Source organism: Quercus suber, unplaced genomic scaffold (genome assembly GCF_002906115.3).
Source record: "Quercus suber isolate HL8 unplaced genomic scaffold, Cork oak 2.0 scaffold_460, whole genome shotgun sequence".
Classification (NCBI taxonomy): Eukaryota; Viridiplantae; Streptophyta; class Magnoliopsida; order Fagales; family Fagaceae; genus Quercus; species Quercus suber.
Window position 1 is genome coordinate 10,311 of NW_027069911.1, and position 72,089 is coordinate 82,399.

General features: G+C 34.8%; 3 protein-coding genes across 3 annotated transcripts; all 3 read right to left on the reverse strand.

Annotated features, from left to right (window-relative positions):
* Positions 1 to 16,632: 16,632 nt before the first annotated feature.
* LOC111997137 (uncharacterized) lies at positions 16,633 to 18,108 on the reverse strand. The gene has a single exon (XM_065762495.1). It carries the CDS (start codon positions 18,106 to 18,108, stop codon positions 16,633 to 16,635), a length of 1,476 nt encoding a protein of 491 aa, XP_065618567.1.
* Positions 18,109 to 34,295: 16,187 nt separating this feature from the next.
* On the reverse strand, positions 34,296 to 36,325 carry LOC136062857 (uncharacterized). Its single transcript, XM_065762496.1, has 2 exons — positions 35,789 to 36,325; positions 34,296 to 35,189 (listed from the first exon to the last, which is right to left on the reverse strand). The coding sequence occupies exons 1-2, from the start codon at positions 36,323 to 36,325 to the stop codon at positions 34,296 to 34,298; spliced, it is 1,431 nt and encodes a 476-aa protein (XP_065618568.1).
* Positions 36,326 to 38,627: 2,302 nt separating this feature from the next.
* Positions 38,628 to 41,746, reverse strand: LOC111997136 (MDIS1-interacting receptor like kinase 2). The gene is made up of 2 exons (XM_024029199.2): positions 39,184 to 41,746; positions 38,628 to 38,969 (listed from the first exon to the last, which is right to left on the reverse strand). The coding sequence occupies exons 1-2, from the start codon at positions 41,744 to 41,746 to the stop codon at positions 38,680 to 38,682; spliced, it is 2,853 nt and encodes a 950-aa protein (XP_023884967.2). The 3' UTR covers positions 38,628 to 38,679.
* Positions 41,747 to 72,089: the final 30,343 nt, after the last annotated feature.

Here is a 72,089-nt window from a genome sequence, read left to right on the forward strand (position 1 = left end):
CTGAAGCAGGAAGCCCAGAAGTAAAGGGGGAGTATCGTCCGAAGAGGTCATCACTGGTCCGAAGACGTCTTACTCTTCGGCCACAAATAGCCTTGATCAAACAAACATGTGGAAGGTCCGAATAATCTTCCTAACAATCCCAATGATCATGATGAGTTCTGGGTGGATCCGGAGATGATCAGAACTAAAAAATATCTAAAGGAAAAGCTGCTATCACCGTATTTAATGTACTGCAACAGCTTTTCTGGCCGCATTTATGTGGAGAAGACCTCTGAACAGTGTAACCTCGGCTACCGCCACTCACAAAGGACTAAAGTAGACACATGACGTGACATGCACTTAAGTAGATACGCAGATGAAGAACAGGTGGACGATGGAGATGATAGAAGAGGATGCTATATAAAGAAGAAGGGTCCCTGATAATAGGGGACAGAGGAGAGAGAGAGAAAAAGAGAGAGAAAAGCTCTACTGTAGTTCTGAATGTTGTAATCACCGTTCACTTAATAAAACATCTCTTCGGACATTCATTCATAAAGTTGTTCAGACATCATTTCACGTTATCATCACTGCAAGCAACCTAGCCAACCATTGTTTACTTCATAACCAGCCTAGCTCTTTCGCCCACTCTCTACAAATTTATTGTCCTGGGTTCGCTGGGCCTTCAACCCATATCTTTTGGGCTTGGACTACAAAAACCGACCCTACAATATTAATTAAAATAAGTTAATTGAAGATTTTTTTTTGCTTAGTGTATATAATATATATGATCTTTGACTATTTTCTCTGTTTAGCCTGCAATTGTTAATGACAGAAAAAAGACTATTAAATTGATGAAATAATAAAAATAATGTCACAGGAGGTGCATATTGATATGCAAGGCACGGGCGTACAAACTAGTTTTATATATTTGTAATATTTTTTCAAAATTTTAAAAATTATATAACAAATAAAAAACAAATTAAAATTCATTAGGTTATTCATAAAAGAAAATAAGAAAATAAAAAAAAAAAAAAAAAAAAAAAAAAAAAAACTTAAGTCTGCACGCAATGTGTTATGTTGATATTTTTAGACCTAAGTTTTAGAGTCGGCTCTAAACTAATATATAAAAAAATGTAAGATTATTTTATATTTATTTAAATAGAGTTATAATCAGATTATCATAGATTCATAATTTGTTTTTGAGAAATTTTTCATATTTGCGTGTTTGCTCTTACTGATAGTTTTTTATTATCAGACCAATATATCAATCGGTTTTTGATATTAAACCCTAAATCTTTTATTTAACCATTAGAGATTTTATCAATTAAGTAATTTAGTAATGCTAGTGTCCAAAAAGAAAAAAGAAAAAAAAAACACAATTTCTTAAATTGGGTAATATAGTAATGTAAATTTTATTGTGGAGCCAAATATTTATCTTATATTTTCTATGAAGTTTTTAAATACACGCCTTAGATATTGTTCTTTAAATACTATTTCTAAGACTCCTCAGTTCACACCAGATGGCTATTATTGTGAGACTTTATAATCTAAATCAAGTAGAAGAAGAACCGAATGCCTCCAAAAAAATCAGTTTTTACCTCTCAAAAAAATCTATGGAAATTTCTGATGAGGTGATGACCACGAGCACATCACATGCTCTCAAATAAAATGGTGGAAAGAAAAAAATCTAGTTACTGTTGTTGATTGTGTGAAAATTTTTTGAATGAAGCTCTCAGATTTTCTCTCGGGCTAGGGAAAAACAAAAAGAAGAATTGAAGAAAGCCAATGACTACCCAGGAGAGAGCATAGCAGTAATATGGAAGCATAAACAATGATAAAATAGACGATAAAGAAGAAAATAGCAAAATAGATATATTCAAAATAAGGTTAAAACATAGTATGGAATATGAAAAAGGAAACTAATAAAATCTTACTTGAATAAAAACTTCTGTCTTTGTTAAACTTGAAAACAAACTACTACTTTGATACAAGCTTGAAAATAAAACACTGTCTGAAGAGTTACAAGATTACAAACTAAAATTGTTTGAAGAGAAAAGTTAGAAGATTACAAGAGGGGAATAGAGTACAAAAGTCTTTCTAAGAGAGGGAGAGGGAAGGCTATTACAAAGGCTTGGAATCTTAGAAACTTAGAAACTTAAAAAACTTCTATTCCGAAAAGCTTATCTTTTGTCTTCGTAGTCCGTCTCTTTTATAGGTGAAATGAACCATGGTAAATTAACCTGAGTAGGTAAAGCTAATTCAAGTTAAGCTGTCAGTGGAAACTTATAAAACCATATATTCTAAGAATCAGAATCTGTCAGGATACTTTCTGTCGCATGAAAGTGAATAGTGTTCTGTCAGGAATATCTGTCTAATTTTTCTAGATCTAGTCTAGATAATCTTCACCATGCTAGTAAACAGTAGTGATTTATCTGTCTGTAACTGTCTGGACTATCTCTGTCTGTAACTGTCTGGACTACCATGGATCTTTCTGAAAGCTATTCACGCATGTTGGTGAATAGTGATCTATGCTGGTGAATAGTGATATGTCGTGGATGAATAGTGATCTGTTGTCGTTGTCTGTCTAGTTATTTGTCCCGAGCATTCTGTCCAAGCATTCTGTCTTGCTTAGCATATCTCTCTATCTATCAATTTGTATCCGCGTAATTATCATAATCTAGCAAATCAGAGTTGTCCTTATACTGCTCATGCTTATGGACTACTCCATAATTACTACATAGAACACAATATGAAATAGGAAGATAAATAGGGACATGATCCTTTGCTGTCATTAATCTAGGATCCTTAACAATCTTTCTTTTCCAAATAGCCTCCTTGCTGAAGGTCTTGGAACATATATAGCTATCCTGTTAGTGTAGCTATATAAGTGGAAGCCTCTGTCTAATTCTCTCTGTATCTCATAAATCTTATTACTCATGAAATTGGACCATTCTTGAGCCAAAGCATCTGAATCATCAAGTGGTAAATAAGTATCTCTTGTATACCAGTTGTATTCAGGGATACAACCCCAATCATGAATAAGAACTAAAATGTGTGCTGGTCGAGCTTCTATATAATAGGCAGTGTCCTAAGCTAGAAGAGTGCTCCAAATAGTGATCCTCATATAATTAAGTCCTCCAATTTGTGTGGCTACTTCTCGGATGACTCTGGGAAATAAACTAATCTGAATTCCAGAAGTTATGATTAATTTGCTGATAAACACTGCTTTTAGCATTTCAAATAACCATAAAGGATCACGAATTACATGATCTTCTGTCTCTGTATTGAGAAGTACTATTCCTTCGTAAACTCTGTTTGCTTCTCCAAAGCTTTCATACCATGTAGCTTTATGAGATAGCCATGTGTCATCTGTCATGTCTTCCATTCTGATAAATGCTGTGGAGACTAAAACTTTAAAACGATGCATCCATTTGTCATAAGAACTTGTTATGGCTTTATGAGTTAGTATATTCTGTTGGATTTCAGGAGGTAAAGTTCTAATGGCAAGTCTCATTTTTTGCTGAATCTTAGGGTGGAGCTTTGAAAAGCTTGTTCCCATAAGATAGCTTTTTGGAGACTGTGATTCCGTCTTTGTGGAGCTTCAATCTCCATCCTCCTTGCCAAGGAGTTGACAACTAGATGCTTCAATGAATGCACTGGTGTTAACAAGATATAATTCCAAAGCCTTAAGGGTCTTTTGGAATAAGGGTTTCTGTTTGAGGGTAGAGGCTGCTTGTAAATTATCGAGAACTAATTTAATATGAAGAGGAAGGTCTGTAAATACTCCGTCTCGAAAAATGAGGTCAATGCGAAGCACTTCTTGTAGAATCTCACTTTTTTCACCACATGAATACATTGCCTCTGCTAGCAACATATTCTGAAGGGATATTGTCTCTATTGAGACGCCTTCATGCTTATCTGAAATCCTTACTGAAGGCTTTCGGAATTGTTTAGGTTGCACCGCTGGTGCTTTGCCCTTTCTTTTCATGTTTGCCTGGGAGGTTCTTTTACTCATGGTAGTCTGCAAATGGGTTTTGGGAAAAAGATTATGTTTTGAAATATTATTTTAAGGATAAGTATTTTCATGCAAAGCTTCTTTCAAATTCAAAATCCTTTTGTTAATGGCTTTTTGTGAAACTTCTTTAAAATGCTTTATAAGAAAGTCCTTTAAAGCATATATAATAAAACAAACTTTTTCTTGTACACCTTTGTGCTCTTGCTGAGTAGTAGTGGTATTAGAGTAATCATGATAGAATCTGTCAAAATGAGTGGAATTCAAAATATTTTCAAAATCTATCATGATTCTATCCATGTATGTATATATCTCATTCTGTGAGAATATGTAAAATAAAGCCTCTCCATAAAGTCTTTCATCAATGTCGATAATAGGAAAATCTGTCAAGGATCTATGTACAAGAAATTACCACAATTAATGTTTTCTTTAATAATTAGTAAAGGAGAATCTGTCAAGACTTCAGTTATTAACACATTCATCATATTAGCATTTGAGGATACTATAAAGGGTGTAAGTACGTTATCTATTATAATTTTGTTTGGTACATCTGTCCAACTGTCAGTCAATCCATTTATATTGGCTAAGAGAGAGTATAGTTCCATCTTTCATGTCTTTGTCTTTTCCACTAAATTCATTTTCACTAGGTGTTTGGACTATATGTCGGTGCTTATACAAAAAAGCAATGGGGGGAATAAGAGCAAATCTCTATCTCTTTGTCTTGTTTAAATTTCTTTTTGTCATTTTCTGTCAATTGGTCATCAAGTGATATTTCTGTCTTTAAAGATGACAAACTTGTTTCAGTTCTATAGATTCTTCTTTCATTGATTTCTTTTAGAATAGTGACCTTTTGGGAAGAATGATTTTCTTTCAAGACAAGTGGTAAGATGAATCTAAAGAATATATCTTTCCCCAACACATTAGTTTTAATTCCTTCATTTGTCACTAAAAAGGAGTAAAGCAAAGTCATAAAAGGAGTTCCTAAAATAATTTTAAAAGGAAGGTCTTTAATTAAAACAAAGACTATTTCAAAACATACTCCATCATTACATATATAAACATTAGGTATTTTATAATTAATCATTAGTTTTTCCCCCTTAATCTGTTTTAATCTTTCAGATGATTTTTCATAATACTTTTTATAATACCTAAAAAGTATTAGTCATTCTTGAATACAATTCATGTTAGCACCTGAGTCTATTAAAGCAATTTCTGTCAAAGAGAACTCTTTATCAATTACCAAAGTGATTTTCAGTATGCCATTTTTGAAAAATTACTCTATCAATTAAACTCAAGAAATTCTATCTATTGCTATCAATTATATTATTATTTGAAACATTAATATATGTAACTTCTTTAGCTGTAGGAGGATCAAGGGAGTCTGTCATCGTTATGCCTATTACTGGAGAATTTGTCAATAGTTTAGGAAAATCATTCAAGTTTACTATTTCTGCAATATTTTGGTCATCTATGTTTGAGGAATTATCTTCTTTAATTTCTTGTTTTACTATTTTTGCTTCTGTCATTGAGTCTTGTAGAGTTACTGGTTTTATTTTTGTTCCATCTTGTTTCATTTTTATCTTTTCTTTCTTGTCTTTTTCTTTCTTGGCTTTTTCTTCTTTTCTACAATCCGTAACATGGTGTCCATATTTCCTACACCTAATACAAGCAATAGGTATATATATAGAATCTTTCAAATTTAATAAATATTCTTTTTTGTCTTTATGGTGATTCGGTAGATTTTCTATCAATTTAATTATTATATCTTTTTTTTTTCCTTTTTCTTTTATTAATTTTAAGTGGGTTGGTTGATTTTAGTTCTTCCTTTTTCTTTATTTGGTCCATTTCTTTTTGCTAAACATTAAATATTTCCATTAATTCATTTGTTATGTCTTTCTCAAATTATAATTTACTGATTTGTTTAACAATTTTATTATGTCTGTCACATTGTTTTTTAGTATGTCCATATTTTTTACATTTATGACAAATAATATTTTTAATATGTCTATCATATTTCTCATTATCGGATAGCTCAGTAATCTCTAAAACTGTTATGTCCTTTTTCATTTCTTTTATCTCTATCAAGGTGGTGAATTCCGTACCGTACCAGCCGATACAACCGGTATATACCGCACCGGCCAGTAAACCGGTACAAATACCTCCCTTGTTTCGTACCAGAAAAAATACCGGCCGTACCAGCAAAATCCAGCTGTTTTGGCCGGTAAATGGATACCGAGCTGAAAGTTCCAACAGAGCCTACCACTGCAAAAACCCGTAGATCCATGACATTGAGACAATGATGAAGTTTCAGCGGAGACTACCGCTGCATCATGGCCTCATTCTGTTAATTTGCATCTCTCGTTCTTACTTTTTTTCTATCTTCTCCTCTTCTTCGCTTAACACCAGCCTTCTTGTCTCTGAGCGTTTGGCTTCTCAATGCGTTTGGCTTCTCAATGCCTTTTCAAAACATGTGGATGTGTTTATTCTCTTTGAAAATAACGTGTGGTTGTGGTAAAAGTTAAAGTAAGGTTGTAAGGCATTGAATTCTATCAGAATTTGCGTGAGTTTGGTGGGGTCTTTGACTGTTTGAACCTTTTACAATTTTTTTTTTTGATATAATGATTAAATAATTTAGATTTATATGTGATGGATTGGGCCATTGTAGAAGGATAAAGATAATAATGAATTGGGTCTAAATATACTTAAAGAGATAGGATTTAAATTCAGCATATATATATATATATAGGATTTTATATGTATAGCGGTAAACTCGAAACAGTACACTGGTATTAACTGGTATCCGAAATATATCGTACTGTTGGCCAAACCGGTACAGCCTCCGGTACGGTATTGACTCCCTTGATCTCTATTTGTGAATTTAAAATTTCTATCTTTTTAGCCAATTATGCTAAACCATTATCTTGGGTATATGGCATGGAGCTTTCAATAAATTTTAGTCTTTCATCAATTTCTTCTTTGAAACTATTACTCTTTTTGGAACTATCTTTTCCTTCTTTGTTGACTACTTTTACTTTTACTACACTATCTTGTTCTATCTCTTTATCAAATAAGTCTAGCTTGTCATTTTCTTCCATATTCCTACGTATGGGTTGTAATGTAGTAGTTTCCTTATATTATGTCTTTCTATACTTCTTTCTTTGTTGACTAAGTTTAGATCATCATTCTCTTTGTCTCTTTCTTTTCCTATGTCTAACTCTTTACATAGAGTTCCATCTTTTGAATTAGTTAGAGTACTATTGCCTTGTTGTCTTTCTATTCTTTCTAGCATTTCTTTTACTATGCCTTTTTGTATTATTCCTTTTTCTTTGTCTCCATCTAGCTTCTTCCTTTGTATTGTTTCTATTATATCATCTTTCCTATTATTATCTTCTTGTCTTTCTATAGAACTTCTTACTACGTGACTATTAGAACTTCTTATGTAACTATAGTCTTTCTTTTCTATCAGAGTGGTTTCTATTGTTTTTAAATTATTTCTCCCTTCATCTTTTCTACATGTAATATTTATGAATCTGTCGATGCTTACTAAGCTACTATTTTTTCTATCATGCCAATTATCTGTCATTAAAGATGATCTTTGATGGGGTTCAAAGTTTCTCTCTTGTTCTGAATTTAAAGCTTTAATTTTTCCATAAAGGTCCAAAAAACTATCCATTCTACCATTTTCTCTTTCTACCATATTGGATCTTTCAATAGCTTCTAACGATTCCAATTTTTTTATTAATCCTATCTAAGAAACTATTATTGTGTCTATCATTTTGTTGATTGATTTTATCTCCTATTGATGTACTCTAATTATTTATATTATTATAGTTATAATTATAATCATCATTATCACTATCAGAATCAGAATCTATTTCATAATCCATATTATCATTTAACAAATTATTGTCTATATATCTTGTAGGGTCTGATTTTGCAGTCCAGGCCCAAGAGGGATGGGTTACGAGCCCAATGAACCCAAGACAATGAATTTGTAGAGAGTGGGCGAAAGAGCTGGGCTGGGCGCGAATCAAACAGAGGTTAATTATAGTGTTTAAGGATTCACTGACATAAGATCATGCTCATTTTCTTTGACAAATGTCTATCCGAAGAGGTATGTTATTGAATGTAAGGTGATTACAATTCTTGGAACTACAGTAAAATTGTCTAATTCTCCTCCCCCCTTTTTCTTCGATCCCTATTATCAGAGACCTCTCTTGCTTATATAGCACCCTTTTCTATAATCTTCATCGTTCACTTGTTCTTCATCTAAGCATCCACTTGAGTGCATGTCCCATCAGGTACTTTCTTTACCCTTCCGTGAGTGGTAGTAGCTGAGATTACACTGTTCAGGGTTCTTTTCCACATTAATGCGGCCAGAAAAGCAGCTGCAGTGCATTTAATGCGGTGATAGCAGCTTTTCCTTAAGATATTTTCTCGTTCTAATCATCCCCAGATATGCCCAGAGCTTATTTTTGTCGTTGGGATTGCCTGAAAGTCCATTCGGACCTTCTATTCGTTAGCTGGGTCAAGACTATTTATGTCCGAGGAGTGTAAACTCTTCGGACAAAAGGTGATCTCTTTGGACGTTACTCTTCCTTTACTTCTAGGTTGGCTGCGTTCAGATGAATTTTGCCCCGACCCGCTATTACTCTTCGGACGTACAGTACTCCTCAAGACAGGGCCCACAGCCCAATAAGTATGTCTGGGCTTTTACCCCCCACAACAGCCCCTCAAAATCCTAATTTTTCCCTCGCATCCGAAGAGAAAAGGTGGGATTTTGACTTGTCACGAGGTGAGAAATTTGAGGAGAGGCAAATATTTGAACTGGCACGCGTGTGGGCCTAGATAGAAGCGCTTTATTATTGCCAATGTTTGTTTTCATATTTCCAAGGCGCTGCATTAATTACTCCAGGCGGCGCCTTGTCTTTCATATCCAACGGTGGGCTGTCGATCCAACGGGGGTGGTTCTTCCCCGGGATTTGAGCGAAATAACTCCTTCCCCTTCATTTAACCCCGTATAAAATCCCAGGAGAAGGCGCTTCTTCTTCACTTTGCAAACTATTTGACTTCCCGACGAGAACAAGCACACGACTTCACCACACTCTCAGTCATCGATCCCAGTCTTTCACAGAGCCCTTAAGGATCCTTGTACGAGTTCGAAGATCATTCTCCAGTTTAGTTCCTGTAAGTTTTCATCCTTTAGATCCTTCGATTTTCTCTTCGGCCAGTTGCCTTGACTTTTGAACATTCATTTCCCGGTCGCCGCGCTCAGTGCTTCCATCTTTCCGTTTGGTCGTGATGGGCAAACTCCAATACCTGGTGGATAGTCCTGCCCAGTTGGAAAAATTCAGGGCCACCTATCGCATACCCCTAAATGTGGGTGTGAGATATTGTCCACCGGAGAAAATACTAACGGATCGGAGAATGGGCGAAGTCGTAATCCCCGTTATTGCTTTCTTAGAAGGGGGAATGACCATCCTCATGGGCCCCATCACCACTAATTACCTTCGAAACCATAGGCTTAGTCCCAACCAGTGTGCGCCCAACATGTTTAGGATCTTAGGGGCAGTTGATGATCTTGATCGTCACCTAGGATTGAGGCTCATCTGGCTGGACGTGGTGTACATGTACAAGTGTCACAGCTAACAAGGGGCGGGATATTACTTAAAATCCCGGTCCGATATTGTTAGGCTTGTCTCCTGTCTTCCTAAATCCAATAAGGGGATGAAGGACGACTATATGATCGTTTCGGGCGCATGGCACGACGGTCATCACTGTCCGACCACGCCAGGAGAGCCAGGTGGGACACGCTAAACTTAGGTTCACTAACAGTAGGCTTAGGATCTTCGACTCGTAGCAATTTTTAATTTTCTTTGTACTACTATTTCTGAATCTCTGACTAAATTCTGCTCTAATTTTTAACAGATAGGGACCAGGTTACTCCTCGGCTGACCCTTACGAACACTGCTGCCCTCAACTACCTACTAAGGTCAGAGATTTTCGTAAGCGAGGACGGGCAGCTCAGATCGGTTCCGCTTATCCTCGGGTATACAGCGAAACCGAAGGACTATCAGCCGATCGGCAACGCGATAACGCAGGGGGATTATCGTCTGAACCGTATAGACGTTGCCTGAAAAGGTTTCTTGGCACCATACGACCTCACCCCTGTTCCCCATCCAAACCCCCAAGGTGTACTCCTGCTCGCCCAGCCAATCCAGCAGATTCCCCTTGAACCGGTGGCAGTAGGCGAGAGGGTTGGTTCCTCTATCTCGTCGCCAGAGGAGCAAATCGATAAATTTGCGTTTGGGGGAGAAGCTTCAAGAGGGGAGCGAGTGATAGAGCTCTCGGACGCCAAGGAAGAAGGCGATAGGCAGTCTAGTGTCTACCCCATCTTGATAACTGCCCTTCCCGAAGACTCTTCGGACGACGATATGGTGGACCTAAAAAGCCTGATGAAGAAAAGGGGCACAAAGGTAGAGACGAAAGGGACTGGAACGTCCCAACCAGCTACGAACCTTCCACTGCCACCCCCTCAGATTCCTCTAGATTTTGGCACCAAGCAGGTACCAGATCCGAAAAAGAAGAGACCAATTGTTGATATTGAAGAGAGGGAGGTGGCCCCTCCAAGAGGAGCCAAGCAGCAAAAGGTGACGAAAGGTCACCGTGACAAGAGGGCCTCCTCCACTGAGAGCCAAGAAGACGTATATGTGGCCGAGGTGCGCCGAGGGCCCTGCACCTGTTCCTCTAGGTTGGAGTTAGACAGAGCCCCTATCCCCTAGGATACCTCCCTCAAAAACTACGACGGGGGGAGGGTAGGCCTTGTTGCCAAGGCTCTGGAGCAGCCTCTTCTTCTCCCGAAGGACATGGACTCGTATTGGCGCTTCAACCAGTACGAGCTCTTCCAGTCCCTCAAGAGGGATACTGCCATGGTGAGTGAACTGATCCTCTTAGTTCAGGTACCCTCCTTTTTTTTTGTACTTTACCTCTTGTCTTTACTCTACGTTGAAAACTCTTGTCATGCAGGTTACCCAACAGATATATGTGGTCGAGGAGTGGAACAAGAAAGCCCACCTTGAGGCCCAGGTTGCAGCCCAATCCTAATCGGAGGCAGAAAGATCTCTGGGGAGCCTCAAGGAGAATTACTCTCTGCTCTCTGAGCAGTTAAAGGACATGACCAACCAGAGGAACAGCCTTGACGCTGGACTTAAGAACGCTGAGGCTTAGGCCGAAGACCAGCGTAAAAGGTTGCACCTGGCAGAGATCAACCTGTCAACTGAGAGGGAGCTGGTGAAGGGTCTTAGGGCCGAACTTCAAAAGGCCAAGGAGAGTGCCCAAGTAGCCGAGCAGAATGCTCGGCTAGCAAAGGAGGCAGTTGAGGCAGAGAGGAAGGCAGTTTACCAGCTGGGGGTGGAAGAGACCGGGAACCAGCTTACAGAGCAGTTTGCCTCAGTTGGTTGAGACTACTGTGACATAACTTGGCAAAAGGCGCTGGATGCTGTTGGAGTCCCCCTCAATTCTGACCTAAGATTACCTGGGAGTGTATATTATGACCCTGAAATCTGAGTGCTCCCAGGGTCTGATCTCCCTCCTTCCACACAGCTTCCTGAGGCTTCGGAGCAGTCCTTAATCGGCCAACTCCCACTAGCCAGCCTCGAGGTTGCCAAGGAATCTGGTCGATTCGACGATCCGAACGAGCATGTTGAGGCTCCGCAGGACAAGGGCAAAGCTTTGACGAAGAAGAAGAAGACCCTTCTAGAGTCCAAGGACCAAGCTGCTAATCCTTCAGTCTCTCAGAAGAAGGCCTAGGGACTTAGGGGTTTCTGTTTTGTATTTTTGATATTTTTTTCTGTTAGGCGAAGATTTTGTAAACTTTTCTTCTTTTTAATTAATGAAACTTTTTTGCTTTTATTTCTTGTGTCTCCGTTACATTTCTTATGACTTATTATTGTTACAAATAACTGTCCCTTTTAATTGAGGTAACAATATAGCTAAACTCATCCATCATATCATGTAGATGACGTAAGTAGTTAAAATTGGTACTAAGAAGAACAGTTAGTATAAAGCTTACCAACAAGCCACGAATGAGTTTAAGTTTAAACACTTAGGAAAATTGTAACGGAGTGCTAACTAACCCAAATCATATGGTCCGAGGACTACAGGCATGAATGGGTTTAAGTTTAAACACTTAGGAAAATTGTAATGGAGTGTTAACTAACCCAAATCATCTGGTCCGAGGACTACAGGCATGAATGGGTTTAAGTTTAAACACTTAGGAAAATTGTAATGGAGTGTTAACTAACCCAAATCATCTAGTCCGAGGACTACAGGCATGAATAAGTTTAAGTTTAAACACTTAGGAAAATTGTAATGGAATGTTAACTAACCCAAATCATCTGGTCTGAGGACTACAGGCATGAATGGGTTTAAGTTTAAACATTTAGGAAAATTGGTAACGGAGTATTAACTAACCCAAATCATCTAGTCCGAGGACTACAGGCATGAATGGGTTTAAGTTTAAACACTTAGGAAAATTGTAATGGAGTGTTAACTAACCCAAATCATCTGGTCCGAGGACTACAGGCATGAATGGGTTTAAGTTTAAATATTTAGGAAAATTGTAATGGAGTGTTAACTAACCCAAATCATCTAGTCCGAGGACTACAGGCATGAATAAGTTTAAGTTTAAACACTTAGGAAAATTGTAATGGAATGTTAACTAACCCAAATCATCTGGTCCGAGGACTACAGGCATGAATGGATTTAAGTTTAAACACTTAGGAAAAATGATAAAGGAGTGTTAACTAACCCAAATCATCTGGTCCGAGGACTACAGGCATGAATGGGTTTAAGTTTAAACACTTAGAAAAATTGTAATGGAGTGTTAACTAACCCAAATCATCTGGTCTGAGAACTACAGGCATGAATGGGTTTAAGTTTAAACACTTAGAAAAATTGTAATGGAGTGTTAACTAACACAAATCATCTAGTCCGAAGACTACAGGCATGAATGAGTTTAAGTTTAAACACTTAGGAAAATTGTAATGGAGTGTTAACTAACCCAAATCATCTGGTCTGAGGACTACAGGCATGAATGGGTTTAAGTTTAAACACTTAGAAAAAATGGTAACAGAGTGTTAACTAACCCAAATCATCTGGTCCGAGGACTACAGGCATGAATGAGTTTAAGTTTAAACACTTAGGAAAATTGTAACGGAGTGTTAACTAACCCAAATCATCTAGTCCAAGAACTACATGCATGAATGGGTTTAAGTTTAAACACTTGAGAGAAAAATGCGGTTTCAATGACGAGTTGGCATGCTGATTAAGGGAGAAGCCCGATTAATAATAATATCTTTTGAGGTTGTTTACATTCCAAGGGCGGGGTATCACATGGCTATCTAGATCTTCATGGAAATATGCCCCTATGCCAGCCCCTGAAGTAATACGATATGGCCCCTCCCAATTAGGCCCTAATTTTCCCCAAGCTGGGTTCTTTGCAGTGCCAACAACTTTCCTCAGTACTAGATCACTAGGTTCCAAAGGCCTTGGCCTTACGTTGGCATCGTAGCCCTGCCTGAACTTCTGTTGATAATGTGCTAGACGAACCATCGCATTCTCCCTTTTTTCCTCGACTAGGTCCAAACTCTTCTCTAGCTGTTCATTATTGTCGATCAGATTGAACGAAGTGGTTCTCAAAGTCGGGAACCCATTCTCCAAAGGTATTACAGCTTCAGCCCCATAGGTCATTGAAAAAGGGGTTTCCCCGGTAGATCTACGAGGTGTAGTTCTGTAGGCCCAAAGTACATGCGGCAATTCCTCTACCCATTTGCCCTTTGCGTCGTCCAATCTCTTTTTTAGGCCGTTTACAATGACCTTGTTGATGGCTTCTGCTTGGCCGTTGCTCTGGGGATAAGCTGGGGTGGAATATCTGTTCGCTACAATAACTCCTGAACGCTTTGCTGTCGAACTGTAGACCATTGTCCGAAATGAGAGTATGAGGAATCCCGAAACGAGTGATAATGTTCTTCTACACGAACTTTTGCACGTCTACATCTCGGATGTTTGCAAGAGCTTCTGCTTCGACCCATTTGGTGAAGTAGTCAGTGCCGACCAGCAGGTATTTCTTGTTTCCCGCGGTCTTGGGGAATGGCCCCACGATATCCAAGCCCCATTGAGTGAATGGCCACGGACTGGACAGTGGGTTGAGGGTCCCATCTGGCTGGTGTATATTCGGCGCAAATCGTTGACACTAATCGCATTTCTTCACATATTCCTGGGCTTCGCTTTGCATGTTCGGCCACCAAAAACCTTGCGTAATGGCTCGATGAGCCAAAGATCTACCCCCAGTGTGACTCCCACAAATCCCTTCATGCAGCTCTTCCAGTAGCAATTCAGCGGCTTCAGGATGGACGCATAGTAGGTATGGTCCTATATAGGATTGTTTGTACAGTTTCTGGTCCTCAGATAGCCAGAACCTGGTTGATTTTCTTCGGACTTTAACAGCCTCCCCTTTTTCTTTGGGCAAAACATCAGATTGCAAGAAGTTAATGATAGGATCCATCCAACTAGGCTCGGCCCTGATCTGGTGAACCTGCACTGCCTCTGTCCCCGCTTTCGTAGGCTCCTGCAGGTCCTCGACGAGGATGATTCTTGGCAGACTTTGCACCGAGGAGGTGGTAAGTGTGGCCAGGGAATCGACATGTGCATTACCGTTTCTGGGGATGTGTAGCAAATTGAAGAAGTCAAACCCCGATCGCAAGCACTTAACTCAGCTCAGGTATCGCTGCATTCTCTCATCTTTCGCTTCGAATTCTCCTTGCACTTGACCTACAACCAGTCTCGAGTCCGAGAACGCTTCCAATGATTTTCCTCCCATTCTCTGAACCATGGCCATTCCTGTCAGCAGGGCTTCGTATTCGGCTTCGTTGTTCATGGCGGTGAAGTTCAGTCTTAGCGATTTTTCAATAACTATCTTCTCTGGGGATACTAACACTAGTCCTATGCCAGAACCCTTTTGATTCACTGCACCATCCACGTACATTTCCTAATGAGAGGGACTTTGTTGAGAGATCATGCCAATTGATTTTCCATCCATGTTCAACATTGGTATCTCTTCCTCTAAACGAAGCTCCGTGAACTCGACTACTAAATCCGCAAGGATTTGGCCTTTGACTGATGTGCGAGGCATGTACTTAATGTCGAAAGCCCCTAAGATTGTACCCCACTTAACAATCCGCCCGGTGTAGTCAGCGCTTCGGAGTATAGCCTTGAGTGGGAGCTGAGTGAGGACGATGACTGTATGGGCCTGGAAATAGTGAGGTAGTTTTCGTGTACCCAGCACTACTGCTAGGATGGCCTTTTCCAGTGGCAGGTAATGGGTCTCAGCTTCATGCAGTGATTTACTTACGTAATAGATTGGTCTTTGTATGCCGCAGTTTGCTCGGATTAGTACCAAGCTCACAGCACAGGGAGCCACCGCAATGTAAGCAAACAAGACTTCGTCCCGCTCAGGGCTGGACATAATTGGTGGCCGAGCTAGATAGTCTTTGAGTTGCTGAAAGGCCACAGCACATTCTTCAGTCCACTCGAATCCCTTCCACTTGTTGAGCAAAGAGAAGAAGGGCCGACACCTGTCTGCTGACCGAGAGATAAATCGGTTCAAGGCAGCAGTCATTCCAGTCAGTTTTTGGACTTCTTTGGGATTCTGAGGAGCTCGCAAATTGTTGATTGCCTTTATCTGGTCGGGGTTAACCTCAATACCCCTATGGGTCACCATGTATCCCAAAAACTTGCCAGACCCCACGCCAAATGAGCACTTGGAAGCATTTAGGCGCAGCTTGTATTCCCTGAGGACTTCAAAGGTACTTTCAAGGTCCTTTACATGTTCAGCAATAATCTTGCTTTTCACCACCATGTCGTCAATGTAAATCTCGATGTTTTTACCGAGCTGCAGCTCAAACATCCTCGTCATCATCCTTTGGTAGGAAGATCCCGCGTTTTTAGGCCAAATGGCATTACCTTATAGTGGTAGTTACCAATAGGGGTGACGAAAGCGGTCTTTTCCTGGTCGTCCAAGACTAAGGGTATTTGGTGGTAGCCTTGGAAGGCATCTAGGAAGCTCATCCGAGGATGGCTGACCGTGGCATCCACTAGCTGATCGATCTTTGGCATTGGGAATGGATCTTTAGGGCAAACCTTGTTTAAATCGGTGAAGTCCACGCACACTCGTCACTTCCCATTCTTTTTCTTCACTACCACTGTATTCGCTAGCCACTCAGGGTAGAAAACTTCCTTAATAGCTCCAACTTGTTTGAGCTTCGCTACTTCTTCCCTTACTGCCTCAGCGTGTTCCTTGAATGGGCGCCGAAGAGGCTACTTCTTAGGGGTTACTAGTGGGTTTACTCTCAGATGATGACAAATGAATTCCGGGTCAACCCCGGGGCTTCATAGGTGTCCCAGGCAAATACGTCAAGGTTTTTCCTGAGGAATTCTACTAACTCTTCCCTTTCTGGAAGAGGCAGCTCGGATCCGACTTGAAAGAATTTTTTTGGGTTGTCTCCGATGGTGAATTTTGTCAGATCCTTGCACCTAGCTCCTTCTTCTAGATTCTCGGCAGGCAGTTCCCGAGGCTTTAATTGCTATAAACCCTTCTCTTCCCTAGACGGGTGCTCGGCTTCGGGTTCATGCTGAATGGCGGCCACTAAGCATCGGCGGGCTATGGACTGATCCCCTCGGATCTCATAAACTTGTCCTTCGGACGGGTATTTGACTTTCTGATGCAGAGTAGAGAAAACAGCCTCTAGTGCATGAAGCCAAGGTCTGGCTACGATTGCCGTATAAGGTGAATACACATCCACAACTACGAAATCCACCTCCACCACTTCAGAACCGGTTTGCACAGGGAGGCGTATCTGGCCTTTTGGGGTGACAGCTCTTCCCTCGAAACTCACGAGGGGAGAGTTGTATGACGTTAAGTCCTGAGATTTTAAACCCAGCCCCTTGTAAAGATCGGGGTACATTATCTCCACGGCACTGCCCTGGTCCACCATCACCCTCTTCACGTCATATCCCCCAATTCTGAGGGTAATTACTAAGGCGTCGACATAGGGTTGGATGGTCCCCATCTTATCTTCATCCGAGAACCCTATGACCAGTTGCACTGCTACCTTAGCTCTCTTCAGGTTTTGGCAGGCATCAGTTATGGATGAACGGGCAATTGACATCACCTTTGAGGGCAAGGATCCTGTTCTTCCTGGTGCGGCGAAGACGACATTGATAGTTCCTAATGAAGGCTTGGATGGATCGTTTCTTCGGGATTCTGTGCTTGTCTGACTTTCTCGGCCACTAGAGTGGTGCAGAAGGTGTTTTAATCTACCATCCCGAACCAGTTGGTCTAGGTGGTCCCACAGGCTCCTGCAATCCTCCGTGGTATGCCCATGGTCCTGATGATACTGGCAGAAGAGATTATGATTGTGCCTTTCGGGGTTTCCCACCATCTTATTCGGCCATTGGAAGAATGGTTCGCCCTTAATCTTTTCCAAAACTTGGTGTACTGGCTCTTTGAATATAGTGTTGACTGTTTGAGGGTTTGTTGATCCCGTCGCAGAAAAATCCCTCTGGGGTTTACTGCCGCTGAGTCGATCCGACCTGAAATCCCTTCTTTCTTGGGGGATAACCTTTTCCTTGCCCTTCCCCTGTTGCTGGTCTTCTTCGACTCTTTTATACTTTTCGATGCGGTCCATCAGCTGACGCATGCTGGTGACTAGCTTGCCAGACAAAGATGTCCTCAAGCCATGGTCAGTGGGGAGGCTAAGCTTGAACGTGTCGAGGGCCATCACATCAAAGTTGCCCTCCATATCGTTAAACATCTCCCAGTACCTGTCCGAATACGCCTTCAGAGTCTCACCCTCTTGCATGCTCAAGGATAGCAGGGAGGACAAGGGCCTGGACACTCTTCGATAGGTGACAACACGCGAACCAAAGGCTTGAGTGAGTTCTTTGAAGGAGCTGATGGAGTCTTCCTTTATGTTGTCAAACCACCTCATCGCAACCGGTCCGAGGCTGGAGGGGAAGACCTTGCACATCAAAGCTTCGTTCCTAGAGTAGACTGCCATTCGCTGATTAAAATGACTGACATGTTCTACTGGGTCCGTTTTACCATTGTAGATGGTGAACGCAGGTTGGTTAAAACGCCGGGGGAGTCTCGCTTCCTCAATCCTGCATGTGAAAGGCGATCTAGAGTTTGGTTCAAGGCCTTACTCATGGCATCGTTCCCTATATCTCCACGTGGTGGGCTCGGAGGTTGCTTCTCATGACGACGCTCCTCCTGGTAGGAAAAGGACTCACTGACTGGCGTTCGCGATCTTTGTTGGTAAGTGGGATCCTGTTGGTCGTCGGACTCCTTATCGTAATATGAAGGAACCCGTTTCCGTTTTGCATGACACAGCTCTCTTTTTAACTTTTCAACCTCCAGCTGCAAATCCCGGTTCTTTTGTGCATAGGATATGTAACTCCCATCACGTGACTGGCTTTGCCCAGTATGCACGGTGTGTGCACTGCCCTCACGATCCTGTCTCTGCTCCAAATTAAGGAAAGGGTCCGCATGCTGGGATGCCCTTAACTCTGCCTGTTGTTGGCCTCGTTCAGTCATCCTCCACTATTGTTTTCACCCCTGCACAAACTCTTCCCACAGACGGCGCCAATTGTAGGGTCTAATTTGGCAGCCCAGGCCCAAGAGGGATGGGTTACGAGCCCAATGAACCCAAGACAATGAATTTGTAGAGAGTGGGCGAAAGAGCTGGGTTGAGCACGAATCAAACAGAGGTTAATTATAGTGTTTAAGGATTCACTGACACAAGATCATGCTCATTTTTTTTTTACAAATGTCTGTCCGAAGAGGTATGTTATTGAATGTAAGGTGATTACAATTCTTGGAACTACAGTAAAATTGTCTAATTCTCCTCCCCCCTTTTTCTCCAATCCCTATTATCAGAGACCTCTCTTGCTTATATAGCACCCTTTTTTATCATCTTCATCGTCCACTTGTTCTTCATCTAAGCATCCACTTGAGTGCATGTCCCATCAGGTACTCTCTTTACCCCTCCGTGAGTGGTAGTAGCTGAGATTACACTGTTCAGGGGTCTTCTCCACATTAATGCGGCCAAAAAAGCAGCTGCAGTGCATTTAATATGGTGATGGCAGCTTTTGCTTAAGATATTTTCTCGTTCTAATCATCCCCAGATATGCCCAGAGCTTATCTTTGTCGTTGGGATTGCCTGAGAGTCCATTCGGACCTTCTATTCGTTAGCTGGGTCAAGACTATTTATGTTCGAGGAGTGTAAACTCTTCGGACAAAAGGTGATCTCTTTGGACATTACTCTTCCTTTACTTCTGGGTTGGCTGCATTCAGATGAATTCTGCCCCGACCCGCTATTACTCTTAGGACGTACAGTACTCCTCAAGACAGGGCCCACAGCCCAATAAGTATGTTTGGGCTTTTACCCCCCACATATCTCATGCTATAACCCTCATCATAATCTATATCATCATAGTCCATGTTTCTAATTAGTGTGTGCCTAACCTAAGTGTGAACAAGCAAATAGATGATGAAATGATAAACGTATTTATCCTATTTCTAAGCAATTAATAATTACTAGCGGAACTATTACTAACCACTGGTAGCCTTGTTATCAGGACCACCTTCTCGGGAAACTCTATTGCGGGACCACCCAAACACACATCTGTCCATCGGCTAACAAAAAACAGGCTGACTAATGCGAAACTATGTTTTGCCAATGAGTCTTAAGACTGACCAACGCTAACAAGGAGCAAGTAGTGGCTATGTATTAATAAAATTCCTAGTAACTTCTTAATTGCAATGAAATAAAACTCATACATCTACCATCCATGGCTCTGATAGCAATGACTCCTCAGTTCACACCAGATGGCTATTATTGTGAGACTTTATAATCTAAATCAAGCAGAAGAAGAACCGAATGCCTACAAAAAAAAAAAAAAAAAAAATCAGTTTTTACCTCTCAAAAAAATCTATGGAAATTTTCTGATGAGGTGATGACCATGAGCACATCACATGCACTCAAATAAAATGGAGGAAAAAAAAAATCTGGTTACTGTTGTTGATTGTGTGAAAATTTTTTGAATGAAGCTCTCAGATTTTCTCTCGGGCTAGGAAAAACAGAAAGAAGATTGAAGAAAGAAACAGGAGAGACGGCCTAAGCCTATTTTAGTCAACCCGCTTATTCCTCTCTCATCTGAGCTATTCTCTCTCAAAGCCTTTCAACACTTTTGCTGCATCGACCACGTCCCCACTTTGCTATTTTTCTTCAATGGGTTTCTCTCAATTTTCATTATTATAAAATCTAATATCTACCATTTACTTTTCAGCTGTCCTTTGATTCTCATTTTTTTTTTTATTTTTTAGTTCTTGATTGTTTATTTATCTTTATGTTGTTTACAGAGAGCCCACTTTAATTGTTACTTTTTAGTCTTTTATGTATTACTATTTTCTTTTAATTGTGGAAGAGAAGGTGTGAATTTGTGTTCCTTTTTTTTTTTTTTTTTTTTTTGGGTCTATTTTTGAACAAAAAATTGAAACTTTTAAACATGGTTGTTTGGATTGTATGTGATATGAATGGAGCAAGGGAAAAGTTTTCATTTTGATCCTTTTCGCCCTCTGTTGCTATATGGGATCTCTTTTCATGGTTATTTTCTTTTAATTTAGTAATTTGGCAGAGTTTCATGAACAAATTTATTGGCTTGTTTCTTTCTTTCTTTTTTTCTTTTTTCATTGGTAAATTGTACATGCACCCAATGGGTGTTAAATGCACGACCAAATTTATAGTTTATATGTATAATAGTCTTCAACTCTTCATATAATACCGGAATGTCCAACAATAGATTGTTAATGTTGTATGAATTATGATACACTTGCACTTGATGAATCAATACCTCTTTGGGCCCGTGTTCAGTATGAGTATGTGGATCATGCATTCGGTGTGTGGGAATTCCAATTCTATTTTTCATGTTGAGAAAGTTAATTTTGGGTCGTTAACATATGCTTTTGTTTGCATAATATGTTGCTACACGCATTCTAAATGTTGATTCCATATTTATCTAGGGGTTCGGTGAATAAGGAGCTGAAATTTTTTTTTCAGTATAGGACAGTGGCGAGGAGGATAATAGGAAAAAATGTCTTAAGTCTTGCAAGGAAGTTGGTGAAGTGCCTCAATGACATCTTTTAAGACCTATAATGACGTTTTAAGAAGCCTATAGTGACATTTTTTAACTTGACCTTAATGAAATCGAGTTATAGGTAAAAAAATTGTCTATAACTCGATTTTATTAAAGTCAAGTTAAAAAACGTCACTATAAGTCTTAAAAATGTCACTATAGACTCATTAAAACGCCACTATAAGGCTTCAGAATTTTTTTTTCTAACTCGATTTATCATAAATTGAGTTTTAAAAGAGGGGCAAATCCTTACTTAGTTTGAGAAAGGAGGGTATAAAGCTAATTAATTTGCCCGAAAAGGACAAAAGCCCATTTTGTCCGAGTATTATATATTCATCACTTTATGTCTCTTTACAAATAAATAGTAAAAAAATAATATGTACCATGAATAAGTCAAATTTTATAAAACAATAGTCTAACATAATAACATTAACATATACAAGATCAAAATAATTTTGTCAATTTTCTAATATTTAAAAAATTAATAAAATTATTTTGATCTTATAGGTTTTAATGTTATTATGTTAGACTTTTTTTTTTTTTTTAATCTTATATGTGTTATAAGATCAAAATAATTTTGTCATATTTTTATGATTTATCAAAACTTTTGAACCAAACACTAGTGAAAGTAAATATGATTTCATATCATTTATAATAAGTTATCATATTTTCTATGAGATTGTAAATAATATTTCATCATATATAAATTTGACATTCAATATAAAATAGACTATCTTCTTTCAAAGTAAATAGTGAGAATTCTAGTTTAAGAATATAGGATATCAAAGATAAATTGAAATGGGAAATTATGCTATCTCTATTTTTTGGGCTAGATAAAGAGAAATTAGATTAAAAATGGGCCCATAGAGACAAGGCCTTAGGTAGAACTAGAGACAGTAAGCGGCCCAAGATCAGAAGAACTTAAATTGCATCCCGAATCCTTTTTGTTCAATCTGAGGTTGAGCTCTCTCTCTCTCTCTCTCTCTCTAATAAACCATCTTTGCTTCATCGACTAGGTACCACTTTGCTGCTAACCAAAAGGTGTGAAGAGAAGCCCNTGTCAGATTTTTATGATTTATCAAAACATGCCTTATTAATCAATATTACATTTTTTATAGAATAAAAAAATTTCAAATAAAGGATAAAAATAAAAGTAATTAAAAAGCATATAAGGTGAATACAACCATAATAATAAATAAAAATTGAACAATAGTATAGTACATTAGAAGAAATTATATTTTTAAGTTTTGTAACTCAATTGACACTTTTTGATGTTTTCAAAGGAAATATCTAGACTTCAAATTCCCCCTCCCTTGTCTAATTACCCAAAAAAAAAAAATTGTTAGTTAAAGGGTATTAATTCAGGGTATAATTATCATTTCAAAGAAAATAGAACATTCCCAAGCCATATCTATCATTTTAAAAGGGAATTCAAATTTTCCCAAAATTTAAATATTTCTTTGAGATTTTTGCAACTATACCTAGGGATGCTTGAAATCTTCGAGAATCCTAAAATACCACTTTGAACCAAACACTAGTGAAAGTAAATATGATTTCATATCATTTATAATAAGTTATCATATTTTCTATGAGATTGTAAATAATATTTCATCATATATAAATTTGACATTCAATATAAAATAGACTATCTTCTTTCAAAGTAAATAGTGAGAATTCTAGTTTAAGAATATAGGATATCAAAGATAAATTGAAATGGGAAATTATGCTATCTCTATTTTTTGGGCTAGATAAAGAGAAATTAGATTAAAAATGGGCCCATAGAGACAAGGCCTTAGGTAGAACTAGAGACAGTAAGCGGCCCAAGATCAGAAGAACTTAAATTGCATCCCGAATCCTTTTTGTTCAATCTGAGGTTGACCCCCAATCTTTTTTTTTTTTTTTGCCAAAAGAAGAGAGCCCGATCTTGCTGCAAATCTTAAGAATCTCATCTAACCAAAAACAACATACACACCACTATTAGTGTGCTTAAATGTTTTTTATTTTCTAATATGTAATTTATTTTTTTGTATAAATAGCCTAATAAATTTCAACTTAATGGTTGTTTCTATACATAGTTTACAAATATAGAAGGATTATGAGTATATAATATGAATTATTATTTTCTAATGTAATGCAAAAAGAAAATATATATATATATATACACACATAAACATAACCATGTATATATGTTTTTATTTTCAGCCCACAAATAGATTTGTCATGATTTAAAATAAGAATAAGAAAACATAAAAATTCAAATGTCAACATTTAAACTTATTAGGCCGATTATACTTTTTCCTCATTTGTTTTGAACATAAAAATAACATTTTAATTGTAACATTTTGCATAATGGTTACTCCATAAGTACAAGTTCTTGGGAGGTGGAGGGGCAAGGGCCAAGATTTAAGTCTTTAAGAAAGAGTTCAACACACATATACACTTAAATTAGACTAGAACAGTATAATTCTATCTTAGATTAAAAAAAACATATATATTTGTCTATGCCTAAACTCCCTCGAAACTAACATTTATTGCCCTATGACTACTATTGTAGGATGACACCAAAGTATTGATCTATATTTTCCAAAAATATTGTAAGCTTTGCCTAAGAAGAAAACAAACTGTAAACTACTATGCAACTGTGTTTGTTCAAAGTATTAGTCTCAAAGCATGAAAGCCGATGAACTTCTGGATAACTATAAACTATTGACAAACTATAAACCGTTACCCATCTATGTTATTTGCCTAGATAATAATATCTTAAGATAATTCCAACGCATTAATAAATTTTCACTAATAAGATACATTACTAAAAATAAAGCATTTATGGCTTAACTTTTTGAAGATGACCCCAAAAGCCTTGGTATTTTTCATTACTTTTTATTGGTCCACTGTTAATATCCACTATTGCAAACTTTTTTTTTTTTTGACAAAACACTATTGTGAACTAAATGGCAGTATTACTCTTTATTATTATTATTATTTGGTGTCATGCTGAATAACATATTTGACAAATTTTTTTAGAATCCAATGATTTTCATTTCATTTGACAAATTTTGTTAATTTTGACGAAAAGTGCTATAATAACACATGATATGGTTGCCAACTTACATCTATCATCATATCTAAAATTATAAGTGGTTTTATGCTAACTATATGCTCTTCTTAATATTATTATTCTTAGTATAAAAATATGAATTAACAATGTCTCGTATATAGTTTTAAATCAATTTATATATTAAAATAAAGGAGCAAAGGTGTAAACAGTCTAATAAATTGACTAATTTGCATGAAAAAAATTTCATATATATATATATATATATTGTTTTTGTTTGAATAAAAATAGCATATTATATATTAATGTTTATGTTTATGGTTTAATTCATTAGGCTATTTGTAAAAGAAAAATAAATATGGTCATCAGATGCATTTTATAATTCATACTTAAACAAAATATGGTTATCATTATTATTTTTAACTCTTTAAAAGCCTTGTAAGAATATTCTTTTGAAGAAAATGCAAAATTTTCATGCTTGAGAATTTTATTATAGGAAAAAAAATATTTTACTTCTTAACTTAATTTTTGTTATTGTAATGCAATAAATTAAGGTTTAATATTTTTAATTATAGTTTTTGAATAATTCTATTCTTGAATTATCTTACTCAAATGATAATATTCTTTAAAATAAATAAAAAATTTTAAAACTAAAATTTCAGTATGTTATAGAATTATTATATTTAACAAAGAAATAATTCTTATTGAAAGTTTTTTTTTTTTTAGATTCTTATTGAAAGTGATGTCACATTTAATATAAAAATAACAAAACTCTCAATTATTGCAATGAGTGATAAAATACTTGCATCAAAATTAAGAAATTGATTTGGCACATGACATANATGCTTATGTTTATGAAGTTTTTAGTTGAATATTATATTCTAAAATTTATTATTATTTTTGTGATGCCCTAAGCTGATGTATGTTATTTGGGTGTGTCTTGAGTTTCACATTGGTATCTACTTTAGTGATATGAAATTTATTAACAGCTACAAACAGTCTTAATTGTGACTATATTTATCTTTTTGGGGTATAAGAGTAGATGTGGCTAATGTTTAGCCTTAGGTGATTACAAATGGTATTAAAGTCAGCCTAGTAACCTGCGTGGGCTCGAAGACACCACCCCAAAAAGTGAGCCCTAATGAGATCGTCCTTTTGGATTATAAGCGCAAATATGGTTAACATTTTTTCTTGAGTCATTACAATTTTATATGTTTGTAAATTTTTTCAAAAAATTTAAATTATATGAAAAATAAACGGTAAATTAGAATTCATTAGGCTATTTGTAAAAGAAAAATAAATATGGTCATCAGATGCATTTTATAATTCATACTTAAACAAAATATGGTTATCATTATTATTTTTAACTCTTTAAAAGCCTTGTAAGAATATTCTTTTGAAGAAAATGCAAAATTTTCATGCTTGAGAATTTTATTATAGGAAAAAAAATATTTTACTTCTTAACTTAATTTTTGTTATTGTAATGCAATATGTGGGGCCAGAAAATGGGTAGCCTTGGCCCACTCCAAACCAGGCCAAATGGCCCACGCCGAGGATGCTAGATGGATCTGAGGATGAAAGCGCGAAGACCAACCTCTGATGAGAATATCCGAGATGACCGTGTCCTCGGGTGTCCGAGACCTCGGAAAAACACGAGGCCACCCCACCAAAGGAATCCTTAATATCGAGGAGGAGAGGACCAGTGCACGGCGGCGACAGGAGCACGGCGAAGGAGCAAGCCTTAGGTGAGCAGTCACCTTCGTATTGAATGCGCTCACCTAACCCCCTGGCCGTATTAATAGGATGTAACTGCTTGGCAGGGCAACATCGATCATGGTGAGCCACTTGAATACGGATAAGACCTCTGATGGGACAGAGGGTCAGAGCGGAAGCCAATGGATGATAACAGAAGAAGAAGAAGCAAGATTAAGGAAGGAGGTAGTGTTGGTTTTGGGGGGGAAGGGCCTCCTCGGACGGGGGCCGAGGAGCTAACGTTAGTTGTAAACTGGGCTTACTCCCCTTCAGGGAGAAGGAAGTGATTTGTATTCCGTTGTTAAGGAGTGATTTGTATTCCGTTGTTAGTCTGTTAGGGCCTAACACTTCGATCCATTCTCTAAAAATGTATTGTTGGGGAACTTTTTTAAAATGGAGTCCCTACAATTGGCCGTCTGTGGGAAGGATTGTGCACTAGCAGGCGCAACGGGCGATCGTTCCTAAGTAGTCATTCTACAAAAGGTTGGCAGTGACACATCAAAAAAAGAAAAAAAAAAAGGCAAACATTGCATAAAAGTAAAAGATTCAAAGTAGAAGATTCAACAAAAAAGAAAGAAACTTGATATTATTTTATAAACAGAAAAGTACAAAATACAAACAGAGGCTCAGGCAGGCGTGTTTTACAACTATCTTACAAGCTAATTCTACAAACAGAGGCCCAAGTGGACCTGTTCTAAAACTAGCTAGAGGAAGGGGGTAAGAAATTGATTTGGCACATGACATAAAATTAGATATATATATATATATATATCTATATTATATATAATAGGATTCTCCTCTTTCAACTTGACTTTTATGTGGTTCAAAACTACCCTCATTAATAAGGATAGTTTCATTTAGAAATAGGGTCATAAATATCAAATAACAAATTTCATTTTGTATTCGAAAAAGAAAATTCCTAAAATTTAGGATTTTTTTTTCCTTCAAAAAGAAATTACAATTATTGCTTATCTTTAAAGTTTATCCTTTTAATTTTTTGAAAAAAAAAAATCTAAATTATAATAGATGCAAATTATTAATCTTTACATAAAAAAAAAAAAAAAAAATTAGAAAAGTCTTTGAGCACACACGTAAACGCGTGTTCAGAGGCTAGTATATATATATATATATGTGTGTGTGTGTGTGTGATGATATTTTTCTAGGAGAGAAAAAAAGATTTAAGTACACACAATGAATATGTTATGTTGATATTTTTAGACCTAAGTTTTACCGTAGGTATATAAAAAAGTGTAAAATATTTATTTTTTGATAACTGTGTAAGATTATTTTAGTTTTATTTAAATAGAGTTATAATCACATGAGTCATAATTATTGAAGTTATCAATTTTTTTTTTTTTTTTTTGAGAAAGAAGTTATCAATTAATTGTATATGTCCTGAGACAATTCTAGAGATGAGGTTTGTCAAGAAATTCAAAGAGAGAGAAGCTTGAAGGTTCTCTTTTAAGTAAGAACCCTAGAAAACTTCTTCTCTCAATTATCTTCTTTAAATCTAATGCCTATGTAGAAAAATTTATCAAGCAAAATTAAAGTCAATTCTCTATAAAATTTGACATTCACTCTAAAATTGACTATCTCAATTTCAAAGTAAATAGAGAGTACCTAAGTATGAAAATATATGATGTACCAAAGATAATATGAAAAAAAAAAAAAAAAAAAAGAAGTTAATTGAGGAGTGGTGCCTTAAAGAAGGTACGGTAAAAATAATAAAGAAGAATTTTGAGGAATTAAATTGGCATTTACAAATTGCAAAAACGACGTTGTTTTAGTCAACCCACTTATTCCTCCATCAAAGCTATTCTCTCTCTAATTTAGGAGTGGCAAAATAAGTCTAAACTCACTTGCTCACTCAAACTTGTCCACTTTAATTAAACTCAAACTCGCCTAATTATTAATTGAGTTAAATGAACAATAACATCAACTCATTTAAACCTAATAATAATATCAACTCATTTAAACCTAATAATAATTGGGTTTTAATTTAAAAATCATTCAACCCTTTTTTTTTAGATGGACCCATTCAACCCATTTAACCCAAATATAATATACCCAAACTCAAATTACTCAATCCAGCCCATCCCAAAAAAAAAAAAACCAGCCCTCACCTCAGGCGTTTCTGGGTTAGTTTTCATTTTCACCCATTTTCTCGGCCTCCAATCACGGCTTCAGCAGCTTCAAAGCTTCGGACACATCAAAACTCTTCAAAGCTTCAGCAGATTTCTGAGTTGTTCGCCGGAATATTCACGTTATCTCTTTCCGGTCACTCCAGCGCTCATCGGTAAGCTTCGAATCTCGAATTTGGTTCCTCTCTTTAGTTACTCAAAAATCTTCTTTTGCTTTCCTTCGTTTTCTCCGTTACCAAACAGTTTACATCTTCACATTTCACATACATGGTAATCAATGCATTCACCACATCCACATCTAACTCAAACCCAACTCTGCTTTTGCTTACCACCCACCAACACATTCAAGAAAACACATCCCTCTCCTCCATCTTCCCAAACACATACCAAGCATTACCCAGATCACCAAACCTCACAAACATACTCAACAAAGCATTACCGATGCTTACCGAAAAGATAAAATTAGAAGATGTAAACTGTTTGGTAACGGAGAAAACGAAGGAAAGCAAAAGAAGATTTTTGAGTAACTAAAGAGAGGAACCAAATTCGAGATTCGAAGCTTACCGATGAGCGCTGGAGTGACCGGAAAGAGATAACGTGAATATTCCGGCGAACAACTCAGAAATCTGCTGAAGCTTTGAAGAGTTTTGATGTGTCCGAAGCTTTGAAGCTGCTGAAGCCGTGATTGGAGGCCGAGAAAATGGGTGAAAATGAAAACTAACCCAGAAACGCCTGAGGTGAGGGCTGGTTTTTTTTTTTNACTGGAAGCAAAGGAGTAGGGCCCATCAGAGGAGGAGGGGATGAGTGCAGATGACTTGAAGGAGATAGAAAAACTCACTCTAATGGAGGAAACGAGCTGGAGACAAAAATCAGGGGTTTTATGGTTAACAGAGGGGGACAGAAACACAATTTTTTCATAGGATGGCAAACTCCCATAGGAGTTCAAATTTGTTGACAGAGGAGGATGATGTTAAAGACTCAAAAATGGGAATTATCGGTTTTTATAGGAACCTCTATTAGTACTCTATCAATTGGAAACCAAAAGTGGATGGAATTGAATCTGCAATTCTTTAGGAGGGGCATGGAGCATTGTTGGAAAGACAATTTAAGGAGGGAGAAGTACGCAAGGCTCTGAGCCCAGATAGTTTCACTATAGAACACTAGCAACGATGTTGGGATGTGATAAAGGTGGATGTGGTGAGATTTCTACAAGAATTCCATATGTTAGGTACATTTAGAGGAGTCTTAAACTAACAAAGTAAAACCCAATAAGATAAAATAAAGTCTTAATACCATTGGAAATTCTAGAATAGTCTAATACCAGATACAATTTTAGAAATAACTTTTCATAAATTTTCAGATCTGCCCCTGCACATAGAAGGAAACAAGTACAACTCTTATACTTATGATCCATTTGATTGGCCTAATTCATGCAAGATTCTTTAAGCCATCATTCAAATTTTGATATGCCATCCTAAGTTCTTGCATCCAGGACTAGAAAAATTAACTTATCAAGCTAGTAGATTTTCAATAACCAAGATACAGGAAAGAGAATGCAGGCATGTGAAAAGAGATACAAGAAAAAAAAAATAAAGTATTAAGAATGAAGAGAAGATAACATGCCTGGCCTCTCTTGCAAAATAAATACGTTTCCCTAAGTCCCACACACTCCGTTGAAATTGCCGGGCTCTTCTCTCCAGCACATTCCTTAAATGATCGATTCTGAACCTGTAGTCAATACTCTTGTATCTCTTTTCACATGCCTGCATTCTCTTTCCTGTATCTTGGTTATTGAAAATCTACTAGCTTGATAAGTTAATTTTTCTAGTCCTGGATGCAAGAACTTAGGATGGCATATCAAAATTTGAATGATGGCTTAAAGAATCTTGCATGAATTAGGCCAATCAAATGGATCATAAGTATAAGAGTTGTACTTGTTTCCTTCTATGTGCAGGGGCAGATCTGAAAATTTATGAAAAGTTATTTCTAAAATTGTATCTGGTATTAGACTATTCTAGAATTTCCAATGGTATTAAGACTTTATTTTATCTTTTTGGGTTTTACTTTGTTAGTTTAAGACTCCTCTAAATGTACCTAACATATGGAATTCTTGTAGAAATCTCACCACATCCACCTTTATCACATCCCAACATCGTTGCTAGTGTTCTATAGTGAAACTATCTGGGCTCAGAGCCTTGCGTACTTCTCCCTCCTTAAATTGTCTTTCCAACAATGCTCCATGCCCCTCCTAAAGAATTGCAGATTCAATTCCATCCATTTTTGGTTTCCAATTGATAGAGTACTAATAGAGGTTCCTATAAAAACTGATAATTCCCATTTTTGAGTCTTTAACATCATCCTCCTCTGTCAACAAATTTGAACTCCTGTGGGAGTTTGCCATCCTATGAAAAAATTGTGTTTCTGTCCCCCTCTGTTAACCATAAAACCCCTGATTTTTGTCTCCAGCTCGTTTCCTCCATTAGAGTGAGTTTTTCTATCTCCTTCAAGTCATCTGCACTCATCCCCTCCTCCTCTGATGGGCCCTACTCCTTTGCTTCCCGTTTTGACAGCTCAGTCAATGCCCTTCATTTATTAAAACCTAATGTCCCTAAATCTCTTTTTGTTCCATTTCTTGAAGTTTTCCTTCAAATGCAATAACTTTTTTGATGGAATTCAGCTAGCTGTTCCCATTACTCCCTCACTTGATTAGTAAAACCTGGGGCTTGGATCCACATAATCTCAATTCAAAATAGGGTTCTTCCTTTCCTGAAACCCCAACAATCCTGGAGGATTGAATGATGATTTAAGATCGGCCTAGGTAGTAGTCTTTAAGCTACATTAATATAGTGCTCTATCCATTCCATTGATGCCAAGAAATGATCTATATCTCTTGATTGGTGGTGCTATTTGAACTAGCATTATCAACAGTAAAGGTGAAATTGAAATCAATATTCCACTCTAACAAACTTAACTCAATATTTCTACCAATGGCATCTTCCATGTGGTCATCCCAAGACAAAAGTTCACAATTCTTTTATGTAACTTCTAATCATCATCTATGAAAATACCATTGAAGCTTCTTCTACCTATTAGCCATGTTATTGGGCATAATGAAGAGGGATGTAAAACATATAGGAAAGTTAGACAATGTAATTTTGATAAGTGTGGGTTGGTCCCCTTTTTTTGATAGGTAATCAGTGAACTATTATTAATGAAAAAAATAATGAAGAGTACAAGTTGTTCATGATGATGAACAAGAAGAAAAAGATAAAACAAACAGCAAAAAAGAGGGAAATCAGGAAACTAATCTAAGAGAAAACATAAACTCAGATAGAGAAGAATAATCATTAAAACCCCAACAATGAGACCACTCAGAAAGATTGTGTTGGCATAAAACCTTTAGCTCATCCAACATCTTATCAGTGTCCTCAAAGGAACGACGATTTTTTCCAACCAAACAATCCACATTAAGCAACCTGGAATCAAATTCCAAATTTTCGAATTATACTTCCCAAGCCATTGATGCCAACAAAATAACAATCCCGCCACTGATTGTGGCATAACCCAATGTATACCAAAAGCATGATGCATAAAAGTCCATAAGGTATATGTAATAGGACAATGAAGAAGAAGGTGGTCCACCGACTCCCCATCACAACAACACATGCAACACCGATTTTCTAGAGAGTGACCCCTAAGCATGAGATTATCCAAAGTGACAATCCGATCATGAGCAACTGTCCACAAAAAGATAGCCACTCGCATAGGAACCTTTGGTTTCCAAACACCCTTCCAACAAAACAAAGAATTCGGAGTATCCGATATAATCCTTTCCACCAAGCCATCCCTCACTCCATTTTTTTAACGATACCATTCCTTTCCATATTAAACTTGGTGTAAAATGAGGTCCCCAAGGTAGTCCCAAGTCATGGGTAATGAACCAACCCTACATCCTAATGTCATCCTTAATCTCTCATCATCAATCACAGATCCTACTTGCACAAGCTCACTCGTGCTTAGGTTTTCTTTTAATCTCATCACCAGCTTAAAGAACATCAAAATTGCTCTCAACATTATTATTTGCTCCATCTCTACCACCCAAAAGATTATTTGTCATCTGCAAAGAGAGAATGAGATATAGACAAGGCATCAGCATTACTCCCCTGGACTTTGAACCCCATCATATGGCCTTCCTCATTGCCCTCCCAACCATATTGCTAAGTGCCTTCATAATTAGAATGAAGAGGAGAGAATTAAGGATTCCCTTGACATATTCCTCTTGAAAACTCAAAAAAAACCTTGAGGGCTGCCATTATTGAGAATAGAAATTCTGAAAATTGAAAATTATTTCCATTTCAACACAAAGCATGCTGTAAAATTACCTTTTACATCAGTAGTCAAAGCATAGCAATTTCAAGGTGAAAACAAGCCTAAAGGCTTTGATACCAATATCAAAATTTCTAGTAAAAGGCTCATTTACATCAAGAGAATTGAGTTCTCACATAGGATCTTTGGCAGCTTGTTTTACAAGCCTCTTAACACCATGACCTAGCGAATCCTTTGCACCACGAACTAAACCTTTTCCGTTTATGAGAGGCTACTGGAGTCTCTCAATTAATTCCACCCTTTAAAATCTTAGGTACTACTGATGGCCACCCATAAGAGTATTTGGAAATAGAGAGAATACATGTTTTTCTAAACAGTATTCAAGTGGTGATATTTATGTTCTTGGGTCAAGTGGAGACAGTAGAAATCAGTGGTCAGAGTATACTTCCAAATTGGCTTGGAGGGAAATTCCTCCTACCCCCAACTTGATGACCCAAACAATCATTCACGTGTAATTAAGTCACACGATCTGTTTAATGAGTCATTTGATTTAATAAACATTGATAGCTTACTGAATTGCCAATGGGTTAGAGGAGATTTCTTCAAATTGGTTTGGAATAAAACTGTCCTAAATCCGTTGTTGTTGTTGGCTTGAAAAAAATCTGATCTTTAAACTGTAAAAAGAAATACAAAGTAGCTTCTAGGAGAAGATTTTTAAAAAGTTACAATTATTAGTGCCTAAAGGAGGACACCAAAAAGAGTATTTAAGAGCCCGTTTACCAAGCTCATGGGTTGCTCTGTAAGCATCTCTAAGAAACCCACCAGACCCAACAACTAACAAACCAGGGGAAGTGTCTGAGGCAACTACTGAGATTTTCCAGTTTGCACAATTATCTTTGGAGTTGAGTAATAAATCCATAGTATATACTATGATTGTGGAGAAGGTGAGTAATTATATGGCTCTCTTTATAACATGATATATTCTTTCTTTAATAATTATGAAATCAGTTGTGAGTTGCGAGATTTTATTGCTATATTTTCTCCCCTTTTTTCCAGGTTGACATGAGATCTAGGATTCGCGGAAATAAGGGCTACTAAATTGTGGGCATGGTCTTTTGATTCCTGAAAATAAGGGCTGCTGAATGGTGTGCATACTCTTTTCCAAATTGTGAAGAGACAAATAAGTAAACACCTGATGCTCTTGCACATTTGAACAAAGAGCCTGCGGCACCTAGGCATGCAATTTTTTATTTATTTATTTATTTTTTGCTGAATAAATTATGTTTGCAATTAGTTGAGAACTATTTGAACTGTCATAAGATGGATGTGGAAAGTATCAGATGCTATGTGGTGTAATTTTGGATTTTGGTAGCAATTCCAGTAAATAGACTAGAATTTGTAAGACATGAAATGTCTCAAGAACTATTTTATTTGTTTTGTATAGTATGATCTCCATGCGTGCTCAGAAGGGGAGCTAAACTGTAATAATCCAAATAGGAAGTGTGTATCTTGTTTCTTTCTATATCAAGGGGGAAAAAAGAAAAAAAAGAGTTAAATACATATTGCCAAGAGTCTTATAACTCAATTGGCATTTCTTGATGTTTTCAATGAAAATGTCGAGGGTTTAAATCCCACCCCCTCCAGAAATTGAAATTATTTATATATATATATTAAAGAAAGGAAAAAGTTACGTCTTTAAACTTGTATAGTTGTATATACGTTCTTGACTAAGGAGTAAGGAGAACATAAATTTACAACTTGCTAGATTATTAAATCCCTATGGTAAAATCCTTAGTAGTCCACCACTCGCTCTACTGTGCTTCATAACTGAAGCCTCTCTCAAGCATTCCTCAATTATGCTGGATTTTGTAGATTTTCCAGATTTTATGTACCCACGTTTCTTTTCAAGTGCCTCTATATCTTTATGCAGCTTTGCAAGATCTCTATCAATGTTATCAAGAGAGTTCTCCACTTGCTTTATAACATAGAGACCAAAGTAAGCATTAACGACTCTCTTCAAATGATCGAAGGCAAATTGAATTTCAAATGTTGCAAATTGCAACATTTTGAAGATTGTCCACCACTTGAGAAGCAAATCTTTTGTGATATCCACAACCCTAGTGTTTGTCATGCTATATATACACTCACATAAAATGTTAATGAGATATAGTTTTGCTATTGGGCTTAACGTGGACTTGGCACTAATATCATCGTGTTTGGAAAGCAAGTGCTTAAGGATAGGAGCCAACCTCATTGGAACCATGTAATCTCCAACATTGACAACCTGAGAAACCATGTAAGCTCCAACATTGACAACTTCTTCTAGAGTCTCCAATGGTTCATGAATCCCTTTGCCACGATCAAGAAACTTCATGAATTGTGTGTAAGCCATGTCAGGAAGCAATAAATCTTCCAAGTATCGGCTTTCTTCATAATGGTCATCCTCTTCAGTGGTGAGTGTTTTCATAGCCATGAAAACACAGCTTAATTCCTTCATCACATCTTGACTTGAAGATTCAAAAAAACGAGACAAGGTTGATTTTAGCTTGAGTTGTTCAAATATATTTTGCAGCATCTCTTTTTCTGTATTTCTGCTAATCAACTTACCAGACAATCCAAGAACATTACATAACTCCACATCTTCGTACTCTCCCTTTAGTAATGATATTACCTAGAAGCCACCCAAAGAATGAATTAAGAGTATGAAACAGTTGTAAAATGTTCATTGGAGGAAGTCATGGTGCAAAATTATCAGACGCACCACGACCACCAACCAAGCCCAAAATTGAACTTGAGTGGCACAAATCAATAGATTCTATACCATTCTTTCACATACATACATACATACATAGTCCAACCTTCCCCCACCCAACTAAAAATGAAAAAGAAATTAATTGCCACACGAAGATTTACATTAATTAAATAACTGATTTGTGGGCTACCATCTATAACAAATTGTATGATACTGTAATAGTGTAATACTAACAAAAAAAAAGAACAACAGAGACATCATTGATTACGTTTTGTCTTTACCTTAGAGGTTCTAGTATTTCTTTTAAGCTTGGGATTAAATCTGATGCGACTTTCCCTGTGAAAACTTCTATAATTTCTTCTTTTTTTTCCTTACTAGTATAAAGAACTTATAAATTAAGGATTGGCTCAAACGTTTTAAAATAAAACTAAACGCTCTAGCTTAGAAAGCTAAAAACTTAATATTTTATTAGTTTATATAGGCACCAATCCATTAAAAAAAAAAAGGTATGCAGGTACCTTAGAGAAGACGCATTTGATTTCAGCAACAAAACGAGATTTTGCAGAAAAATAAACGGGTAATTGTGGATCTCTTTCTTCATCACAAGCATTACAATAAAATTTGTTTCTCTCTTCTTCTTCTTCCTCTTGAACAGGTGAATTTGTAAGGACGAGGGGGTTGATATGACATTTATGTGTAATAATATATGGTAAGGGACCACAGGTAAGATGGAGATTGAGATCACAATATAGACAAGTGAACCCGTATGATTCACAGATATGGAAGTTGCAAGAGCTGCACTTAAGTTTCTTTTTCTCTATATTGTCCCTGAAAAAGATGAGGTGAGGGTGACCTTCAAATTTTATGGCATGCGTTATCTCATCACTGCAATCTATGTGCAAGCAAAAACTGCATTGGTCACAAGCATAAATGAGGTAACGAATACTATCCTTGCCACAGGCATTGCAAATGTCGTATCTATTTCTCCACCATTTCTTTGCGACAACCCTATCCTGCAGGGTGAGAGAGTGGACTGGATGAAAGGGATAGCACATCTCTCGTGGCAACTTTCGCGTGAAACATGATGGATGGAGAAAGAAGGAACATTCAAAGCAACAATAGGCGTGATCCGAGCAGTATGTTCTACATAAGCAACATTTAATACGGTCATTAGGAATTTTTTTATAAAGTTGTAATGGATGTCTGTGGCTAAAATACTCAACCCCCTCTTCTTCTTCTTCTTCTTCTTCTTCTATGGTCAGCCTTACTTTGGTTAATTCGTAACTAGCGAGCTTTATATTAGCGCATTTAAGATCAAGGTTGAAACGGCAGTCCTTGCAGCAATAGCCGTCTCGGACCACACTGTATCCCATCAAACAAGCATGGCAGCAAAATGCTTTGCCCTGTTGTAGGGTAAGAGGGTGTGGATGAAGGGAGCTAATGATCCGATTTGGTCTTTTTGGAACTGATAACATTGTTAGTGAAAAGGGTACGTGACAACTTTCTTACAGTTTTATTTGAGGTAGCGTTTATGATTGAAGTTGGCTATATAAATTTCTAACAATAGAAAGGAGAATAAATAAAAGATTAGAGAAAGAAAGAGAGAGATGCTTGAGTGCAAGATACACGTATAACTTTAATTTACTCTATCTTTTGGTGCTTTATTCGTTCCTTTTCTTCTAATAAGCAAGACAGAATCATTCAGTATTCTTAGGACAAGTTTATTCCTCAAATCCTCTTATATATACTCTTATCTTCTTTTGTGTTTCATGTATATATTTTTAGATTAATATCATGAAGGGCGGTGGTTGTTACACACACTGTGTTTTCATAAATTGAAAATGTGAGTGTAACGCACAGTGTGTGACAAGATTTTACCCTACCATGAAATCTCAACTTTAAAAAAACGGTGAGTTTCAACAGGAGAGGAAGATTCTTACATATGGGTTTCAATTTCTTGGTTGATATGGTAAGGAATCCGATTGTGTACATGTCGGTGGTACCCTGTCATAGATATCATCACTATAAAAGGTTACAGAATTTGAATGTCTCGACCTATGATCAAAAATTGGATGCTTCGCAACTGGACTCAAGATATTTCTATGGATAACTGTTGAAACAAATGGACATTTACAATTTTCAAACTTCCATACTCTGGACTGCCATCTATGTATGCGCTTCTTGCAATCCTATAGGACTATAAATATTACTATAATTTTAGGGTGACAATGTTTGACACAAACAACATGAAATTTTTTTTTAATTTCCACCAAAGGTTTAATTAGTTAGTGGGTAATATAGTAGTTTTTCATGAAAACAAAATGAGATGTCTAGTTAAAAAACTACTGGACGTAAGCCAAACCCCTCATATACAGCTTATATATTTATAAATAAAAACTAACCTCATTACATGCATGCGTTTTTATTTTACATATATATATATATATATAATTTTTATTTTGAGAATCTAATTTCTAAATGGAATAAAACAATTTAAAAATCAACAGAAGAGTGGTTTTATTTTTTTGGTCATGTTTTAGTGGGAGTTAGAATTGTATTTTTACCGGATTGTCTTTTAGTTTTGTCTCTACTTAAACATAGGGGGGCAAGGGTATTTTTGAGGCTTGTAGATTATAGAATTAATAGTATATTGTAACTATCTTTTTTTTTTTTTTTTTTTTTTTTTTTAATTCTGAATTATTTTCATTAATGTGGACCTAGGATTTTGATGGGTCAGATCGAGCATTTGGTTTGGAATCAGTTCAGAATCTTCAGATTTATTTTTGGGCTTTGGCTAGTAATGAACTTTAGGTCTAATTTATGGCATGTCTCTTATATTGAGTAGGTGCTGTGTCAGTTCAGCCTTTCAAAGTTCAAACTATTGGTTCTGCCAAACCCTAACCTTCCTTCACCGTAACGCAATTGAGAGTTGAGAATTGAGGCTCATCGATGGCAAAATCAAATTCAAAACGCCATAAACTTTCTCATGAACAAATGAAGCATTAAGTTGGAAGAATATGTTTCACCTTAAAAAACATTAATCAAACATAAAAATAAAAATAATAAAATAATAAATGATATATTTGTAGACATAAAAAGATTTAAAAAAAAATACTTGTATATATATATATATTTATTTATTTAAATAGACAATACTTGAAGTAATGGTTATTTTTTATATATTACACATCATTACATAATATTTATATTCTCACGCATCGCGTGAATTTCCGGCTAGTTTTTATATAAAACCAAAACACTGCCCACTATTCCATCTATACTTCCTCATTCATCAGCATGCATTGAACTACCATGGTTCCTCTGATTATGAAGCATATCAATACAGACTAAAGATTATAATGGAAACTTATGAGAGAGAGAGATGCCAGTTGGAGTGGGTAATATTTACTTAAGCTTTCAATAGTGCCTGAGACACCACACGCATGGTGGGTCTGCAATTTGGAGTTATGTGTAAGCATGACAGTGCCTGCTTCACTACAGAAGCCACATCTTTCTCAAACAGAACAGTAGGAGGTGGGAGACGTAGATCTAGCAGTTCCTTTAGCTCGATGCTCTGTTCAAGTGTACTTAAAGACGAAATAAGCTCAGCTGGATGTTTTCCCATGATCACTTCAAGTGCTAGAACACCAAAGCTATAAACATCACTTTTTTGAGTCACTCTCATTGTGTATGCTAGCTCTGCAACAAAATACAGTAAAAGAAAACATCACAACATTACATACTAACATTGTTATATTACAAAGCTATCTAAATTCCCAACTTCTATTGCTGTCAACTGACTCAATTACTAAAATTTGTTCTTTCTTATAGCTTTACCCTGAATTGAAATTGTGGAAACAACCACTTTTCAAATAAATAGTAAAGTAAAAACAGAATTGCTAGGCAAGCTTACCTGGAGCAACATATCCATACGTGCCTGCCATAGCTGTCCAATTACTTGACTCAGGCTTCAAAAACCTTGCTGTGCCAAAATCAGAGATGCAAGCCTCAAACTCACTATTCAAGAGCACATTTTTGCTTGAGATGTCTCGATGAATGATCGGTGGAGTGCAATCATGATGCATGTAAGATAAAGCATTAGCTATATCTCTTACGATGTCTACCCGCTTGCTCCAATCTAGCTTTTGGACTTCTTCATCGTTGCTTAGGACATTAGCCAAGCTTCCTCGCTCAATGTAGTCATAAATTAGGAATTTGTGCTGTCCATGAGAACAGAACCCATAAAATTTTACTATGTTTCTATGTCGTATATCTGATAACACTCGAATTTCATTCTTGAAAGTCTCCACCATCTCTTCCTCTTCTTCTCCTTCCAAGCACCGCACTCTCTTTATTGCTAGTATATGTCCTATTGGCATTTGCGCTTTGTAAACTCTTGCAGTTCCACCCATCCCAATGCAATACATGTCGTCAAAGTCATTGGTGGCTGTAATGATATCTTCATATACAATCTTCCCATCGAAATTCAGTACTGAGAAAATGTTTCCACTATTTGATGTTGTTGCTTCTTTTGAGTTGCTTTTGAATTCGGCTCTACCGGAGAGAGTTAAAAACCCAACCAAAATAGCAAATGATAACAACATTCCAAACAAACAAGCTCCAACAATGATAAAAACTTTGCGTCCAGCAATGCCATGAGCACCATTCTCCAGTGATGTAACATTGCAGGGCCGCAAACCTTCTACTATGCCACATAAATCTTTGTTGTTGCTGAATGCTGTTAGATTTGCATGGCGAAAGAAATCATTATCAGGAAGTGGACCTTCCAATTCATTGTATGATAAATCGATGGAGGTTAGTCCTGTCATCTGGTTGAATAAAGAGGGAATGGAACCAGAGAGCACATTGTGAGAGAGATTCAGATACTCCAACATTATCAAACTCCCAAGTTGAGGAGGTATGTCACCAGTGAGTCTATTTTGACTTAAATCAAGTAAGCCTGGGTGGGCTAGATCACCAATGGTATGGGGGATAGTTCCATTGAAATAGTTCTTGCTCAAGCACAAATTGCGCAGCCTTGAGCAATCCCCAACTTGTTCTGGAATTTGTCCGCTCAGCCTATTGGCAGACAAGTCTAGATCCTCAAGATTGGAAAGGCCACCAATTTCAGGTGGCAACTGACCTGAAATTTGATTGTCTCTCAAGTGCAGAAAGATGAGCTTAGATAATCTTCCCAACTCCTTTGGTATTTCTCCAACAATTTGGTTAGAAGAGAGATCAATCAGACCGAGTTGGTTCAATTTGCCAAGCTCACTGGGTATTTCACCGGTGATCTTATTGCCAGCGATTCTTAGTGATTCTAATTTTCTACACCCTCCCCATTGAGGTGATAGCACCCCCTTCAAGTTGTTGTAGCTCAACTCAAGGTAGTTGAGAATTGGATACACTCCAAAGTCCTGGTCTAACATTCCAGTAAGTTGGTTTTCATGGAGTCTCAACCTTGTGAGGCTTTTGCAGTTTCTCAAGCTTTTTGGGATAGGACCTGAGAGGTTGTTAGAGAATGCTGTGAATACTCGAAGAGGTGCTTTTTGACAGACTGGTGGTAAGTGACCAGAGAAGTTGTTTTCATTAAGTTGGAGATTCTCTAAGGATGAGAGATTTGCTAATCCTTGAGGTACAGGACCGGATAACTGATTTTTAAACACCCGCAAATCTTTCAGATTTTTAGCATTCTGAATTGTCTGAGGCAAGGGGCCGGAGAGTCTATTTTGATGTAGATATACTACGGTCACTTTGCTGAGGTTACCAAGAGATGGGGGAATAGGACCCATAAGATGATTTCCACTTAAAGCCAAACCATCCAAGTTTATCAAATTTCCTATTTCGGGTGGAATTGAGCCAAATATGTGATTATTCATCAAAGCTAGTTCTTTCAAATTTGTTAAGAGGCCTATTTGGGAAGGTATTACCCCAGTAAAATTGTTGTTCTGGAGCTCAAGAAATTCGAGCCTTGACCAGTTGGAGAATAGACGCGGATCTAGTTCGCCACTTATCAAGTTATTGCCCATATAGAGCAATGAAAGGTTAGTGAGATTGGCGAGGGAAAGAGCAAGATTACCAGAATGAAAATTCATTGAGAGATTAAGGTGGGTTAGTCTGGAGAGGGTACCAATTTGGAATGGAATGGGACCAGTGAGAAGGTTGCAACTGAGATTGAGACTAACAAGGCTTGGAAAGGAAGAGAAATCTAAACTGCTGAGATTACCTCTTAACCGTGCGCTTGGCAGGCTTATTTCTGTGACACTTCCGGCCATGTTGCAAGTAATTCCGAACCACATGCATTGGCCTGTGGTAAGGCTTTCGTTGATCTTCCCCGGCGTCCATGACTGTAGAGAAGTTTGGTTTCCAAGGCTCTCTTTCCATCTCAGGAGAGCCTCAGCCTCAAAGTTTGGTGTTGCTTCAACGTTGAATGATAACAGATAACATGCAAGTAGTGCAAGGGAAGTTATGGACATTGTGTATGTGAACCAGTGTAAAACAATATTTTCAGTTTTCCAAGTAGGTCACTATAGGGGTTCCATGTATGAATGGAAGGTGAACTTTAAGCACCTTTTATAATCATACAACGACTCATCTATACGAAATCAAATCCTCAATTTGTTTTATTTTTTGTATTTCACTTTATGTTTCATCAATCACGGCATGTTTATAACGTATTAAAAGAATTACGTTATTTTGTATTTCACTTTATGTTTCATCAATCACGGCATGTTTATAACGTATTAAAAGGATTACTAACGTATGAGGAGGATTACACATCATTTTCTGTCAAAGAAGAATTATTCACGCCTATATTTGTATTCTTTGAATCAAACGCCAATTGATTATGACTATAAGAATATTAACTACTTTGTTTTTTAAGTTTTAGTCAAACATTGTATTATTCTTAATGAGAAGACTATGACTATAAGAATAATAGAATTTAAAAAAAAAAAAAAAAAAAAAAAAGGACTATGCTATAAGAATAATAGAATCTTTGACTATGACTAATTAATAAAACAAAACAAAAATAATTAAGGGGAAACAATTTTTATGTGATCTGTTGTTAATAGTACATGTCATTGATCATTAAAGTGACGTTGGTATATATCTTACCAAGGAAGATCTCATAATATGAGAAAGTATAGTAAAAAAATTTGTGTCATAACTTTTGTCATAACAATAATGTGATCGATTATGACTGGTGGGGAAAAACCATAAAAGTGGATTTATATGTAAGTGATTATCCATGCCACTCACAATTGACAACTTAAACAAGTTGTAACAAAATTTGTGACATATGTAGGATTGTAAATGAGTTGAGCAGAGTTCAGTATTAAAAGTTAAGATTTGTTCACTTAATTTTAATTCAAACATTAGGTCTGCTTGAACATCATCAAACAAGTTCGAACTTAATTCATTATCTTGTAAAATACAAACTTGAACTTGTTCACGAGTTACTTAAGTGTCTATTCTTTTTTTCATATATAGTAAACCGATAGCTAAAACTTTTACTATTTCACAAATTTATGAATTTTTACTATAAATGGATTGTTTATATTAACAATAAGTTACAAATAATAATTTGATGTCATATGAACCTATTTACAAACTTATAAATTTCAATCTCCAGTCTACATAAGTATATTTTTGGAAAAGTATACATAAAAAATATATTATTATTTATAATTAAATCGAACCTCTTGTTAATGAGTTTGCTCATGGACACATTTTTATGTTTGAGCTTGGCTTATTTAGTAGTTGCACCTAAACTTGGCTTGAGTTTGACTTGTTTGTTTAACAAACAAACATAAACAAGACTTTTCCCATGTTGAGCTCAAGTTATTAATAGACAATTTGGTTAATTAACAACTTTAGACAAATGTGTTCCTAAAAAACTTATTGTTTATAGCTTGTGGGAAGGGGAGCACTTTGAAAAATGCTTTTACGAAAATTAATTAAAATTTTATTCTTTTTGGCTTTGGTCCCCCAAAATTATGAACTCCTTAATCTTGAAATAATTTCATTTTTCTTTTAAATTTTAATATAGAGGAGGTTTAAACTTGTAATGGAGCAAAGTTGTGTCATAAATGAGAATAAAATAATAATTATTAATCATATTATAGAGATATCTCTTATTTTCATATGTCTTATTTTCTTTATTTTTGAGAGGAAAAAAAAAAAAAACTCTTAAAGCTTTCATATTTTATCTGAAAATTTATTATTGAGTTTTAAAAGCTATAATACTAAGAAGTTAATTATAAAAAAAAATAAAAAATAAAAAATAAAAAAAAAACACGAATATAAAGTTAAGTTTAAAAAAGACATTGAATCAATAATCTTCATATGGTGCTAGTTTACTTCTTTATCAAAAGCATGATACTTTTTACTAAAACCTTTTTAAGCAAATACATACATATAGTTGTATTTTTGTTATTAAAATCTCGCCCCCCATACTAAAATTCCTAGTCCACATGTATATAAGGGCTGGAAAATGTCTAGAGTTTATAAATAGGATAAAAAGGCTTGCTTGCAACAATGTATATTTTTTTTTTATAGTACCTATGTAGTAATCTTTCAAATTTTGATAACTAATATATGTAAATTCACATCACTTTAAAATTTAGGCTAGGATATATATGGTGTTCATATACAACATACGAAGTTGATGGAATGCTTTATATATCACAAAGAACTATAACTTACATGATTACATTTCTAAAATCTATAAGTTAACGTCCCTTATATAACAATGGTAAGAACATGTGTTAATCTAAAAATATATAATTGCAAATGCAATCCATACTTATGCTCAAAGAAGGACTGGATTTATTTCTAACCACCAAAAAAAAAAAAAAAATTGTTGAATTTCTATTTAGTATTAGAATATAAAGAGTAAACTACAATCTATACTCCTAAAATTTATGAGTCTTTAGATTTTATATTATGAAGTTTCAGAATTTGTATTTTATTCCTTGAAATTATATTTTGTTTGCATTAATAATCCATCCATTCATATTTTTCGTTAAGTTCTACATAAGCTTACCAAACATGTTTAATCCACCCAATAAAAATGATGTCACATCATTTTTGTAGCCTAATAAACTTTAAATAATTAAAAGAAAAATGATGTGCTATGATGAAAATGATGTGACATCATTTTATTAAATGAATTAAACATGTGTGCCAACCTTATGTGACATTTAACGTAAAACAATGGTTGGAGGGGTTGTTAATGCAAATGGAATACAACTTTATGGAAGTAAAATTTAAATTCTAAAACTTTAATATGTAAAATCCAAATATCCAAAAGCTTATGGAGTATAATTTGCACTTTAACCGAATATAAATATACCAAGATAATTAAGAATCCAAATTTCCATTTTAAAAAGAAAATAACCCAAACAAGCTATCAAGATAAATAGCTAAACAATTATCTTTGAATTAAAGGCTTTAGTTGTTATAATTCCAACTAAGGGTATGTTTGGGATTTCCTTAAGAAGTAAGGGTTAAGAATTCGTATTGCTCGTCTATGTTAAGGGAGACTTAAAAAGCTTTGAATGAGCTCTTTAGTAAAATTTGATACTCAGTTTGACAAGTTTGCAAAAGATTTTTGTCCCACTTTAAGTTGAAAAATAAGCTAAGAATTTTTTTACTCCTACAGTCCTACTGGAATAAGAGTCTTCCTTGCTCTCACAGGAGGTGTGGCCTTTACCATGAATTCCACAATAGAACCCACATTGAGTTAAGAGTTCTTTCACAGCGCGATTGGGGTTGATCAGATTCAGAGGTATTGCTTTGAAAACAAAATCAACTTAATAAAATCAAACGTCAAAGCTCATCGTAGTCTAAGAAAACGACCTAATAATAGAGCAATTTGCGCATTCCAATTGGTTTGAAATTTTAGGCTATTATAATTAGCTAGATAAAATCAAGCTACACAGCGCCAAATATGGAAAGCTCATGAAGTCACTGAAAACGATATTCTAATTGCAATTTATTTGTCCCTTTACGAGAAGAACTAAAATTCAAATCTTCTCTTAATTTGCCGAAACTATTGAATTATAGCAATGAAAAGAAGAAGTGGTCCATGGAACTAATATTAGACCATCAATAAAGGCTTAAGAAATCGTCCTTGATTGGCAGTCTATATAGAAAGAAAAAACTTCAAACATTCTAGATCACTAGGAAATACAGAGGAATCTACGGCCTCCGTAATGTTAGGCATGACGAACCTAAGAAGCGTGTTAGAAATCTAATTTTGTGAAAATCAAAAGTACTTGAATCATAATTAATTTGAACACCATACACCTTTGGTGTAATAATTACTCTATAAGATTACAACTACAAGTTTTTGTAAGTCAAAGGAGTACTAAAGATTGAAGTTCAAGTTTCTAAAAAAGAGTTTCGCACAAATATACTTAGCAAAAATAATTAATTACATATAAATATTTTATATTTTATATGTCCAAAAACATATAAAATTAGTGAATAAAGTTCATATTTTTTCTTGTTATCTTCAATCTTTTTCTTTAAACCAGGTTGCAAAAATTCACTTGTTAGTGTTTATGTGATTGAGTGGTTAAGTCCCATAATTATAAAAAGAAAACTAAATTATTACTATAATATATATATATATATATGTATGTATGTATGTATGTATGAGAGTCTAATAAAATCATATGTTAAGTTTCTGAGTAAATTATTACTGTACTATAAATTTATGAGTCTAAACTTTTATCTTAGTATTTTTTTTATGAAAGAAACCACTTTAAAATCGAACGTTGTCATATAAATAAATATACTTATAAATTTTACTTCGCACAAAAGAATATAACTTCTTCTTTTCTTTTCTTTTCTTTTTTTTTTTTTTTTTTTTTGAGGGAAAAAAGAATATAAATATATATGATTGGGCTAACTATTGCGTAAAAAAAAGATTGGACTAAATATAAACTCATTTTAACTGATCAATATAAAAATAAATAAATTGATTATTTGTATTGCTTTGTAGAGTTTATAAACCATATGACTCATAGGATAGTGAATTAGTGTTGTGATTCTTATCTAAATTAAGGGGGGTGAAAGGAGAATTTAGTCTTGGTGAATTTCAGAATAGAGTGAATAGAATGAGTGATTCTAAAGCATCAAAAATGATCTTAGAACACTTGCATCAGTATATTTAAAATGGTTTAAATGCAAAATTTTGGCCAATTATCCTTAAAAATCATCCACATTAGTTCATGTAAAATTATGCATTTTTTCATTTTAACTACAAAGCATTCACAAAAATTATGCATTTTTTAGTGGGGTTGTAGTGTACTTTTGTGTTAGAATCCCTTTCTCTTTCCCTTGTGTGTGTGTGTGTTTGTTTCTCAAAAAAAAAAAAAAAAAAAAAAAAAAAAAAAAAAAAAAAACCCTACAAAGCATTCACATTAGCTCGTTCAAAAATTTATGTCTATTTTTTACTTAAGAATTTACTTTTTCTATTTTATACAATCATTTTTCAAAAACACTAATTTCATATTATCTATTCTACATTCTACTTTATTTAAACTAACGGAACTCACAAAGTTATTTTGTTAATTTGTTATAATCAATTAAAACGTGTAATTTGGATAAATAAACATGTAATTTGGATAAATAAAGACCAAGAAGACTTCCTTATACGGCAAGAACATCTTAATTGACAACTTTAGTGTGGATTTCTGGTCAACAAAAACAAATCTATTCGAGACCCAATTAGGCCCTCTATATATATGTATAGGAACCTAACATATAATGGAGAGCACAGAGTTGAGAGTTGAGAGTCCCTAAATTAATAGTAACATGGGTTCTAAGTGTGCTCTTCTTACGGTGGTTGTATTTTTTGTTGCTCTTACACTCTCCTTGGAAGGGAGCGCAAGAGAATTGAGGGACACTTTTAGTAATGTAAAGCCGCCTTTGCCCTTCGACGAAGAGAGCGTGTCATCAACAAGGGAACTAGCTGAAACTTCTAACACTGGTCAGCCACCTTCCCCATTGCTTAATTTGTGGTTACATTTCTCTCTTTCTCTCTCTCTCTCTCTCAAAGTGTGTATACACACACACATACTTATATACACTAGTATGTTATGTTATATTATATATTCGTCAAGGCTCAATTAACAAATCTTGTCTCATCCCCAAAAAAAAAGAAAAAAAAAAGTGACAAATCTTGACTATAATCTAAAAGGGTTTCATTAATTGGTACTTTTAGATCATTTGTTAATGGACATTTTTAGAAAATTTTAATGTCATTTTTATAGGAAATATAAATAATAATAAAACTATTGAAAAAATCAGATTTCTTTTTTTCATATTATATATAAACCAATGTCCTTAGAGCATTTGTAAACTTTTCCTAATCAAGAATAATAACATTTTTAGTTTAAAAATTGTTCTATAGTTTCTTTTGAGCCAAATATTTGAAGAGAATTATTTGGATTTCAATTTTTAGTAATGAAAACATGAATAAAGTACAAAAAACACAAATGTTACTCATGATCAGATTCATGGATAAATTTAAAATTTTCTCATGATTATGTATAAATATATTTAATTCGCATATGTATTTTCGTGGGAGTAAAATGTTCAAATTTGTCAATTGTCATGTGTCATGTGTTGTTAAAATTTATATTACGTGTACTATTAAGGGTGAGTTTGGTTCAGCTTTTTGAAGTTGAACTTTTTGAAAAAGTTGAGTTTTCAAAAAGTGCATAACGAAAAAGTGGTTTTCAAAAAACTGAGTGTTTGGTAAAAACTGTTAAAAATTGCTTTTTAAAAAAGCTGAGTGTTTGGCTAGCATTTATAAAAGTGAATTTTTGAGTTGTAAATTACCAAAAAGGACAAGATATATATATATATATATATAAGAATTCTTTGTTTTAATTATCTCTCTTCATGCAAGTTATGGACACAACATTTTTACAAAAATTTCACAATAAAGTTTATATGACAAGTTATTAATGGTAGATAAAAATAATAATAATGTCATTCGTAGGTCCAAATGAGAACCAATAATAACTTACTTTGTAAAATTTATTATGAGAAGTGTTACATTCACAATATTTTTTTGCAATATTTTCACAACAAAATTTATGTGGAAAGTTGTTATTAGTTCTAATTTGAACCCATTACTGAAATTATTTTTTTACTAACCAATATTAACTAATAACAATTTATTACTTTAAATTTATTATGAAAATATTGTAAAAATATTGCGGTAGCATTTCTCAATTAGAATTTTTTATTTTTTATATTATTTATCCTTTCTTCGTTTCACTTTCAGCCATAAGTTTCATTTCTTTTTCTTTCTTTTTTTTTCTTGTCTTTTTACCTCCACACACATGTACACTATCTTCACCCCCTTCTTTTATTTTCCTTCTCTCAATCATTCTCCCTCGTTCAGGACGTTCCAGGAGCTCTATTCTCTCTTTCTTTCTCCAGCTCTCTCTCTCTCTCTCTCTCTCTCTCTCTCTCTCTACTTGATTCCAAAACTCACTCTGTGATAAGAAAATTGTCCTTTTCTCCCTCATTCAAGAACATTCTAGGGAGCTCTTATTTTTTTTGCTGTTGCTCATCTTCGTCCCCAACCCAGTCCAGATGGGTCAGATAGCTTTTGTCTGTTGTCTTTTTTTTTTTTTTTCTTTTTTTTTTATGATTTGATTAATTTTAAAATTTTATTTTTGAGTTTGTATTCTAATAATCTGATTATGCTTGAGTTTAGAGATGTTTGAGAGAAAGATTATTGTGTTTGTAGTGTTTGTTCTGTAGCAGAGCAGCACGGAGAGGACCTTTGTAGCAGCACAGTGGGCAATTTGGTAATTTAACACTGCCTCAACGGTAATATTGATGAAACGCGCATGGACTTTCTGATTATGGACCTCCTGAGCTCCATTTTGCAAATGCGCGTTTCTTCACAAACTCAAAACGCAACTTTTAACAAAAAGTTGCGTTTTATACTTACCAAACACATAGTGGGAGCTGGCTTTTATGAAAAGCCAACTTTTGGGATCAAAACGCCCAAACAAACAGGCACTAATTATTCTTCAAACGCTAATTTTAAACCCTCATGTCCAAACTAGGAATTTTATCCCTTTTTCAAGAGCCACTAATACATATATACATACATACATATATATATATATACACACACACACATACATACACACATGTTACTCTAAATTCTAACTTCGTGTAAAACACTAAATTACATGAATTACTATCAATTATCGTTTAGTTATACTGTTGACCCATCCCCTTATTTGGCTGGAATTTTTTATTTTATTTTTTATTTTTTATGAGAACCAAAGGCTGGAAATTGATCTTTAAAGTCTAAACTCTAAGCATGCATAACTTGTCATACCCTATTCCTGTACGCCATGCATGAATATATATATATATATGCTCCAACAGTCCAACTTGCATGGTTGCAGGAACACCAACGGAGATTGCTGATACCTATCCATGGGAGTTAGGCCCTAATTCTAGTATGGTTGCTGGAGAGGATAACGCACCCCCAAAGCCGAGTTAGGCTCTATATATGCTCACTTTGATCGGCTCGTCATAATTGTCAAACTTTATTTCTACCATGTATTAATGTGTGCCTGTGTCTACCTTTACGCGGAAGATTTTCCCTTGCCCTGGAAAATTTTTTTTTTTTTGAGAAGAATATATCACTTGTTTTATGCCTATGTGTAGAAGCAAATGTGATGTAATGGTATATGCAGTAAATTGTAATCAAGCTTTCTTAATAAAGATGAGAATGAATCAAAATCTCTTAGTATGACCATCATCAATTTGCATTTACTTATGAGCTCTGGTGCAGTCAAACCACAAATCCGTCAAGCCCAACTCAATCAATCTAACTTGATTTTTTAAAGTTGATAATTAAGTTTAGATTTTGTCTTAAATTTTGGGGTAAGTTGCACTCTGCGGCTACCCAATTTTACTGTGAAATCATTTCTTTGATCAGGACGAGGGAAGGAAAACAAAACAATCAAACTTGAGCTAATGAGACGCACCATGTGTAGGCAACTATCCCGACTTGGTAAATATATACCAAATTAGGCCATGAGTTTTATTGCAAAATATAAAATTTGTGTTGGGTTTTGTGAAGCTTAGTTATATTTGATCTGATTATGATCCGACCTAAAACAAAATTGCTATGGTTTTTAATGGAAAATTTTCTAAGACTTAATCCATAGAGCGAAAGCCCAAGCTATAGCGCTCATTGTGAATCTTGTGTGCATGATAGAAAAACTGTTGTTTTGGAAATTAGGATTTAGTGTTGTTTTTTAAAGAGAAAACTATATTGTCGCATTTTGTATTTTTCCATGTAAATAGTGAAATTCTTGCAACTTCGTGGATCTAGGTAAATTGCTGAATCATGTAAATATTGTCTTGTGTGATTGTTTTTTTTTTTTTTTTTTTTTGCGCATATTTTTTTTCCTATTTTTACATGTGAGATTTTACTCTTCCTCACTATTAGGTTACATTACTGCATTTTTTTAAGAAGTATTGTTTTTAATTGAAAAATATCTCTTGCAATTGTTTCACAATCGAGTAATTTCTGCTTGTAAGCGTGTGATCCATATTGATTATCGAAATTCGATGTTACTATAATAATCACCATTCACCACTAACTTGTTTGGCTGTCAATAAAGCTTTTCATAGAAAATTAGTAAAAGCTGTATAATGATGGATTCAGATGCATGATGCTTTAGTTTCAATGGTTGTTGAAATTTTAGGTTTATTTTACATATACTGCAAAAGACTCCTCTATTCGGTAACAGCAAGTCCAGAAGCATATTTGGGAGTATTTTCCACTGTTTTTGCTTGGCAAGTAGAAACTTTGGCTTTTTGAAATTTTGATTGCATTGGTTATGTAATTTTTTCTGAGCTGATTGTTAATGATGGTTGATTTTAGGTAAGTCTTTCGTGTTGTTCTTTGACTTATTTTTTAATCCAATGTTTCTTATCTTTTCTGATTTTACAGTAAAATGAATCTTATTTATCTCTAAAATAACTTTTTCATGTAATGAATTTGAAAGCTCAAATTTGTGTGAAAACACAAAAGCTGTTTAGAGCTCCAAATTAGAAATTACAGCTTGGTTGATTTTACTCTAACTTAAACTAAGTGTGGAATAGAGTAAATGTGAACAAACAATATAACTACTTTAAGCCATTTTCATCAAATAACAACAATAAAATGAAAGCTAAAAGAGTAGGGAAGAAGAATACAAACACAAGATAACACCCCGATGCGTTATCGAAGAGGAAATTGAAGAACTCGGCAAAAAACCTCTCCGCCACCCTCAAAGTAGTAAATCAATCCACTAGAGAATGAGTTGGAGTACATGAATAACAAAAGACCCTCCAAACCTAATCTACTTCATGTACTTGAGCCCTCCAAGCTCCTACTACTAATTGACTTGACGAAGCCTTGTCTTCTCTAGCTCTCCGGATCATGCAATTTAGCCCGATTGCATCCATCAAACAAATGGCTTCTTTCAATACTTCCCAGTAACATCAAAACCCCACTTTACACTCAGGATGGATGTGGTAAGTGTTTGAGCTATCAACATCTCAAGGATTTGGATATAGAGAGGTAGGAGATGAGGAAAACCACAATGGATTGTGTAGAGGATTGTGGGTATAACAATCTCTAACTCTCAAGAGTTATGGCTAGGGTCTTCTCTCTAAAAAGCACTCCTATCAATATGTGAGTAATGATGGTATATATAACGTGGGTAAAGACATGTTGTATCAGATATGACAAAATAGCAAAACAAAATGTTTCGTAGGTATCTCGCAGGAAGGCCTTGCCCGCGAAAACCAGCTGTCACCATCTGTCATAAATCTTCGCATTCTAGTCATGTTATGAGCACATGGCTTTACTTCGCAGAAAGTCTTCTCGCGAAGACTCCTTTGATCTTCAATTTGTCTTGAGTCTTCACACTCTCTCTCCCACACAACTCATACAAAGAATCCCACGTAAAATACAGGGTACATAAGATTGAATAAAATTACAATCAAATTTGGCATGAAATTAAAGCTAATACAAAATAGTTGTAAATCACAGCTTTACAGAATTTATTGCATTATTATTTTTGATAGTATTATATATATTTTTAATCCTTTCGATGCTTTATGCCAATGATTCTATAATAATGAGATAAAGAATAATGTATTGAGTTCAAGACACATGTATGGATTGTGTATAACTTATCAATTATACATGTTTGTATGTTTGTGCGTGTATATATTTTTTATAATAAATAATAGTAAAATTTATTGAAGTGAGAAGTAACTCAAATACACAATTTATAATATATAAGAGGATTCTCATTTTTCAACTGGATTTTTTTTGTGGTTCAAAAGTATTCTCATTAATGAAGGGTAATTTTATTTAGAAATTGGGTCATAAATGTCAAATAAAAACTTTTATTTTGAATTAAAAAGAGAATTCCTAAAATTTAGGATTTTTTTTTTCCTTTACGTTCAAAAAAAAAAATTACAGTTACTGTTTATCTCTGAAATTTATCCTTTTTATTTTTTTGAAAACTAAAAAAAAATATTTCTAAATTATAATAAATGCAAATTACTAATTTTTATCTAAAAAAATTGAAGAGCCCTCTGACACATGTGTTCAAAGGCTAGTGAGTATATAAGAGAATCACATGCATGAGGAAACTAAGAAAGAAGTGGAAACAGAGAAGAAGCATTAGTGCTGGTGCATATGGTTACATCCTAATTAAAATTTATTATTATTTTTTTTTTATAAAAATGTGAAGAAGTACAAGGGTAATTGGGTAAGATGCACATTATGCTTTTACGTAGGAATATCCATGCTGACATGATTTGAATTCTCTGTTTCAGTTACAAAGGATGTCCTAACAGGTATGCATTATCTATCTTACCACATCACAACAGCAGATACATTTCAAATCAAAACCACTTCAACTTTTTGGGTCTAGAAGCTTCCTTGTCAAAATCCAACTCATTTAAGATTATGTGTTCAAAACTTCAAAGAGACGATCAAAAAATGGGTCATCGTGACTGTGGGGGTCAAAAACACAGGCTAGTAGAATATACTAGAAATTGCAGTAGAACATACTAAAAGTTCTTGCTCAACACAACTAATTTCTAAAGAAGGGATCAAACACCCAAAATGGAAAGATTAGACCAGTAATTGAAGGACAAAGATGGATGAACAAAGTAAATTTGATTTAATAACCTTCTTATGAGATACAAAGTATATATAACTCGGAAAAATACAAAGTCTCTTGCTCTTTGTTTCTCTCTCTCCTTTTAAATTTATCTAGATCATCTCCATTGTGGGTTGACTCCTTTTATCTCCCCTTCTTCGTTTCCAGCTGTGCATTTTTTTGGCTGGATGATAGAAGATGCTTATTCTATCAAACACATTTTTTGCCATCTTTTGATCATGAGTAGTGACTTTTAGGATATTTTTACTGTTTAGATCAGACATTTATTATTTAATATGACTGACATTAAATAAGAACACTTAATTAATGTGGAGGTGACAAGTATCTTGGGCTTTGTGTTGTTCTCTTCGTGTTTCTCAGGAATATAGGGGCTGAGATCCGTCCTTGGCAGCCCCGTTGAATTTCTCCACGGTTGGGTGATCGTTGGATTACCTCAGTGGCCTATCTGGATCGCCCTTCTATTCCATGAGCTGGGCTTTCAGTGTCGAGATTTGGGTTGATTCTTATTTTGGACATGTATTTTGGCATCCTTTCTTCGGCCGGTGAGTCACAGGGTGGTAATTATGTTCGTTCCCCTTACAGTGACTAATATAAAACCATTTATAATATTAATTCATATATAAACTAAACTTGGATCACCAAGAAGTATTTTCCCAAGATTGGAGAAATTCAGTAATAGACAAAGGACTTGCAATACTTGATGAATGCAATCAGTAATAAAGAAAAACCTCTCAAGAACATTTACCATTGAGATCTTTGCCAGTTCGCCTACATCAAGAATCGCCTACATCAATAGGGTTTCTTACTGTCTTTGAAACTTAAAAACATAATGAGAAAGAGAAAAACAAGTTCCAAAAAAGAAAGGCAAAAGGGGGAAGGGGTTGAGGTTGGTACATAGTCATGTAAAGTAATGGACTACAATCTTGCTAGAGTGAAGTTTGCACCTGTTGCACCAAAGAGATATTTGTGAGAGTATATATATATTTGTGAAGATTGATTAATCGTAGGGTTTTTTTTTTTTTTTTTTTTTTTGAAGAAAAGTATTTCAAGGTTCTAAATCTTTCTTCCAAGATATAATTTTTGATGCACGAATTTCGCTGAGACATTAAATTATTTTTCAATTTCAATTTTAACCATCAAACAAAATTTGAGTGAACCAAATTCTGAAATTTCAAGCATGTAAAGAGATATCAAAAAGATTATTCATGAATTTCTTTATCAAAGCTATAACCTAATTAAAAAACCAACCATACTTATCCTATGATGGTCAAACGGATGTTTTGTACATTGATTATCACAAAGTCAATAAAAAAAAATTTAATCAAAAGGAGGTACTTTGGATAATTGATTCTCACCCTTTCTTTCTCTCCATAAAAACAATAATGCATTGGTTCCTGACTAGAAAAAGAAAAAAAATTTCAAATAGACCAAGTTGTAAATTTATGTTCTCTGTTGTAGACACCGTATTTTGTTATTTCATTCATCAATTGAATAATGAGTTCTTGATATACCAATTGATTAATGATGCGCCTAAGCTCTACAATCTCTCTCCCAATTACATGTTAACTTTATATTTTTAACCTATTCTTATTCATGGTTTTAATCTTCATCTTAATACAANGAGTTATGGCTAGGGTCTTCTCTCTAATAAGCACTCCTATCAATATGTGAGTAATGATGGTATATATAACGTGGGTAAAGACATGTTGTATCAGATATGACAAAATAGCAAAACAAAATGTTTCGTAGGTATCTCGCAGGAAGGCCTTGCCCGCGAAAACCAGCTGTCACCATCTGTCATAAATCTTCGCATTCTAGTCATGTTATGAGCACATGGCTTTACTTCGCAGAAAGTCTTCTCGCGAAGACTCCTTTGATCTTCAATTTGTCTTGAGTCTTCACACTCTCTCTCCCACACAACTCATACAAAGAATCCCACGTAAAATACAGGGTACATAAGATTGAATAAAATTACAATCAAATTTGGCATGAAATTAAAGCTAATACAAAATAGTTGTAAATCACAGCTTTACAGAATTTATTGCATTATTATTTTTGATAGTATTATATATATTTTTAATCCTTTCGATGCTTTATGCCAATGATTCTATAATAATGAGATAAAGAATAATGTATTGAGTTCAAGACACATGTATGGATTGTGTATAACTTATCAATTATACATGTTTGTATGTTTGTGCGTGTATATATTTTTTATAATAAATAATAGTAAAATTTATTGAAGTGAGAAGTAACTCAAATACACAATTTATAATATATAAGAGGATTCTCATTTTTCAACTGGATTTTTTTTGTGGTTCAAAAGTATTCTCATTAATGAAGGGTAATTTTATTTAGAAATTGGTCATAAATGTCAAATAAAAACTTTTATTTTGAATTAAAAAGAGAATTCCTAAAATTTAGGATTTTTTTTTTCCTTTACGTTCAAAAAAAAAAATTACAGTTACTGTTTATCTCTGAAATTTATCCTTTTTATTTTTTTGAAAACTAAAAAAAAATATTTCTAAATTATAATAAATGCAAATTACTAATTTTTATCTAAAAAAATTGAAGAGCCCTCTGACACATGTGTTCAAAGGCTAGTGAGTATATAAGAGAATCACATGCATGAGGAAACTAAGAAAGAAGTGGAAACAGAGAAGAAGCATTAGTGCTGGTGCATATGGTTACATCCTAATTAAAATTTATTATTATTTTTTTTTTATAAAAATGTGAAGAAGTACAAGGGTAATTGGGTAAGATGCACATTATGCTTTTACGTAGGAATATCCATGCTGACATGATTTGAATTCTCTGTTTCAGTTACAAAGGATGTCCTAACAGGTATGCATTATCTATCTTACCACATCACAACAGCAGATACATTTCAAATCAAAACCACTTCAACTTTTTGGGTCTAGAAGCTTCCTTGTCAAAATCCAACTCATTTAAGATTATGTGTTCAAAACTTCAAAGAGACGATCAAAAAATGGGTCATCGTGACTGTGGGGGTCAAAAACACAGGCTAGTAGAATATACTAGAAATTGCAGTAGAACATACTAAAAGTTCTTGCTCAACACAACTAATTTCTAAAGAAGGGATCAAACACCCAAAATGGAAAGATTAGACCAGTAATTGAAGGACAAAGATGGATGAACAAAGTAAATTTGATTTAATAACCTTCTTATGAGATACAAAGTATATATAACTCGGAAAAATACAAAGTCTCTTGCTCTTTGTTTCTCTCTCCCTTTTAAATTTATCTAGATCATCTCCATTGTGGGTTGACTCCTTTTATCTCCCCTTCTTCGTTTCCAGCTGTGCATTTTTTTGGCTGGATGATAGAAGATGCTTATTCTATCAAACACATTTTTTGCCATCTTTTGATCATGAGTAGTGACTTTTAGGATATTTTTACTGTTTAGATCAGACATTTATTATTTAATATGACTGACATTAAATAAGAACACTTAATTAATGTGGAGGTGACAAGTATCTTGGGCTTTGTGTTGTTCTCTTCGTGTTTCTCAGGAATATAGGGGCTGAGATCCGTCCTTGGCAGCCCCGTTGAATTTCTCCACGGTTGGGTGATCGTTGGATTACCTCAGTGGCCTATCTGGATCGCCCTTCTATTCCATGAGCTGGGCTTTCAGTGTCGAGATTTGGGTTGATTCTTATTTTGGACATGTATTTTGGCATCCTTTCTTCGGCCGGTGAGTCACAGGGTGGTAATTATGTTCGTTCCCCTTACAGTGACTAATATAAAACCATTTATAATATTAATTCATATATAAACTAAACTTGGATCACCAAGAAGTATTTTCCCAAGATTGGAGAAATTCAGTAATAGACAAAGGACTTGCAATACTTGATGAATGCAATCAGTAATAAAGAAAAACCTCTCAAGAACATTTACCATTGAGATCTTTGCCAGTTCGCCTACATCAAGAATCGCCTACATCAATAGGGTTTCTTACTGTCTTTGAAACTTAAAAACATAATGAGAAAGAGAAAAACAAGTTCCAAAAAAGAAAGGCAAAAGGGGGAAGGGGTTGAGGTTGGTACATAGTCATGTAAAGTAATGGACTACAATCTTGCTAGAGTGAAGTTTGCACCTGTTGCACCAAAGAGATATTTGTGAGAGTATATATATATTTGTGAAGATTGATTAATCGTAGGGTTTTTTTTTTTTTTTTTTTTTTTGAAGAAAAGTATTTCAAGGTTCTAAATCTTTCTTCAAGATATAATTTTTGATGCACGAATTTCGCTGAGACATTAAATTATTTTTCAATTTCAATTTTAACCATCAAACAAAATTTGAGTGAACCAATTCTGAAATTTCAAGCATGTAAAGAATATCAAAAAGATTATTCATGAATTTCTTTATCAAAGCTATAACCTAATTAAAAAACCAACCATACTTATCCTATGATGGTCAAACGGATGTTTTGTACATTGATTATCACAAAGTCAATAAAAAAAAATTTAATCAAAAGGAGGTACTTTGGATAATTGATTCTCACCCTTTCTTTCTCTCCATAAAAACAATAATGCATTGGTTCCTGACTAGAAAAAGAAAAAAAAATTCAAATAGACCAAGTTGTAAATTTATGTTCTCTGTTGTAGACACCGTATTTTGTTATTTCATTCATCAATTGAATAATGAGTTCTTGATATACCAATTGAATAATGATGCGCCTAAGCTCTACAATCTCTCTCCCAATTACATGTTAACTTTATATTTTTAACCTATTCTTATTCATGGTTTTAATCTTCATCTTAAATACATGAGGAATCACACAATCTTTAATTTATTTATGAGTTATTTATTATTAAGTATCTATATTTTCTCAAAACTTTCAATTTCAACAAATAGTAAAGAATTCGCACATTTTCATTTAATGTTTAAATCTCTCAATTTTTACTTATTAAATTTAACATTTTTTTGCTTTCAATTTAATCTCAAATTTACTGTTCGAACTTTTATAGATTTTGTTAACTTTTGGGACTTTTTGTGATTAACAAAAAAAGGAAAATGTGTGTTGTTGTGGTTTTGTTTTTTTTTTTTTAGACAAATAATAGTGCAAACCAGAATAATACGGCAGTGCATGCATCAGATCTACCAGCACTTGTATGCCATCAGACCAAGCTCATGGGGAGTGCTTCTGGGTATACTTCTAAAACTCAAAAAAAAAAAAAAAAAAAAAAAAATCATCTCCCAATTTTTATTTGTGTTGTTTCGTGGTCCGAGAGTATAAATAGTTTGATCTTATGTGTGGGTTAGAGCTGAAAATGAGAGTTGTAAATTATAACAAAACTAAACTAATGGTCGTAACTTGATAGTTGAAATGGGATTACGGGGCTTCTCTCAGATCTATATGTGGGTTTAAATTTGAGTGGGTTAAAAAAATCTGTTTTGTGAGTTGTTATTGGCCTAATCAGTTTTTCTTTGGTGTGTTTCATTGTATTTGTTTCTTTAACAGGGCCAGGCAATTCTGTTTTGTTTTGGGACAGTCCTTATTAGGACTATTTGAAATTATTGGAGAATCACTTAATTAGATGAAAGAAAACCCTAGCTATTTTCTTCATTTGTTATGACATGGCCCATTTATTTGGTGGAGAATCACTTAAAAGAGTTAACCCTAATCATGCTTTTCATAACAAACTTAATTTTATTTAACTACTTGTACTTGCATTTAATTTTTTTTTATTTTATTTTCATGTCATTTCGATTTTCCCTTGTTTCGTCACATGAGTTAATGTTAAGCCATCTTGCTATAAAATTCACTACTTGCTTGAGGTTTGGAGTGATGATAGCAATCCGCCTCAAACCTAAAAGAAAAACACTTTCCCTCTTTAACATCCATTTGACTAAATATTATTAAATTAATATTAAAAATGTTATGAAATAAAATGCCGTTTGCTTAAGAGTAGGTTTCCAAAATTATTTTCCCTTTTAGAATTAAAATCAATTATTAAATTTTTCATTAAGGAGTGTAGGGTTGGTTTTTGTGGCTCAAGCCCAAGAACAATTAATTTGTAGAGTATGGGTGAAAGAGCTAGGTTAAGTATGGGATTGATAACAATGGATCACAGCTTTCAAACACAAGCCAACATTAATTTTCACGTAAAATTTGATAATCCGAAGAGCTACAATATTCGTTTTTCTGATGAACAAAAATCTTAGGGTTACAATCAAGTTTTTTCCTCTCCCCTCTTGTTAGGAGCTTCCTTCCTTTATATAGTCACTCTTCTCTCATCTCCATCGTTCACGTGTCCCTCATCCATGAGTTTGCTGAAGTACATGTCACGTCAGACATCTTCTTTTAGCTCTGTGTGAGTGGCGATAAGTTAGGATGCACTTTCAGGGGTATTTTCCACATAAATGCGGCCAGAAAAGTTGCTGCAGTGCATTAAATACGGTGGCAGCAGCTTTCCCCTTAGATATTTCTCCATCCTTATCGTTCCATAGCATACTCAGAGCTTATCTTGATCAGGTGGAGTCCTCGGAAGGTCATTCTGGCCTTCCACACATTCAATTATCTATGATATCGCGTCAGAGGATTACAACCTCCTCAGACAGGAGATATCCTCTTCGGATTGTGATAATTCTTCCTGTTGAGGGTCCCACTTCCAGCCAAGCCCTGCCTTTTCCATCTTCTTCTTCTCGGTCGCAAAGTAGCCCTCCTATAGGCCTTCGGCCCATTACGTTGGGCTGGGCCCTTTTCCCCCACAAGGAGTATTTTAAAATATTAAGTATGACTTTTACTTTTTTTTTTCTTGTTTCAAAGGGTTGTGAGAGATTTGCCTTGCAAGTCTTTTGGTGCTTGATAAATTTTGTACTTATTATTCTAAATTTATTGGTTATATTTTTATTATCCATGGTTAAAATTTGGTAAAAATAATTTTATAGAAATTTAGAATATTTAGTTACTAATATAAACATAAAGAAAAAGTGATATTTTCTTTAAACTTCGAGAGAGTAAAGAGTATATTTTTTCCTTCAAGTTTGGAGTTGAGTGTCATTCTCCTAAATCTCAAAAGAGTGGAGTGTAATTTCTCCAAATTTTAAATAATATGGCATTGGATATACTTTTAAATTTATAATATTTTGTATGAATAATGAAATGGATCCATTTCAAATAAAAATGATCCTAAAACCATATTTATTGTATTGCAAAGCTAAATGATGTTCAAAAAGCTTTAAAGAAGTTTATCAATGACACATTATCTAAGAAAAGCTATGTGAAAACTTCCTTATTTTTGTGATATGGATCGTCTATTTTTATATTTGATCTTTATGGTTGACCACCTGTTTGATAAAGAATTGAAATATCTACATGTCGGTCTAACATATCTCTTCAACTTAATGACCTCAAATTGAAGGGAATATCTACGAAATTCTTAGATCTGTGAGAAAAAAAAAAAAAAAAAAAAAAAAAGAAGAAGGAAGAAACAACAACCTATACTACAACTTGATCAATATCATTTGGTCAGTGAGAAAATGCGGGAAAACAAAATTCAAGATTAAATCTCACAAAAAAAAAAAAAAAAAAAAACGAAGAAACAAAAAGCATCGAGACTCCACAAGATTAATTGAAGTTCTAATCACAAATCCACATCTGATTATGCTAGTGATTAGCCTAATGAAAATGATATCATATCGCCCCAATCACAACTTGTTACTCATCACCTTAACAAATTGTGAAATATTTTGTCTCTTAACATTGCTGAGCATCAGTCATTCTGATGCAAACCTTGATTTTTCCTTCTTTCATCTTATTGAAAATTCAAAGAGAAACGCTTTGTTTGTGTCCATCAAATTATGTGGAAGTACTCATCTACCTCCCAAGTTAAAAGCTCAACAAAATAGTTTCTTTGAATTCAATATGACTATGAGAAAACGGGTTTCGTGGCTTGCTTGCATACTTCTAAGGTCTGCTACATTCTCCACACTTTTGAAATTTCTATCTTATATTTGTGTAAAGAAAGAAGAATCTAGAGAATGAAGAAAGAAACTCTTGCTATTAAGATTTCATTTCACTGAACTAATTAATTTACAAAGCAATCTCACTATCTATATACAGTTACAGAAAGAAGTTTTGGCACCTAAACTAGAAACTAATTGACTCCCTTTCTTCCTTTCACACGTGCTAGGAACTAACTAACTAACTTCCGTTCCTTCCACACTTGCTAACTGCTTCTCTTTATTACTTGTGGACTTGCTACAAGTCGTATTGCCTTTAATCTCATGTCGTTTAGTTTCTACAGCAATCTCAACACTCTCCCTCAAGTCATAATCTTTGAGATTTGTGACTTGAATGGAAGTAATTGACTTGCTCTGCTTTGAACCAAAAATATCCTTTAATCCCAACTTCTCTAATAGTCTTGTGAATGAAGAATAACCTAATGCCTTAGTAAATATGTCTGCTACTTAAGAGTTTGTTGCAATGTGAAAAGTTTTGATCATGCCTTCCATAATCTTGTCTCTCACTAAGTGACAATCCACTTCAATGTGTTTTGTCCTTTCATAAAAAACAGGATTAGCAGCTATGTATAATGTTGCTTGATTGTCACAAAACAATATGGTTGGCTTGGGATGCTCAGCCTTCAAATCTTTGAGCAACTGTAACACTCATGTGATCTCACAAGCTACACTTGCTATTACCCTATACTCAGCTTCAGCCAAGGACCTTGAAACTACTCCTTGCTTCTTTAACCTCCAAGATATCAAGGATTCACCTAAGTAAACTGCATAACCTATCAATGACCTTCTTGTATTTGGGCAACCAACCCAATCTGCATCACAAAAGGACTTAATATGCAGTTCTGAATTACTTGGAAAGAAGATTCCTTTTCCTGGTGAACCTTTAATGTACCGAAGCACCCTATTAGCTGCAAGTTGATGAGGTTCCCTAGGCTGTGACATAAATTAGCTTAACCTATGCATAGCATAGGTGATATCTGGCCGAGTTAGTGTCAAGTACAACAAGATGGATTGTTTCTAGTAATTACAATCAGGATTACAACTACTAGAAACACAATGAAGAAAGACAAAACTATCAAGAAAAGAAGCTGAAGTTGTATCAAAATCCGCAAAAGGAAAAAAAATGCTCATAAAACTGAACATCTTTAGAGATGAAAACTGAATTAGAATCAATGTCCAAAACCTTGTAGCCTTTAATAACATGGGGGTAACCTAGAAACACACATTTTCTGGCCCTAGGTGCAAACTTATGCTTGTTATGTGATAGTATGGAAGCAAAACACAAGCAACCAAAACACCTTAGATGAGAATAAGAAGGTGGAGAATTAAAAAGGATTTCATAAGGACTTTTGTTGCCTAAGGATTTAGAGGGAACTCTATTAAGCAAATAAACTACTGTCAAAACACAATCACCCTAATAGCACAATGGTACTTTGGATTGAAATAGCAATGCCCTCGCAACATTAAGTATGTGCTGATGCTTCCTCTCAACAATTGCATTTTGTTGAGGAGTATTAACACAACTCAATTGATGCAAAATGCCATTGGTATGAAAAAAATCTCTAAGATAAAACTCAGTACCATTGTCACTTTTAATGGTTTTGATTATGGTATTGAATTAAGTTTTAACCATGTTAGCAAATTGAGGAAGTAAAAATTGAGTATCAAACTTTTACTTGACAAGATAAACCCAAGTACATCTTGTAAAATCATCTACAATAGTTAAAAAGTATCTGAAACCATCAAAAGTACAAATAGTAAAAGGACCCCATAGGTTAAAATGAATTAGCTCAAAAGGCTTATTTGATACATGACTACTACAAACAAAAGGAAGTCTTTTCTGCTTAGAGAAAGGACAAACATCACAACAATCTGGTTTATTGGAAACATTTACATCTAAAACAATCCTTAACAAGGAAAACTCGGAATAAGAAGGGTGACCTGATTTAGTGTGCCACAATTCTAAAGAAGAACCAGCTTTGACAGTAAGAGCAGTGTGCACAAATGAGTTTTGCAGCAAGTACAGCCCATTGCACTCTCTACCCAAAGCAATCATGCTCTATTGAGCAAGGTCCTGGATAAAACAACAATTTTCAAGAAAAATAAGTCAACAATGAAGATTCTTGGTAAGCTTGCTAACTAAAATCAAATTGAAGCTAAAAGAAGGGACACAAAACATCAGTAAGAATGAAAGTAGAAGAAATTTGCACAGTGCCTATATGTGTGACCAAGGCCTCTTCCCCATTTGGCAAATAGATACAAGATCAAACAATAAAGGTTATAGAAGTGAGTTGCGAAACAGAATGGACCATGTGATCAGTTGCTCCAGTGTCAATGATCCAATCATTAGATTTAAACTCATGTCTATTAACAATTTGGGCAGAAAAAATGGAATGAGACAAATTTGGTAAAAACCAAAAAGGATTACCTGAAGAGTTGGAAGAAGGGGATGAAATGGAGCTAGAGGCAGTAAAAGAAGGTTGAGAATAAGGCATCATTGATGTCATGACTGAGGTTGCCTGATGAGAAGTTTGAATACCATTTCCTAAACCAGATACTAAATGAAGTCTCAAGACTTTAAGCAACTGCTCACACTAAGCTTGAGTAATTGGACATTGGGCCAAAGAAGGCTGTTGAATTGGTTGTAAAGGAGCAGCTCCAAAAGAACTACCAAAGACATTTGATGTTGTAGAGGTGAGGTGACATCTGGTTGAAAACCAGTAAGAGGTAAAGTGCCATTAACATGAGAATTGGTCAAGGTTGTGAGAGCATCAAAATTCCCAAAATTACAAATAACCTGGTTAGCCATAGCCTTATTCCCCCTTTGGGTTTGTATCTTGGAGGATATCTATGGAGTTTATAGCATTTATCAGCTATATGACTTGTAAGACCATAGTAGGTACAAATAGGTATTTCTTTCTTGGAATGCCCTCCTTCTTTGCCACCATTATGATTTAGAAATTAACCTTTGTTCTAATTAACAAACATAGCAGCAGCTGCTTCAAGATTGTACCCAGTGTTGCCATGACCAATATTCCTCCTTTTCTCTTCTTGCAGAATCAAGGAGCATACTTTGCTCAGTGAGGGAAATGGCTCAATCAACAAGATTTGACCAATGAGATTGCCATAATTGTCATTTAGACCAATCAAGAAACGAAAAACATGTTCCTTGTGTTGAGCATCCAACTGAGAAGCTTTGGATCCACAAAAACAAGCACAAGAACAAACAGTAAATGGCTGATAATTGGCAAACTCATCCCAAAATGTTTTGAACTTGGTGAAGTAGGAACTTACTGAGAGAGAACCTTGTGAAAGATGAGAGATCTCTTTCTCAAGCTCAAACAATTGTGGTGTATGACCTTGTGAGAACCTGATGATGCCGAAAAAAAACCACCAGTGAGCTACACGATCCTCGCACACTCAAATTAGCACCTGCACAACAAAGGGAAGAAAAAACCTCGCGAAGAGCACCGGTGTGGTGCCGGCCAAATACCTTCCGAAGGTCAAGTCAGAAATATGCTCACAACTCTAGAGTGCTAGAGAGGGTAAAATTAAGCGTACCTCGATTTGTGAGGGTATTGGGGCTTTTATAGTCGTCGAAAGTTGACCTTTTTTACTTGGAGTCGAAGTCTTTCCTTGTAGAAATCCTCTTGAGGAGTCCCAAACGTGATGGACAAGTCATATTCCTTATAAAGAAGATCTCCATCGATGCATGCAGCTTCTAGAACCCTAATTGCGCTAGGACTCTAATTACCCCTAGAATCTAGGAGGTGTGCCGCAAGTATTCCCATATAGGGATTCTGTCTGACATGTGGCCAACAAATCCGTCCTTACCAAGTCTTGCACCTAATGGGCCTGTCCATCAACATTGCTTGGACCCGTCAGCTTATTTTTCTCCTCTTCAGAACCTATCCTTAAGATCAAACCATAAGTCCTTTGCATTATTGATGTACATCACACTAGCTTTCAATTCCACACTTAAAGAATTGGTTAGCCAAGAAAGAATTGTAGTATTGCAACGACTCCAAGAATTGAATAAAGGAGAAGAAGGATTTGGTTTCGTGATTGAACCATTCATAAATCCAAATTTGTTTCTAGAACTCAAAGCTATAAACACGGATCTAGCCCAACTCATATAGTTTTCTGGATCTATGAGAGGCTAAGAGTCGAGAACGAATCTTGGATTTTCATTCGCAAGAAGAAAATAAGGGTTGTTGGCATATTCATCTGCTATTGCTGTGCTTGAATTAGGCACAGATTGTGAAGGATTGGTTGTGGAATCAGGTACATATTGCGAAGAGTCAATTGCGGAAGCCATTGAGATGCTTGAAAAGCTTGAAATCAAGAATTTAGTCATTGAAAAATAGAGAGGGATTGAAAAATAGAGAGTAAAATAAGTAACTGCTTTGATACCATGTAAAGAAAGAAAAATCTAGAGATTGAAGAAAGAAACTCTTGCTATTAAGATTTCATTTCATTGAACTAATTAATTTACAAAGTAATCTCACTATATATATATATATATATTGGCACAGAAAGAAGTTTTGGCGCCTAAACTAGAAACTAACTAACTGACTCCCTTTCTAACTAACCAACTCTTTTTCCTTTCACACGTGCTGACTACTTCTCTTTATTACTTGTGGACTTGCTACAAGTCGTATTGCCTTTAATCTCCTGTCATTTAGTTTCTGCAGCAATCTCAACAAATTGTCAATCACTTACATCCAATTGCAGCAGGAAGATTTTCATGGAATGGCGCCTAGTAAGAGACCATTTCACAGATTCATGAAGAGTGTGTGCATAAGCCTCCCAAGGGACGTCCATATTTCACACAATGGGCAAACTCAATGTCCATGGTTGTAGGCCAAATCCTGGAACCCCAACAATGCTACATACAGAAGAAAATTTATATATATATATATATATATTGAAGTGACTGATTGTGATTAGTACAACATCATTTTTGGATTAATATTGAAATTGTTTGAATAAAAAAGCAACACAACACGTAGTGAAGATCTATACAACTCTTTATTTCATACAAAGATAATGAGCTTTTATATAGATACACCACACATAAACACACACATAACCAGGGGCGAAGCTACGTTGGTGACTAAGGGGGCCATGGCCCCCCCAAAAGTTAAAAAAAAAAAAAAAAAAAAAAATAAGAGTAGATAAAATTGCATACTTGAACCATTTTTGTAAGAATTGGCCCCCACATGAAAAATTATTTGGCCCCCCCATTTGTCGATGTTTAGTGTTCCTTGCAAAGTTGCTTTTCATCTTTTAATATTTTCTCTCATTTATTATTAGTCTTGACTGTTGAAACTCCTTCATATGTCAGACCATTGACTTGATTAGAAGTTTTACTTTTTCAATTCCCAAGCTTCAATATATTTTTCTGATTTGGTGTGAATTGATATTGCTCTTTATTGTTATTATATTGCTATATGTTGTAAGTTGAGATTGTTGTCCGCATCTATTGCTACTTGCTAGTAAATGTTGCTCTATGTTACCGAATATACCTATTGCTGTTTTTTCTGCTCTATTTTGTTGTGGCCATTCTTTTGGCTTTGTATTCTTTCTTTTCTTTGTATAAAATTTATAATTTTGTCTCAAAAAAGAGTGCTGAGCTTATTTGAAACTAACAAAAATGATTTTAAGATCTTCAGAAGTACTAGAGTGTTCTTCTCCTTTTTTCTTTTTTTTTTTAAATGAAACCAATTGATAAGCTTTATTCAAAATACAAAGTCATCTTGTATCTTTATATATAATTTCATATTGGCTTATAAGGATTTTGTTATTTTTAATTCTAAAAATTTTATATTTTCTTTTAGATGTAATTGCTATATTTATATTTAATTTCTTGAATGGTTTGAACTTATGGTTGTTAAAAGGACTAAGAGAAACTTAGAAGGGAAAATGAACTTAAGATACTTAATTGGTCGTTTAGTTTTTTTAAGTGCTAATAAGAATTACATTGATTAAACCAATGCACAAAAACATAGATGTAGCATTTTGAGTTTTTCTTGAATTGTGACTAACTACGAGATAGTTTAACTTCAGCCCCCCCAAACCAAAAATTCTAGCTCCGCCCCTGCATATAACAACTTTTGCCTTTTGCACTCAATACTAACTTATAATTTACACACCAAACTCGCGCACTCACTTCACTAAGGCCAGTGGCGGCTCTAGGAATTCTTTCCAGAGTGGTCATTAAGAAACTTAAATTATACAAAATTTAATAAAGAAATAACTTCATGTATTGACAATAACCAAAATAATAATAATAATAAAACCCAAATACATAGTTTTACAATTTCCTTCTACAATTTTTTTTTTAATATTTTGAAATCGTTGCATGATAATCTCATTATCAATATTACAAATTATATCTCTTTAAAAATTTTAGTTAAATAATTTTTTTTTCTTTTTATCTGTAAAGGTCTAATATATTGTTAAGAGGACCAAAATTTAAAAGCAAAGTTTGACTATAAACTTAATTACTTGTAGCCTAAGACTACAAATTTCAATAAACAAATTAACATTGTTATATATTTTGAAAATCTAATTGTTGAATTGTATGTTATTTATATTCTTAAAGCACATGTCAAATTTCATGCTAATAAAATATTATTTACTATTTGATCCATAAACTTATTTTTTGCGCATAATTTTACACTACAAAAACTCGAAATTTAAACATTTGATTGATAACATAACTATTTTTTTTTTTATTGAAGTTTTGCAAGCATGGAGGATATAAGAAAAAAAATGTAATCCAATGGTGGATTTGTCAAAATTCATATCCAATAAAAAAATATTGAGTGGAGTTGTAGTTTTAATCTACAACCAAGTTTGTTGCAAAACTTTGTCCAAAATCTAATTATGTTAGGTCTAAAAAATTTTAGGGTGGTCACACATTTTTTTAGGGGTGAAAAAATCAAAATTTTTTTAAAATTTATATATAATAATGATTTTTGTTTCCATGTCAAGGTGGTCCTGTGACCACCCTGGCTCTAACAAGGAGCTGCCCCTAGCTTAGGCTATGTTTGGTTAGAAGGAAGAGAAAAGAAGGGAATGGAAGAGAAAGCAAAAATAAGGTGAAAAGAAAATATGTGTTTACATGTAAAGGAGAAGAGAAATAAAAGAAATAGACTGTATTTTACATTTTTATCAAATTTATTTATAAAGAAATAAGTATATAAATGTAATTTCACACAAAAAGTCAAAACTTTTTAAGGGTATAAGAGTAATTTGTGGACTTGGAGGGAAAGTTAAAAATAAAAAATTGGTGGGATCTATTGAAATCTTTTCCCCCCACATTTCATTTCTCCCATCTATTCTTTTCTAACCAAATAGAGGACAATGGGTCATTTCTCTTCCTTCTTTCCCTTTCTCTTAAATCAAATATGGCCTTAATCAGGGCAGAGCCAGGGGTGAGATGGGGCAGTTACCCCCCTAACTCCTCCAAAAAATACCTTGACACCTGCAATGTAATGTATATTGAAGTAGTTTGCCCCTTCCAACAGAAAATAATTTAATTTTTAATTTAATTCTTCTTCTTTTTTTTTTTTTTTTTTGGTATGCCCATTTGGTTTTACCCTCCAGTTTTGTGATTAAGCTTTGGCATTTTGACTTTTCTCTCCTAATTTTTTTGTTTTGTGAGCCACTCCTATGTGACTAACATTGTAATTTTAAAAGTAGAGTTAAAAGTTTGCATCATTTGTTTCTTCTTCGGAGAAGGTATATCACATATTGCGTGCATAAGTCTTCCCTCTCATAGAACGTGAACCCCACAAGTGTGGAGTCCTCCCTCTCACATGGGGGTGGACCCCATAAGTGTAGAGTCCACTCCCATGTGAGAGGAAGGACTCATGTATCTAATACATAGTATATTTTTCCCTTCTTCAGCCTGTCCTCCTATTTCTAATTACTTTTCCTTTTTATTTATCAAGTAAATATTATTGTTATTATATTCTAAAAAAATTATTATGGTTATTAGGTGTGAATTATGTATTTATAATTTTAAGATTCATGCTAATTAAAATATGGGTTTGATATATATATATATATATAATGGTAACTTAGAAATAGTACATCAGTATTTCGCAATACCGAAATATTCCGTTCTAATGGACAAATAGAAATGAGGTTCGAAACGGTATTCTTAATATTTCTATTTACTGTACTTTTCTTCCTTTTTTATTTTTTATTTTTTTTCTTTCCTTATTATAATTATAAGTATCTTGTTAACAAATGCACTTAGGGAATTTTTTATTATTTTTAAATTGACATCACTTTCATAGGAATTATAAAAATGTGTCAAAAAAATTAATTAATTTTTTACTTTTCCATAAAAATTTTCTAAAAATATTTTCTAAACCAATATCTTAGGGCATCTATTAACTTTTACCTAATTATAATGCTATAAAAATAACCTTTTTTCTTTTCACAATTGCAAAAATAATTAACTGTGAGTGGTGAAAAACTTACATTCGTGGACCCACCAATTTTTCCTTCATAACCCATGGCTTTTTCCTTCACAACTCACAGTCCACTACTTTAACAATTGTCGAATTGATTGTGAAAAAATTGTGTTTGCATTACTATACGACAATATAATCAGTAGGTCCAATAGTCCTAACTTTCTTAGATTGATTTTTTTTTTCTAATTTATTTTAAGCAATCAATTTGTATCTAAATTTTATGTATATAAATTAATTTCTCACTTCAATTGTTAGTAATTATGATTGATTATTTTTTTTCTTTGTTTTAATAATATGAAATATATACCTGTAGTTACAATCATTTCAATTTTTTTTTTTAGTATAATCAATCAATATTTTTAGATTAATTTTGGTTTTAGTATTTTTTTTTTCAATCTTGTCCCCTGAACTAAAATTCTGCTCCACCACACCTATGCACTACACTTAACACTCTTACTTGACACTTAGAGACTCACAAACTAGAAAGATGGTGCTTAGTTCCTATTTATACTTGCTAGAGGTCAGTTAAGTAACCTACATTGAAGCTTCTAGCTTCATTTAATTTCTATCAGTACAATTAGGACATGGCAAAACGGGCCAAAATTCACTTACCAGATCCAAACCCAAATTTTTTAACCCAAATAAAAAACGAGCCAACTCGAGATCCACCCGGTTTTCAAACTTTTTTTTTCCCTAAAAAATATTTAGATTACACACCAAGATGCTAGGTGCATAGACATAAAGGCACAAAGGATTGCACTGTCACTACCTAGCTATTTAGTAGCCATTAGTGACACTAACCATGCCCCATTTATTATATTAAAAAAAAAAGAGTTAAATAAAAGGAAGAAAACAAAAAGGAAAAAGTATCTACAATTACAAGTCTACATTAATAACTGTCCAACATTAAGTTAAATACTAAGCAATGGAGTTAAATAATAAGACTAAACTAAAGTTTTTTTTAAAAAAAAAAAATCCAAAAGACCATATCATTGGTGAACTTTGAATATGAAGTGTGTAAACTTAAAATATATACTTTTTGGAGCTCCTTAGAATCTCTCTCTCTCTCTCTCTCTCTCTCTCTCTCTCTCTCTCTCTCTCTCTCTCTCTCTCTCTCTCTCTCTCTCTCTCTCTGTGTAAATTTGTATAGCTGTGAGTTATTAACATGGAGGATTTTGTTAACATTACTGTAAAGAATTTTACTTAAGCTCAAAACCGTCAGAATTGGGAGGATATGAAAAGTTTTATGTTTCTAGTTTGTTTGTTTTTTCCCCTTCACATGTATAATGGTAACAAATAGTCTAATAATAGTAGGTGCCCACTTAATGAAAAAAAACAAAAACAAAAAACAAAAAACAAAAAATAAAACAAAACAAAACAAAACAGTAAGGGTATTAGGTGCAATTCCTTTCCTTGATTGATTTGATTCATTCTCTCTAAAAATTTGGCATTTATTTGTCTTTTCTAAGTTTTTTTTAATGTGAAAATACTAGTCGGCCCAACCCGACTTGCAACCCGACTAGCCCGACATGTTTTCAACCAATTTAAAATGACCTGTTTTGACTCACAACCTGATTGACTTGGCCCAAACCTAGCCCAACCCAACAGTTTGCCAACCCTTGTTCTACAAGTTTCCAATTTCTATACTTCTCCCCTTTTCTTTTTTCATTTTTAATAAGACTTCTCCCCTTTTCTTGTTTCTTTCATGAGGCAACTTCTAGAACTTTTAGGCAAATTGACCCTGAAATTTAATTCTCTAGGGAAGCTTCTAGAGAAAATATAAGAAATATTTTGTAGATATTTCTAGGAGAAAGTATACCATGTTTCAATAATACAAATTCAGCTTCTGTTTTGATATTTCCTACCCAATAAATGAGTGACACATATTTCAAAAAACCACATCAAACTACTCCAATAAATGATTAATTTATTTTCCGATGGTATAGAAGATTGTGATTAATTTATTGGAGTAATCTGATGTAGTTTTTTGAAATAGGTGTCACTCATTTTTTGGGTAGGAAATACCAAAATAGAAGCTGAGCTAGTATTACCGAAACATGGTAACTTTCTCTATTTCCAGAAGAGCAAGAG

Excerpts from the sequence above, each read along its gene's own strand:
- LOC111997137 (XM_065762495.1), bottom strand. The coding sequence starts at position 18,108 with ATGGCAGTCTACTCTAGGAACGAAGCTTTGATGTGCAAGGTCTTCCCC.
- LOC136062857 (XM_065762496.1), bottom strand. The coding sequence starts at position 36,325 with ATGTGCTATCCCTTTCATCCAGTCCACTCTCTCACCCTGCAGGATAGG. Across the intron at positions 35,190-35,788 it reads TCAAATGCGTCTTCTCTAAG|GTAATATCATTACTAAAGGG; the intron begins GTACCTGCATAC and ends GGTGGCTTCTAG.
- LOC111997136 (XM_024029199.2), bottom strand. The coding sequence starts at position 41,746 with ATGTCCATAACTTCCCTTGCACTACTTGCATGTTATCTGTTATCATTC. Across the intron at positions 38,970-39,183 it reads GTATGGATATGTTGCTCCAG|AGCTAGCATACACAATGAGA; the intron begins GTAAGCTTGCCT and ends ATTTTGTTGCAG.